This window comes from Dromaius novaehollandiae, chromosome Z, assembly GCF_036370855.1.
Source record: "Dromaius novaehollandiae isolate bDroNov1 chromosome Z, bDroNov1.hap1, whole genome shotgun sequence".
In the NCBI taxonomy this organism is placed as follows: domain Eukaryota; kingdom Metazoa; phylum Chordata; class Aves; order Casuariiformes; family Dromaiidae; genus Dromaius; species Dromaius novaehollandiae.
The window spans coordinates 45,605,065-45,677,153 of record NC_088132.1 but is presented as its reverse complement, the minus strand read 5'-3'; the positions used below and the strand labels follow the sequence as shown (position 1 = coordinate 45,677,153).

General features: G+C 35.7%; 2 long non-coding RNA genes across 3 annotated transcripts; one reads left to right on the top strand and one right to left on the bottom strand.

Annotated features, from left to right (window-relative positions):
• Positions 1-25,424: 25,424 nt before the first annotated feature.
• Positions 25,425-31,357, bottom strand: LOC135324784 (uncharacterized). The gene is made up of 3 exons (XR_010386042.1): positions 31,249-31,357; positions 27,918-27,959; positions 25,425-27,206 (listed from the first exon to the last, which is right to left on the bottom strand). It is a non-coding gene; the product is annotated as an uncharacterized LOC135324784 (long non-coding RNA).
• On the top strand, positions 31,086-66,783 carry LOC112995223 (uncharacterized). Of its 2 annotated transcripts, XR_010386041.1 has the most exons (5): positions 31,086-31,524; positions 53,322-53,422; positions 54,822-54,909; positions 58,262-58,399; positions 62,874-66,783. It is a non-coding gene; the product is annotated as an uncharacterized LOC112995223 (long non-coding RNA). The 2 variants fall into 2 exon arrangements; XR_003262126.2 differs by lacking the exon at positions 54,822-54,909.
• Positions 66,784-72,089: the final 5,306 nt, after the last annotated feature.

The window sequence follows — 72,089 nt, the reverse complement described above, 5'->3', positions numbered from 1 at the left end:
AGCAAAAACTTATCAGGAGTCAAAGGTTATCAATGATCAACAGATGGGTTCCTGTTGTTCAAATGAGAAACTTTATTCAACATTAGTAGAGGCTGTAGTATCAAGCTCTAAAATTCAGGCTTCAGACTTTGGCCCTTTAATAATAACAAATGGCTAGTAACCTCCCCCGCCCCTGAAACTTGCTAGAGTTACATCACACAAGCACCACTCTCAGATAGAAGAGTGGATCAATTACTCATTGCCTTTAAGAAGAAAATTGGGATTAGACTTCCTCAGCTCAGTCTTCTGTCATTGTTACTTTAGCTACCTGGAATGATGCTGTTTACTGCTGCTCAGTGGAAAACATGAGGCTTTGAATTTGCAGGATTGGAAGTGAAAGTTACCTTCTTTTCCCCAGCACATCCTCTCCAAGTGAATAAAGCAACAAAACTACCAAATAACAGTGATTCTCAGTTATGTGCACAGAAATCCTTATTTCAGAACTGGGGCACACACTCTGTATCACTGTAACACAGCAACACAGTAAACTGCTGTTCATTAGTCACTAGTGTATTTTGTCTATTCCTACTGTATAAACTAAGCCACAAAACCAAGGTAAATAATGTCAGCATGATGTCAGTTTGAAAAAAAAAAAACTTGAAAAAACTTTGAAACCTAAGTTAAGTAAAAAATCAGGACACTTCTGGAACAAAAATGATCTAAAATTAAAGAGACTCATTTAGAGTGTGATGGAGACTTGGTAGAAATAATGAGATTAATCAGTTGTGAACTAAATTGAGTTTTGTCCATACTCATTTTTCTGAGACACAACAATGAGCAGTAGAATCCATGATCACTATAAAATCAACATTGTATTTTATAGGTTATTTCCCCAAAAAAGTTTATATAAAAATATATAGAAATACAGGAAATAACATTTATTACACAAAAAGACAGAAAGGCAAGCAAGGAAAATAAAAATGGAAACTTCCTACAGGTCAGAATGACTGACTTAAAAATAAGAGAGACTTAAATGCATTCTTGGAGAAAGCTATATACATCACCCTGCATATGTGACAGTTCATGAACCGGACAAGTATGTTCATGTTTCTCCTTTCCTTCTTCCTGAATTTATTATGTCAATGTACGACACAGGGACAGCATATCAGACTGGAATTTTGGTGTAAAAGAAGGTATGCTGGGGGAGCTCAGGATATAAAAATTTCAGGAGCTCTTAAGGGATTCATGATGGTTGTAAAATATGATTACTAACTGTGTTACAGTGCCAGAACATTTATGCTACATCCTGATAGAAAAGAGACAGCGTGGAACAGGATACTCCACAAGGTTAAGTCTGAATGACACTACACAACATATAATGAATACCACGTGGGAAATCTACATTAAAAAAAGAAAACGCAGAGAAAAAAAGCAAGTGTAAAAGGCTATAGAATACTAAGCTAGAAAAAGATGCACCTCACTGAAAGATGAAGAGAGGATGGTAACTTTGTGGATACCATAGTCCTTTGGATTAAGTTTCATTACAAATATTGTCCCTGTAAAGACACAGAAAGAAGGTCACAGAAGGGATATCTCAGTGTTGCTCAGTTTGACTGCTTAATGAAGATAACGGATGCTAGTAAGTAACAATAATAAAATACGAGGTTACAGAAATACCATTGAAATAGAAAGTCATGAATGCTAGAAAATCTGAATCCTGTCTTTAAGCATGAAATTTGAAGAAAAAAAAAATCTCTCCTTCTGACGTACCTGTCAAAAGTTGTGTATATACCTTGTGTGTATGCAGGTATGCTATCAAAAAGAAGGGCTCCTATCAGTTTGACTTACATCATCAGACAGTGAAACTAAAGAGAAGAAAATTCATTCTGTTGGATACAGTGTTAGGGGCAGAAGGTCCCTGTTAGTGTACTTAAACCATCAGAGCTAAACCAGTAGAGGATTTGTACTGCACTGTAGAGAGGCAGCAAAAGAGTGAGAGGATATCTAGAACAAAAAACTTTATAATGCAAAAGAGGGGAAAAAAGGTGGAGTGGGACTAGGAAGAGAAAAAAGTACATCTGTAATTACAGGTATCCAGGGAATACATCTACAAGGCATATTCTGCAATTGTTGCCACATTAAGTGCTGACTTACCCCTCTGGAAGTCCCACCGAAATGTGTGACTCAGCAGCAAAGCGCCAAGCTCTGCAGCTCAGCACAGGACTATCCTGACATCAGTGATGGAAAGAAAAAAGACAGAACCCTGGCTGAAAGCCAGGGATTACTTAAAGCTGCGACACAAGAAAAATACAAATAAAGGTGTAGGAAGCAGGGAAGCAAAGGCAGACAGTGCTAAACTGAAGGGGAGCCCACCTTTAATCAAAGCAGCAGCAGACAGGAAGGAGGCTAAGGCTCAGAGCTGGCAAAATCATGCAGCCCAGAAAAGACTGTGGGGACAAACGGGTCAAACTCCAGAGCTGAGATAAAACTGGTATGAATAGTCAACAGAAAGTCTGTAGTTTGACTGTGATTCTGCACAGTTCCCAGGAGACGAACATGACAAGAAATCTGTTTCTTGTGGTAGGTTAAAGGAACTTGGCCTGAGGCTTTCCCAGAAAGAGAGCGGCCCACATACTGCTTTGTTTCTTCTGCATCTCAGGCAGAGCAGCACACGTACATTTCATAAATAAATGAACAGCAGTATGAAAATATCCTTATTCTGAGTGACTAATTTCTTTCTAAATGGAAATAATTTTGAAAGGCCTCAAGTCTCAGCTCTTGCTGCTCTAAAAATAATAACAATATACTGTGCATGCTAACTATTTCTATGTTGCTTTTCTTCCTTAGGAAATAAATATTACCATTATAGTTAAAATTCACTCTGAGCATACATTTGTAGTTTTTCAGATTGTTTCACAAAATATCTTTCTTTGTTTACAAAGCTTTAATGAATACAGATGAATTGGAGCCTCAAGATTGTTTCACTTTTTTTAAGTCTTACCTATGGCTGTTATTGCTGAGGCAATATGCATACACAGAGCAATATGCAGCAGTCATTACCCAGAACAAAGGCAATTATAAGTCTTTTCAACTCAGGGAGAACTCCTAGCAATATTTTACTCTGAAGGACTTACTCCTTTCAATCTCTTTGGTCATCAGACTGAAATAGGCCTGCTGCGTATTTCTTTTTTTTTTTTTGAAATGTAGACTATTCTTCTGCTCTTGACTCATCCTTCTCTCTTCACTTCCCTTTACTGTGTACCTCAGTGGAAAGTAAGGGGTCTTTTGCAAGGGTGTACTGGCCTATAGACTTATCTACAGTGGAGTCCTGTACTTCAGGTAAATCAAACAGCCAAACGCTTTAACACAGTGGGATTTGATTTTGGAGCAAAGTAGAGCTTGATGCATGCCACTCTTTTACAAACTTCTGCCTCTCTCCCTGTGTTGAAAACGTATCTTGAGAAACTTCTCTATTTAAATTATTATTTATTGTAACAGCTGTTAGGCTATGGGAATCTTTTCTTAAAAAGTCTCCCTATTAAGCTCCTATATTTGATTCACTGTGCTTGAAATTTTACAAGAAAATGCACGTGTGTGTTACTGGGTTTTAATTTGTTACTTTGAAATTGACGGGGCCACAACTGAAGTGAAGAGAATTCAAGAAAGATATAAATGACAAACAAACCAACCAACCAACCCCTCTCCTTCCTGGAATATACTAAAAGAAAACCCCCAAATAAATACTGGTACATGTACTACTGGTATATGTATGTAAGCAAGACATGGCTCAGAAAGGTTGAGAGAAAACAAAAACTACAATCTTAGGGAAAGGTTAAAATTAATTTTATAGGCTTTATAGTAATAATTTATTATTGTAATAATTGTTCAGGAATCGTCTAAATAATGGCAAGACTTTGTTCAGAACTGTGCAACATGTCCTGACCGTTATTTTTCTCTCCCCAGACAGAAATCCTCATCACTTCTGCACTTTTAAGGAGAGCAGGATACTGGAACTGGTATCTGCCAGATGGATCTGCAAGAAGAGCTATAGCGTAATTTTAGAGCAGGTAGTCACTTGAAAACACCAGAGTCCTGCAACCTCGAGGCAAACTAGGTATTCATCACCGGTGAATGCTATCTCCCTCTCAGCGCTTACAGCAGAACCATCCTTCCACTGGATTTTTATTTATGTTGGATGTTTCATTTTTTTCAAGCTCCCTTTTAGCTTATTGTATTTCTGAAATCCTGTCTTTCTCTATTACTGTGCCTTTCCTCCTTTAGGCCCAAAAGTTGTCTTTTTCTCTATCATCTCCCATGGTATGATTTTTTTTGATGTGAAAGTACTGTATAATTCCTGTGATCTGAAACCGTTTTCTTGTGTAACTCTGCTACTTTTCTTCATCAGTTCATTTCAAATCCCAGCTGGAGATCTCTGTTCTTCCCCACCTATTATTTTTATTTTCTCCCTCTGTTACTATTTATCTCCAGTTCTGTTACTAATATTGCAAAACATTTGGGAATAAGGTTTCTGTACAAAGATAATGCAAAGTTGTATTGCATTTTGACTGCTGTATTATTGAGACAACAGATTGTTCTCATTCAGGAGAACCACTCGGATAGTGATTTTAAAAGATTGCCATTCGACTTCATTGAAAATCTTCGTGTTTTTGCCTCATGTGAAAGGTTAAACGGGAATGCTGAACTAACTTGCTGTACATCATTTATTATTTTGTATAGTTCTCTCATCTCTGCTTTCATCTCTCTCATATCTGAATTAAACAGTCACAATCCTTTCAATCTTTCCACACACAGAGGTCACTTCAACCCTCTACAAATTGTTGCCTGTTTTAAAACATCTTTTTTATCACTAGGATGCTCTTGAGCATATATGGTCAAAACAGGGTAAGAAGAATAACAGCTAATAGCATTAACATTTCCAATGTTATTTTGCATCTTACTTTTCACTCAAATAGTAAAGAAGCAGGAATTTTTAAGACTCTTGGAAAACCAAAGGTCAAGTACAGAAGTGCATCACTGATTATTTTTTGTCTCTTAAAAAGAAAACATTCAGCTTATTTTCAAAATAAACTGTAGCACAGATAAACATTTTCCAGGAAAAAAACCCACCAAAATCCAACCTTTTTTCTAAATGAAAATGAATGGTTAGCTGACAGAAAATATCTAGGAATTTATGTCAGCTTTGTAGTACTGCTTCAGCAAAAAATGGTTGAAAGAAAAATCAAATATTGAAATGTAAACATTTTCAAACTAAAACTTTTGATTTTGCATCTCAAAATGAAATATTTTATTTACTAGCTAGTGGAAAAGCAATTGTAAATTGGTGAAATAACTCCTAAGTAATTAACATTTGGGAATTTCAAATGAAACATTTCATTCAACCAGGAGCAAAATTATTTTTTGATTTCTTTTAATCAAAACTAATCACTTATGCATATCACCTTTTCTAGTGCTGCAACCAAACTGAAAAAAATGTATGCAATGACAAATATTTTTCAAAGCTCAAGCTAGGTTTCAGTACAAAATAGCAAAAGATGTCAAACAAAAGAGAAATATGGAAGTGGCCATTTGTACACAGCAAAAATACTAAGCTACAGTTTGCTTTGACCCGTTACAGTCTCTTCAGGATACAAATTTGTTAGATGTCTACTCAGTGCTGAGAACATTTTATGAATTACTGTGAGAGTTATTCATCAGATGTATATAGGTAACACTTTGTTTCAAATGATCAGGTCTTTCTCTAGCATTTGCCTCTTGCAAAAAGAAAAGTATCCAACAAATAAAGACACTACTGATTTTAACTCAGACATTATGAACCTGTTTGGAGGCCCTCAGTGCTGTACTTGTTCATGGTTACTAGTTTTGACAGCATTTACCCGTAATTTTGTTATAGTCTGTACCCTCTGGCAGAGTTTGAGCACCCACTTATGCAAGGCTAATGTGCATTTTGGGGCTGAAATTCCATAGTTCAATGTGCCATTTAGATGTGACCAGAATCTGTGGCAAACAGGTGCTCGTCAGTACAAATGAGAGTCTGGGTGACTGAAGGATGGAGATGTCTAACACGACATACTGGGAAAATGTAGGCAACTCTGTCCAAAAATGGAGTCATCAGAACTACCTCCTAAGCTCTAGGAATCTACACACACACTTTTTTTTATATATATATATGTATATAAATATATATTTATATATGAAAATGTATATAAATATAATTTTTATATATATTTTTTTTATATATATATATGTGTACCATATAGTCTACTACATACCCTACTATGCTACATAATTCTTGTGAAGTATGGCATTTTGCAAAATATTATACATATTTATATACATATAGATTAGCTGAGATCAGTGGAGAGAAGACCTGGGGTTTGGTCCCTATACTAAGGACTTTCTCTGTTTCCTATTGGTGTTTATGGTCAACGTTCGCAGCAAGAACCAGATTCTAGGTCTGTTCTCTCTCAGGTGATTGCCTTAAACAGAGAGAGAGAAAGATTCATCCTCTTGTACCCTCTTACTGGACCATGGAGTATTGAATTTCATTCTCAAAATATTGTGACAGGAGGGAAAGGAATGCTCCTCTTATTCTAATAGTTTGACCAGTCTCTTGGAATTTGGATGTCCCTTCAGTTGTGCTCTATATAAATATACACGAAACATAAGACTTGCATTTCTAAGGTGAGAGCTGTGACCACTCAGTTATAGAATAACCTCACTCTGCCTTATACTAGGATAGGATTGTAAATCCTTAAGAAGAATACAGTTTAAGATGCACCCTTCTTCTTAGCATTTTGTACTGGACAGTTACGGGACTACAACCATGAGTTGCACCAAATACTGCAATAACCTTTATAGCTCTAACTCCAACTTTGGGATGAAAAATGAAGTACAACAGTAGAAATTCATCTAAAAAAATTAACATGCAACTCAATTTATATTCACACTGGATTAGGTATACCTTCTTTCTGTAAGTTCACATGCTATTGCACCCTTATGTTGTGGGTCTCATATTTATACTGGCTTTAGGATCAATAAATTTATTACAGGGAATGCTCATCAGGAATACTCTATAGACTGCTTTTGAGTCTATAGGTATGTATCTACAGGTCTTTGATTACATTATGTTGAAGAAAATAAAGTTGTATGCTCTCACATACTATTAAATGCCACACACAATTAAGATAACAAGGGAATACAGTAAGCCTTGGGCTTCATAAAGGGGAATATTGTAGAACAAACTGAACTAAATTTTAAGCCTTAAGAATGATAATTTATTATAAAATGTCTTAGCTGTAAAACTCTACTTTTTCAAAATCTACTATTTTCCTTTGTATTTTGACAGATATTGTCCCTAGTAATGGAAAGAATAGCTCTGTATTAGGGGATTTAGAAGGTATTACTATGATGCCATAATTGAACTTATTTACAGATAGTTAATGGTAAATACACTAGTGTTTTCCTACCAATAGGTAAGTTTACTTCTATTATCCACCCCATTCAGGATAAATACTGTCAAGGTAGCTTTAGGGTATTTTCAAGCCTCTTTTTGTAAACTTATTATAACAGTAGCGTGTGAAGAAATCTAAATCTGAAGCATCACTGAGTTTGTGATTGAAAAAATGGTTTACAAATTTATCTATACCTTGTTCATGTGATTAAATGAGTAAGACTAGTCATGGGAAGCATCAAAGAGGAAACGAGGTGAAAAAAGTTGCATCAATGAATAGGCTTGTAAAACTGCTACATTACAGAAAGTCAGTTATACAATGTGATTTGCCACTCTGTACTTCTAGTACTAATATTTTGTCTAATACACTTTTGAAGAAAAATTAATATCAGGATGAAACTGGACTATTTAAAGTCGAAAAATGATTTATCTACACCTCCTCAATGTACAAATTCATGAGTAGTACCCGATTTTCATCTGTGGAAGCATTAACACAGCACCAATTATGTCACAAAATGCAGGTGTATGTAAAGCCTGCCTTCCTTGCATATGTACATATATCTCTAAAGACACATTTTTATCAATGTAGGAAAGGTGATCTAAGGGAGTATTACTGTACTCGGCAGAAGAACATTCACTTCTGTGCCCTTTCTGAAGACTGTGACCCATGTGAGGGATTCATTGTTATCACCACACATGGCATGTCAGGAATAAGATGATTTGCTCTCTTTCCTATTGCATCAGATTCTTTGTGAATAGATGCAAAACATTCATGAAAGCACTTATTTTAGCTAAGTTATATAGCATTTCTCCTTTTCCCTTTCTAATCCACTTGACAGAATTTTACCATTCACAGTCTGTGTGGGAATATTTAAGAATAAGGAAGTTAAAGCATGCACAACCAATTTTAATTTAGACATTTTATGCCTCCAGCTTTCTGAATTCCTACTATCCTTTTCAATTGATTTTGGGTAAAACTTCTTTCTGAAAGTCAGAAATTGGCAGGCAGTGAAGCAAATTTAAATCTTTTTTTTTTTTTTCTTTTTTTATTGATAGGACAAGTATAGCATGGCCACTACTAATAAAGCTTCTCTACATTGTTCTGCTAGTGTTCTCTGCCCTGACCTAGAGAAAGTACATCCTTCCTTTTAGATTGAACTGTAACTCACTGTCATTGTGTCTCCACTCTTTTGATTGTTCTGGGCAGATACTGTCAAGTGAGAATTGTGCCATGTCTGATACAGGTTATTAACTAATACATCTAAACTAACCTATGCTGTTTATGAAACTACACAGGTCTGTAAATACTTGGTAATTTATTGCCTTATTTCTGCCAGATTTATTTACAAAAAAGAAGTATCAGCTAGAAGGAGAAAATATTTTAACTTCATTAAAAGATATATCTCTATACAGAGCTACACACACATGTTCTAGGAGCAAAAGCCAATAATACCTCACATTTTTGATGCAATGCCATATTATATAGCAAGTCTTTCAGAAGTTTTGATTTAGACACGTACTTAAGTACCACTGAAGTCAATAGGACTCAACCATACAACCAGTATCATGAAAAATATCACTTTTTTTCCTTGATATTTATCTGAATTGGGATATACTTCTACACTGTGGGAGCAAAAATTGGTCATGGTTTATATAATCTACAAAATCTGTTCATATAATATATAGAATTATATTCTATAATCCTATAATAATTCAGAATTTTCACTCAGCAAGGACAACTCCAGTAAGGGAATTATTGAGTATTAAGCTTTTATTGCTAACTAACTAACAAGGGAGTTGACAGACAGCTATATGTGTTGTCTCATGAGACTCCACCTTACAGAGAGAAGATAGTTTAATAATTTTCACTGACTTTCCCTTCATCTGTCCCCCATACAAGTTTTCTGCCTCTTCTTTTGTGTGAGCAAAATGTGTTGGCTGTAAACCAGATTACCGACACATTTATATTAAAAACAAAAACAAAAATCCTTTTCTAAAGATAGGGAAGAGGAGTTGGTATTAAATAGTGTTAAAACATATACCAAAATAACAGACTCGTCGTTTGGAAGCATGTCTCCTATCATCCCTAAGTGAGCACTGGATCCTCACGATGAGTGCAAATCCCACGTAACAGGTGTCAGACACCTAAAATTAAGGAATACACACTGCAGAATGTAGAACAGTAGAATAAAGATGACCATCAAATTTAGAAATTGTGACTGAGGGGAAATGAGACTGGACTGTACCTAAAACAGGGATAAGAGAGATAAGAGAGAAAAACTATAATATTAATTATAAAAAACACACAGAATGTGGAAATTGAATAAACTTGAAGAGCTCAATTGCTCAAGAGGAATGTGAAAAAAGGTCTCTGTAAAATAGGAACTAAATATCAAAGCTAAAAAAGAACCTAGGATTATACATACACATTACTATTCCAATATTGAACAACAGATTAGATAAATTAAAAGAGGAATGTAGAAAGTTGAAGAGCAAGCATGACAATGAAGTGCCAGAACTGCGTAGCTGGAAGTATAAATGTGAGAAAATGGAGACATTGGTATAAGTGAAGAGAGTGATGGATGAAAAGACAAATACTTAGAGAGAGGTGGCTGATTTGAAAGTGGAGAATGAGCAGTTGAAGGAAATGCAGCAGAATTTCAACTTGCTTTAAAACCCCTATTGAAATAAGTAGTCTAGACAGAGCTGGAGTAACTGCAGCCTTTAGTCACCAGCAGCATGAAGAGATAATACAGATGTTTAGAGGAGCAGCTCTGGACTAAGGATGGATTGATTTGTGCTGTATTGCAAACAGATGAAGAAAACTGTTACTCCCACATTACGATTATGAAAGGAGTGCTATCACAAAGATTAAATATGTCAAACCCTTTGCTTCCAGTAACTTCTAAAGAAGTTATAAATCTAATTCAGATCTACAGTATGTTCACAACAGGACAAAGTAATACGAATCGGCCAACCCCACTTTCCTGAGAAAAGGAACTTTAGACACAAATTCTGAAGGTGATGAGAACTGAATGCAGCTGTTTGCCACTATAAATCACTGGGAAAGTTAGACTAACATATATATGCCTGGGAGGATATATCAGGTCTCAGTGCCAACAGGCTTTGGCATGACCCATTATGTGGACTGAAATGTCAGATGAAATTATTTATTTTGTGAATTGCAGGTAATGCAACTTAGTAGTGCAGGAGATAAAACAATATATAGGGCACTGCCAAGTTATGACCTATGGCTACAGTCTTTGTCTCAGACGCATACCATTGATACAAACCAGGAGACGCATCTTTCTGGAAAATAGCCACCTTAAGAAAATAGTCACCTGGTCTGTCAGAACAAGAGGTAAACAGAGACAGGTCTATGGGAAAAAATACCTCAGATTATCAAGTCAAATACATTGTTACCACATGAAGACAGCAGCAGGGAGAAAGTACAGGGTGGCACTCCAAAATGAAAGGGACAATAACACAGAACCAGGATATTGCATCCTGAATAGTAGGTTGGTGGAGTTCAGGAAAAGGATTGTCCTATATAGAAATAGGTTTGTAATAGCATTTTTTAGGACAACAGAATTTTCAGAAATCTTGAAAAATATAAAAAAAGAAAAACTAAACAGTGAAAGTGAATGCACTTCTTTGCTCATGCCTATATGCATGTATTCAGAGGTGAAACAGATGATTTGCAATTGGCAGAGCTAATTCCATAGCTCCTATGGAGGTATCACATATGGCTGTTTTTTGGGTAGACTGGGAGCTGGAGAAAGCTTGGACAATTTTTCTACACTCTTGCCCTCTAGATTTAATGATAAACTAAGCAAATTCCTTAGTCTGTTGTTTGCGAACACAGATGAATGTACTAACGGGATTTTCTGGAAAGTTTAACCAAGTGTGTGCAAGGAAAATCCCGGGATATCAACAAGAGGGGGCATTAGAAGTATTTTAAAAATAGCTTGCTGATCCTACTGTAGGGCAGACAATGACAGGAAATGATGTTTTAATGACACACAGAGTAGTGATAGATTTAGTTAATTTTCAGGCCTAGCTAGAAGCCCTTCAGGCTGTTACAGTTCTAGTCAATCATGCAATTTGTTATTATCAAAAAGACCGGAATGGCGATTCTGTCAAAAGATGTCCCAGAGAATGCCATAGCTGTATGCAGCAAATAGCGAGAGATTTGGCAACTCACAAGCAGAATTATGTATTTACACAGTCTGTGTAAAGCTAGAGGGCTAATTCGAAAAGTAATTCAGATTCCCTTCAGAGACAATCTCAGCAATTGCTGAAGCGTTAATTGACTTGGAGGAAGAGGAAGTAATTCGCAAATGCAATTCAATAACTCACCAACATAGTAGGTTATAAAAGGCATATGTCTTATAGAGATTAACAATGACTGTTATGTTTAAACAAAGTAACTCGGTTGTTTGCTTTGGTGGTGGCATCCTACTTAGAGACTAGCAGCCATTTCAAGTGGGACTAAGCAGTCTTCTATAATAAACATATCCAACAGATTTTCAGCTATCACCTGGCACGAGGAGAATCAGTGCAAGTTTGCCTTCATCATTAGGGAATTCATGTTGGTTCCTGCAGCAGTAGAGAAAGCTTTCGTTTAACACAGTTCGTGGTTACTAATACCTCAGACATTTTTCAGATGTTTTGAGATACTAGCCTTACTTGTAGTCAATTTCCAACTCCAATTAACTGCAGTCTGTTTATCTAAATTTGCCCTCTAGTTTCAAATTGATATGGTACTCTTTCTCACTACAGTGTCTACTAGTGTTTTTGGTATATCACACATTCCTGCAAAACTTCTGCTTTTCTGCCTGAAGTGACAGTGTTACAGCAAAGGTAAAATGAGTCTGAGAAATCATTTAAATCTCTTCATAGGGGTTTTGTGAGCTTTAGTTAATTAAAATTTGTAGAGCACTCTGAGATCTTCAGATGACTAGGTACTACAAGATATTGGCTATGTTCTTAATTATGATGATGATGATTATTGTGTGGTTCCAAGCCCTAAAGAGTTTGGGGATGCTACTGCAGAAGACAACAATAATTCCCCATACAGTAACTCTTCATGGTAAGGTTTAGCAATATTTTCTTTCTCCAGGGCACTTCTAACACTGTGATTAATTTAGCTACTTTTCTTTACAATCTGATATTCAATGCATGGGTTGATTAAACCTGTCTACAACTATATAAACAGAAGTGTTAAGAGAGAGACAGAAAACCAAAATGTCTGCTAATATGTTACATAGCCACTGACACCTGTTTGCATCAGTACAAAATTTGGCCATAATGGTACCCTTGTACTTTACCAGAGACTTTCATCATCTTTTTCTTTCTTTTGCCTCCATTACTACGGAAAACTACTGTACTTGGTTGGTATGGAAACAATAAAAGATGATAAGCAAGTTTCAGTCCACATTTAAACATTTTACATCTCCTGCCAAATTCTATTCTATAAATTTTAATTGATTTTGAGGAATGTTTCTCTGTGAGGGTCAGAAACTGGAAATCAATGCTGCAAATTAAAAACTCTGTTTAATTACTAGGATAAGAAAACTATGGTAACTTCCAATTTATACAAGTCACATTTTAATACAGCTTTTTTTCTGTAATGTCTCCTACAGTTTTTGGAATAGGATTACTGTTCAACAGCATTCTCCAAAGATGCCTGTGTTGTAATGGCATGTTCCAGTACCATTAAAAAATGCATCTAGAAAACACAAAAATTTAAAAAAAAACTCTTCAGAATTTCAGTTAGTATGTTTTACATTGGATGTTCAGTGTATAGGATGTATTAGGTTTACAAAAGTTGCAGATACTTCACCAAAGGCCATTAAACACTTAAGGTTTGAATTTTATTTTTCCCAGTAGGCTGGGTACCTGAACTTCACCTTCAAATATTCATAGAGGTGCTCATTACCTAGGAAAATCAGGTCCTTAATCATCCTACAAATCATTGTGGTGAAACAGTCTGAGATCATTATTTGGTGATACCTCCCTCCTCTCCAGCAGAAAGCTGGCAACAGTAAGCATCAATTTCAGTGATGTGATGGACAACTTTTTTTCTTCCGATTCCAAAAATTGTCGCTCACAAAAGATAAGCAGCTCTGGTAGCAAAAGTCCTTGCTTTGTGGCAGATAGCAGTGCCTATTAACTAGCACATTTTTACCAATACTGTGGAACTAAAATGGTATCCTCTTTTTTCATAGGGGAGATGGTCCAACATCTTGGTCAGCATCATCAACAGTTTAGTGGTTGTTACTACCTGTGTTACTTGGACAAATTCTCATAAGGTTTGCAGGATTAAAGACCTTCTCTTCCACTTAGGTCTTCTGTTGCCATCTTTTCACTTGTTTTCAGGGTACAATAAAACATTCCCGTTGGTTCCAGCTGGAATGCTTGAAAAATTCTTTCATCTTCATACATTTTCATATGTTACTTCCTTCCATCTATATCCAGGTTTCTATCTGTCTCTGAGCCACGGGGCTCAAACATGGAAGTGTTTCCTATTCGCCCCAGGGCAAAGCTTACCAGGTGAATGCAGGCCACCTCTGTCACCAGCGTGAGCAGAGTTGCCTTGCTTCCCACAGAGATGGAAAGGCTGTGTTTTGGGCTGATAGAAAGGATCTTTGGTAGACGGAGGAGAGCACACAACAGGAACAACGACAGCGTATTTCATTTCTCCATTTTGTTTAAATCTGCAGACATGCTGTATGGTGGTGCTACTTTAAAACTGCTGCAAAGCCAGGGGCATCTTCCCTAAATCACATCCTCCTCTCTAACTCTGAACATTTCCAGCCTCTTGGGGTACTGTCATCTCCCAGAAGAGCAAAGCAAGGCAGAACAGGTTGTTAAAGGGCCAGAAATAGCACCTGATAGTTCAATGCTTAAGCAAAAAAGGTTTTTCCTCTCATCCACCAGGTATTGCAAAAGAGGCACAGGATTCCTATGAAACTACTGAACATGTCTTTCTAATGATGCTCCACAATTCCACAAGTAAACCATGCTGGATTACAGTCATGTTCATTTTTCTTCCATGAATCAGAAAGCTTCATTCTAACAGAACAAACATTTTTAAAAAAAGTGTAACTGTAGAAACACATAGGGAAAAACAGCATGGTTCATGAGAAAAAAATTCAGCTCCATTAAAAGGATCAAAAATATATCACAAATTACATTTTCAAAATGATAGTCATACAGCTAGAAATAACATTTAAAAATCTATTCATAAAGAGTAATAGGTCAGCAAAAGCCTACTATTGTTATATACATTGTATGGATTATTCTGCCACATTTATTTGCTGTGAGAGATTGATTTTGCATGGCAAGTACTGTATATCTGTCATTTAAAAATTGAATAACTTGAACAGTTCTGGTGAAAATATACAGATGCTTCCATATTTGAGCCAATATCATTTGGGAAATGGCATTAAGTCTTTAAGTAAAATCCAGAGAGGCAAAATACTAATTTAGAATGTTTTTACAATGAAACATTCATAATTCCTTAACTATTTTCTATTTGAAACTCTTGTGTTATAAGAAAGAGAAAGAAACTTTCACTTTAAACTCTATTAGATAGATAGCGAAACAGTTATTCAAAAAGATTTAAGAGAAGACACTTTGTATCTACTTGAATGGGAAAATAAGATCAATATTTTCATCTCTGCTTCAGTTTAATACACAACTCATTGACTTTGCAGTAATTATAGCAGACAAGTAATCATAGGTATACTTGTAGCACTCTCAAAGGCACATGTCAATGAAGAAAACATAGAAGTTTGCAATTGCTTTTTATTTTCTGATTAGCACAAGATAAGATGCACTACGATTTGTTCAGAGAGGATAAATTAAAACTTACAGCAGTTATTAAGTTCTGTTTTTTTCTTTCCAAATGGTTTTGGAAGGCAGTTGACTTGCCAAAGACAGAAATGGGGTTAAACAACCTCCCCTTTAATCTACTGTGTGAAGAATACGCTATCTTTCATAGACAGGAATCTGTTTCAAAATGTCATCAGATACCAAAAGACAAATGATGGTGTATGACTGACACATGTCTGATTACTTGCAATAACACCCCGAATATTTTTTTTCTTTTTCTTGTCATAAAAAACAGCTATGGAATTTGAGATCATTTCATGATAACCAAGATATTGATATCAGCTTGAGACTTTACTGGGAAATGGTGAAAGAATGATGAAAAATAAAGAAGAATTTATAAAGAATACAATGCTTTGAAATCTTGAAATTCATTTTAAAGTATCTTAAATTTAAATACACTTCCAAGTGATCCTTACCAAGTAGTAGCACATCTAGTTTTGTACTAGAAAGATAACTTTGCTTCTTATAAAGGTTTTATCAGTTATATCTTTCAAAAATGTCAGACAGATGAGAGCTTAGTCTCACAAAGCAGCTCCAAGACCTTGCAAGTCTATGTAGAAATTGATTCTGTACTTTGGTGATATTTTATCTTCTGAAACGTTGGGTTACTTGCATCTGATAAGACGTTCCAAGACAAATCATTTCCAAACGCTGAACCTGATTTGGATAGGGTAAAGACTACTTAGTTTAATCCTCATTTCTGTATTTTTTTTTAGGAGCCTAACATGCTTTAAGTCTAGACTTCAATAATTCAAGTAAACAGTAAGTAACAAAATTCAATCCCCAAAAGCAGGCTTTCTTCTGCACTCCCTAACTGGCAATTTACTACATATTTCAATAGTGCATGATTTTTCACAAATTTCATTAGTACACCATTGATTGCTCATTTTTCAGCTCTCAAAACAATTTAACATAGTCTCTTTCATGCAGAGAATAACATATTCATATTATTTGATTTTTGATGAAACCAAATGACCCTTTAAATTTGCAATAGGGTTCTTTAATTTTGCATGAGTTTCTTTACTGCTGTTCATTTAATTCTCTGTTTCCATTAACCATCTGCAAGCATTTGACTCTATGACAATTATTCAGCTGTGCCACATCATGACTGACATATTTTATAAATGTTTAAAAGAAAAAGAGAGCAAGAAAGGGAGGGAAAAGCCCCACATTCAAACAAAAAAGTCACAGTTCAGAATCCTGTATTTTCCATACAGCTGAGACATCTGAATGGTAATTATTGGTCCGATTGTAAATCCAGCCTAATTGCATTTTGTCTTCCTTTCTGATAAGCACTTCATGATGATGATTGCTCTCACTAAAAGATGTTCACTCCATTGATGTCTCCCCACACTGATAGCCAGGGGGCCCTGCAGATAAAAGACTGTGCAGACAAAACTGCTCTTTTCTGTTTCCAGAACAGAATCAGCCATGATTTTTCAAGTGAGAAAGAGCCCTAGTGTATTCAAGTGAGAAAAAATCCCAGTTTAGATGTCTACCCCAGCCTGCCCTCTGCATGAGGGGAGTTGAGCCACTGTTCATTAGAAACTGCTTTAATTAACAAACATAACTGAGGGCCAAGCTGGGGTAATCAGTGCTGATGAACTAAGCCACTTCTCTGCACAAAAAAAAGCTGCCCTTCCCCCTATTTTTTAAAGCCTTCAATTCAAAAGAATCTCAGTTACTGATTCACTGTTTTGGATTACTAAAATGTTTAGCCATAATAATTTGTTCTTAATATTTGCATGTTTATTGATGAGTTCCAGTAGAAATGCTAGGCAAGCCTTAGTAGCACAGGGAAGAGACTTAATATGTTTGCACAAACCTCTGTATTTCAGAGAACCCAATTAAGTTAGATGTCTGCTGCAAGCTTATATCAACAAGTGAAAGCAAATGACTGCAGAGTTTGAAGTCTCTTACGCCTTTGACACTTTTGTCTGGGTTTTAATAGAATGGTGAAAGCTTTGACAGAACCACAGAACTCATGCTGTCTGAAAGGACATACACCATTAGACATCTTAAGAAACACAGAATAATTAAGAGAAATAATTTAAAAAATAAAGACAAATACTTTGCCATGTCCCTGCTGATCAGCATTTTTTTGTTTTGGCATAAGTGGATATTGAAAAAGAATGTTTTCTGAAGAGTCATTGTCATATTTCCTTGCAAGAATCTGGATGAACTGCCTAGAGTTCCAAGGAAAATCAGGCAAAGAACTGTACTTTTCATTATGTAGAGTACCCAGTTGAAATTGTAGACCATGCCAAAGATGACAAACATTTTGCCCCATTTACTGGGGGAGAAAACAGAAAACTCTGGGAGATTTCTTTAGTGGTGGGCAAAGTAAATTGAAGAAAATTAGAGGAAGCTTGGATGTCACCCAAACTGAAGGTATCTGAAGATGAAGGAGGTTCTGCATCGACATTTCTTGCCTTCCTCTATTGCAGAGCTGTTCATCAATTTTCCCATCGAATTAAATTTGAAAAGTCCAGATAATTCACCATACAGGTTCCTTATACTGAATTACAAAAGCAGTACGAAGAGAGTATACCTTTTCTTCAGGGCTATGTTATTGGAAAATTCCAATCTCCTTTGTGGTTCTTGGATATCTAAACCTTTCTACAGGAAAGAGGTGAGTTATGCTGGTCCCAGAGAGAGCCTGCAATCAAAACATGTGCCCAGTTCACATGCGGAAGGTTCTTTAGAAGCAGAATATCAAGTTTTCCCAGAGGCTGAGGAATTTAAATAATTTTTCCATTTAAAAACCCTGATTATTTAGGGAGTTTTCTTTAAAAAATGTAAAATCTATGTCATTTGCTTCATGACCTATTAAAATCAACAGCATTTTTCTCTCCCACCCCCCTTATTTCTCTATGGCAGGGAGGTTTTTCTACCTTAAGTTTTCTCTTTTACCTTCTTTTATTTTTGTTTCTTTTCTTTCAAATGAGAATTACAATAAAACCTCATCATACAGTATAAACAGGAAGGAGTTCAATTCTGAATTATATCTCCAACTCACTTCAGTGTTATTGGTTTTATCCTCCCTAGTGGGAGAAATATGATAGCTTCACTCCCTCTCAGTTTACATCCTCTGTATATTATGAATCTGGTATGCTGTTGGAGCTCATGTTGAGAGTCCTAAGCACTATATTTGCTGTTGTATGAATTAGTGTGTATTTCATGCAGATGAAAATAAAAGTCTTCAGTTGTCTCCTGTTCAATACCACCATTTAGCTGATGGTCATTTACTTACTTAAAAAGCCTTTTTCCAGAGATCAATACAGTATCAGTCCAGAATTTTGTGTAGGGAATAGCTTTTAGTTTTCCATAATTACCTGATTATGTCATAGTCTTTACCTGAAAGATGAATCAATAGGAAAGATTACAACTTGGATTACCTCACTATGCTCTCTTCCACTGACTCCTCTAAAACATGATAGGCTATAAAAATAGCAGAAAGACCAGTAATTTTCATTTGTAAATTACATATCTGCACTCTTCTTTTCCTTTTTGAAAGAAACATTCAAAAGAGTGTCTACCTCAATGTCTCATGGGAGCTGTAATGTAGTGGATAGTCAATTGCTGGTTCAAAGGTTATAAATTTTGGTTGGTAACTCAAAGGCACAACACCAAGCCCACGCAATACACACAGAAGAGTGTTTGACTTCACATTTTTTCAATGGAAATCATAGTATTTTTAACTGTGAAAATGATTAGAACTGGATGTGGTATGCCTACATATGGGTAAGTATAAGAGATGGATTAACTTTTGAGGTTAATCTTCAGAAAACAGTGTTCCAACTTAAGCATTGCTCCCTCTTCTTACTCCTTTCTTTTCTTAAATGTAATTACCTTTAGTCTTAAATAATTATCCTTTCTCCCAGGATTCTTACTTTTTGAAATTTTCCACCACTGGAAAAAATTGCCTTTTTGGTCCTTCTTTCCAAATTGCCAAAGTTTGCAAAGCTTGCTATTACAGATTCAGATCAAAAGCTGTTACTCAAGAGCAGTTGTATTAAGTGAAGTTGTTACTGGATCTGTGTAAATCTGTGTAAAAAAAATAAAGAAGGGCAAAGTATTTTGTAATCAATATATTTTATGTTATTTAGTAAGAGGATTTTCCATTAAGGCTGCTTCTATAAATGATTTACTAAGCAGTAAAAGAGCTTGGAAACTATTTGCATCTCAGCACATCTAAAACCATACTTATAAAGGTTTTAAAAAACTTTTAAACAGAGCTAATTGCTCTGCATTAATATTTTTCTAGAAGGTGGCAGTCCTTCTCAAGTATCCTGCATTTGTCACCTCCCTGCAGCTGACTCACTCTAAATTCTTCTGTTTGTTGATAAAGACACTCATTTCACGGCATGTCTGAAAACACCACCCTCATTTTCTAAGAAATGGAAGCATGGAAACTATATATAAAATATTTTGTATATATCATATTTATTTTTGCACAAAGTTTTAAAACCATACTTTGACTTCTTTGTTTCAGTGTACTGTGCAACACAAGGTATCAATGAAATGACGTTATAGTCCTTTTTTTTTTTTTTTTTTTAAGTGAAGTGAAGATGATGCCTGCAAAGGCTCTTTGTTTTGTGGTTTATAAGGCAGCACTACAGAAAATCAAGAGAAGAGCTTCAAGTATTTAAAGAATTAAAAAAATAAGACATTGAAGTCTTAAATGTCATTCCCCCAAATTTCTGAATGCTTACCCAAATCTCTTGAAACTTAAACACAGCTGGAAAAGTCTAGAGGAAAGTTTTCTCAGACTTAGGATTCTGTCTGAGATGCAAATGCCTCTTTTTTCTCCACCCTGGTACCATGCACATCCATACACTCATCTACACACATTTTCCTCCTAAATGTCAGCTAAAATCATTTAAAATAAAACAAGACAGTAATTATGAAACATTTGAAACTTCCTGAAAGGCTTCATTCAGTTATCTTTTGTTTTACATAGGGTTTCTTGTCAGGACTTAATTTATCTGAGCAAGTGTTCCTTCTATAGTCAACTCAGCAAGAACTGTGCAGCCTGGAGAAATAAAGGTGATCGGCAATACAATGCATGCAATTATTGTGATCATTTGATCAAGTGCAGTTATATTAAATCTTGCAGTAAAATGACATTTGTCACAGGGACAGAGAAGCTGCCAAGTATAATACTAACTCAAAGAATACATGCAATTAGGTTAACCAAAGCACGTGGGAAAGGCCACCCATTATTTGCTGCAACAAGGATGCTGTAAAGGGATGCTGCAAATTCCAGTTCTCAGCTCTATTCAGGGCACAACAGAAAGCTCATCTTCTATGGCAGGCTCTTCTTAGGGGTTCATCAGGAGTACACAGACAAAGAGATATATAGTAATCAATCAACTTCTACAGCCTCAGTTTTGAATAGAGACCACGATTTACATGCGTATACTTGCATGCTGGGTGTTGGTAGTACATTTTGCAAAAAGAGGTGCTCTTGCACTTTTTGCGCGTCATGGAGTGGGTCAAAGAGTAAGAACATTATGAAGAAGCACTGTGGATGAAGAAATCACGAAAAAAATGGTTAACAATAATTTTTCACATTTTATTGGTTTGGGCCAAGTTTTCACTTGAACTTAATGGGCTTCTTCATATCATTTGAACATTTGTTCCTTCTTAAGTAAGGCTGGGAAAATCTGTTTTATCAAATTGTGTCTATCTCACAACATCTTACTATCTAATTTCTTCAGAAGAGCCCTTTCTAAGCTAGCTCATCTCTCATGAAATTCAACAAGACTTCTGCATTATTTCTGTGTGTGTCACTCAAATTTACCTTCAGTGAGTTACTGCAACTGAATTCAAGTGGTACCACTTTGTGCCAGATGCTAATTTGACCCTAGAGGCTTAGTCCATTACATTCTGGTAATATCATATATCAAAAGAAACAGTGTGGGAAAGTATGAAGTAATAACTCAATTTCTTGTTAACACACAATTCTATTCACTTTGCTCATTATTTTTTTTGACATTACTGTAACTTGGTTTATATTAGCTTTATGTAATCTGTGTAATAAACCATTTACCTATAGATGTTTATGTGCTTTAACAAGTAAGGCTTGCAAGTAAACGAAAATAATCTCTTATAGACAGGGTGCTTGCAGCTGCTATCAAGGAGACCAGCTTCTTTGCTTCTTCTGTCATCTTCTTCACTCATGAAGGATGCAAACCAAATCAAAATAAATTAAAACAAAATCTAAATAAACTGGCATATAAGAAGCTTCACAGAACCTCTGTGAAAATAAAAACACCAAGGAAAACAAAACCAGAATAGAACAAAACAGAAAATGATAAACTTCAAAACCTAGATGCAAAACTTAGGATAGATGGCATTAAGGAAATTCTAAAATGACTTGAAGAAATAAAAAGGTAAAAATTTGAGGGCCTTGAGATTTTAAAGGCTAGTGAAACTCATGTTGTTGATTATCAATCAGTACAGTTGTATACTAATGAATGGATAACGATTAACTGTGTGAATACCACATTCATTGTTTAAAGACAAAAGAAGCATAATTTATTTTGAAGTACATATTTCTTGCTTACTCTTCAGGTCATCAACACTTCGGGACTATAAAGGTTAAGGCTACTTCCATCATACCGTTATGACACTTTTGCATCCTGGAGGAGCATAATTGTCCTTCCTTTTTAATGAGCAGAAAGGCTTCAGTTTAGCCGTGAGTACCTCGGTGGCTGAGGAAGGCCATACTGCTGAACCTCCTGCTGAACGACAGCAGTCCTAATGTGTCTTTGCAAAATCCATTCAGTATGCCTGTTAATCTAGTAATCACCTGGATACTGGAGCCCATCTTATTCTGTGACTCATCTCATTAAAAAGAAGTACCTTGAAAAAGGCTTTTGATAAGCTTCAAATAAAAATACAATGTTAAATACATAACGGCAGATTTTTCATAGGTTTTCCAAATCCCACCATATAAATGCTACTTTCGCGCTTTTCTACAGTGCTGAATTTCCCTTCCTTTTTCCTCCTAGAAAAATGATCACTACATTATTTCAATCTAATGGACAACATCAGTCTTTTCAAAAGGGATGGTGCATTAAAATGTGGATATCTTATCCACCACAATCCTGATTATTTTAGTCAAATAGTCAAATTTTCATCAAATTTTAGCTTCTGGATTCCCACAGAGGCTGAGGCTGCTCAATCTTTTTTGTTCCTGAACCACCTGTAGTGTTACACAGTTACCAGCAAAGCATTACAGACATCCCTGGCAATAATTTGGGAACCACTTTAAACCCACATGCAACTCTGGGCAGAAGTTTTGCATTCTTTGGCCTGAAGAAAGTTCACACCCTAGAGTTCACTTGCTGCCACCACATCACCACACAACTACTTGTCTTGGAAAGCTTTTTTATGGAGTAGTTTGCCAGTAGCTGTTGGAAATCTGTTGTTTATCGTGTAGGAGCCTTGAGGCAAAATTCCAATAAAAAAGCAATAGATACCAGATGACAAAAGGAAGAAAAAAAAAAAAATCAATAAAAGTTAGGAAAGGTTCTCAATTCTGCAACTTTATTCTTCTCAATGATGGTTGATAAAACATAACCACTGCCTTAGTATTATATTCCTTTATTAACTGGAGTCTGCATTTGTTAAACCCTGGGACATGCTGCTACAAGCACAGTCTCTTTTCAGATTTAGAGAGGGTGGAGAGCAAGGAGTAAAAGGCCCACGACAGGTACATTTTTGTCATATTTGTCTGTAGAGCATTCCATGTTATTTGCTGTGAAGGCAGTTAAGCTCGGGGACTGTGAAAGGAAGAATGAAAGACAAAGATTTAAAAAAATTTGAGACCAAGAAATAGAGAAGAAGGAACAGGAGAAAGAATCAGAAGAATCCAAGATCTTCTGGGATGTGTTGGTACTTAGGATTACTGTCAGCACAAAACAAGAAAAATATGTTAGCATGGCTTAGACAAAAACATCAAAGGTTTTGTTTGCTTGTTTGTTTTTATAGAGCATATTACATTTAGGTAATAAATAAAGTGCAGTATTAATGATTTAATAAAGCCCACTATCATAATGTGAAACTACCTGATACTTTGCCATGTCTTTCTTGGCAAGCATATTTAGTTTTATTGTCCAAACAGTCAGTAAGGTTGTTATAGTTAGAATGGTATTACGTTTTGCAGCAGCCAAACTTGACCTTTAACCACAAAATTCTTACAGTGGACATTTTTTGTTTGCTTTAAACATTCCTTTAAGCAGCATCTATCTTATTTAAAGAACAAATGGGAAGATTTGGAAAGATTATTCAGTAGCAAAACAGGTATCAGGTGAGACATGGAAATGAGAGGGTTCAGGGAGGTAGAACTGAGCAATAAAGCAGTGTGTGTTCCCTGTAACTATCTGTCCCTTTCAACATTTCTTATCGGCCTTGGTATCAGATGTAGATGATTGTATTCACATTTAAGTACTTAAATATACCACACATTTTTAATTTGGTTTTTTTTTCCCCTGCTAAATTAAGGAAAAACTTAACTCTGTTTCTAGCGAGAATTCTGCATTGGTATTTGGAAATTAAGTGCATTAAGATAAAGGGACATTAAGTTCATTTCTTATCACATACAATCATATTTGGAAATGCAGAGTGCTACATTGGAGGCACATTAAGTGCATTTCTCTCTTATCCTGCACAATCACATTATATAATATTATTCATAAATGGATCGAGCTCTATCTTAAAATTGGATATCAGTTTTATTTCCCTGTTCCAGTGGGAAGTCTGTTCCTCAAGCACACTGCTCTGATGACTACAAACTTTCATCTAATACCCAGACTAAATTTACTAATACTCACTTTATATCCACTTGTTCCTTTGCCAATGTTATCTTTTAGTTTAAATAGTCTGGCAAGATCTATCAAGACTGAATAACAAACCCACAGTATTTGAATCTTTTCCCTCTCTTCTTAATCAATAAATGTGTAGCCTGCTTTTATCTGCCAGGCATATAATTCTTCCTACCTTCCGCATGACCAATTTATTAAATTTTTTTTTTACTGTTGGACCTGTGATTTCATCTGCTAATTCCTACAGAATTACAGTGTGGAGCTATATCTAGCTCTTTCAGTTTGACTGCACTAATATCTTGCAGATTGGCTTTCACCTTGTAATGATAATTATTACTTCCCGTTAGAAAAACTGCTTTTGCCTCAGTGTTTAGCACCACTATCATTATTGAAGAAACAGCAAAATATTCACTTAGTTTACCTACGTAATTTCAAATATCTTTCTTTAATAGTTGCTTAATTATTTTTCTTTGTTCTCTTGATGGTTAAAGACCAGCGAAGAAAATTACCTTTGCTAAGGGTTTAGTTTCACTTTTTGAAAATCTCCCTTAGCCCAGTATTTCTTGAATTTTAGCTTTATTTTTTTTATTGACTAGTCCTTTCACTTCTTTTCCATGATCTGTCTACTTATTCTTACCATATTCTTTGAGTTGCTAAATCAGCAAGTTGCGCCAGTCCATATAAATTTTTCCACTTGTTCAGATTACATTTTCGAGATGGAGTTTTGAACTCTTGACTTCAGGAGTGTAAGGCCTCCTCTATAATCCAGTCCGGTTAACTTCATTCATTAATTTCACTAACTGGTTACTTAATTTTTCAAAACAAATCATTTTGAAATCCAAAATATAAATTACTATTTTTTATTAATCTTGATGTTTGATTTAAATTAAATCAATTCAGGATTACTTCAGACTAAAATTGTTTTCTACCACCAACCATTCATGGTTACGTAAAGAAAAAAATACTTTATTTTGTAAGAAATTGGTATTACCTCGTTAATTTCTATATCCAAGTGTAAAACGGAATCATCCCTTCCTGCCTTAGAGGATGTTCAACAAATAAATCCATCAACTGTTACTTCTAAGAGTATCTGAACTCTACTCTGGTAAGTAACAATCGCTTTCTAAAAACTATGCTGTCTCTCACAGTAAGATAATCCTTATTGTCCCTGATTGTGGTACATGGATTTCTTCTTATTTCCGCATCTGATCTGTAGGTCTGTACCCACCTCCTAGCTCTAATCAGCAAACTCTTTATCTCATTCTTTCCTGAGCAGCTTCTTACCTAAATAAATTTACACTAATTTTAAACTTATCTGTGCTACAGTTTCTTGTTTCTTCACAGACTAACACATATTACCATATACTATCATAATATTAACATTAATGATATGAAAATAGGGTGTTGTGTTACCTAACCACTTGCTCTGAACATTGTGTCCAAAATTATTTCTTCTCTGAACTTAGATCAATGCTATTATTTAAACATATTTTTAGATTAGTAATGTTATTGGAATGTGTCTACTTTCATGAGACTCAGCATAAACAGTGATTCTGATCTGGTTTATTTTTCAATACCTCTGGATTTCAAGGGAAATATACTTTCTGTCAAAGTAAGATCATTTCTGCATCTTTTCCCAGTATAAAAATGAGCTGATTCCCAAAGAAGAAAACCTCCTCCAATTGGCATGGATATTTCCTGCCTCTATATTGTACTTTTTTACCTCTTCCTTTTGATTACTTTCTAAATTGACTATTGTTTCTGCTCACATAAACAAGATGACACCAACATATGAAAAAATACAGATGTTATTACATTTGATTATTTTTCCTTTTCTGTTATTGAAGTTTGAATGTGTATATATGTAAGTTGCAAGATATGTCGTTCTCCAAATGCGAGCAGCTATTGCAAAGTTCACAGATGACATTTGTAAATGTTAGAATTTAGGACTCCTTTCTCTGATTGCATATTCTTTGGGTCAGACTCTGAGGTTTTTAGTTATTCAATATTCCTGGATTAGAAGTGGTAAGTGCCTGGTGCAGGAAAACATTTATTGATTTGAAATATGTGAGTGAAAGTACTAAAATCAGCACGGACGTGTGGAGGTTTAAAATTAAGCACAAATTAAACTGCTTTGCAAAACTGGGCTATGCTGTCTCTAGAAACAGTATATGACTTTCAACTTCATTAAAGAAAATACTGTGTTAATCTCCAGTCCAGAAGAGGAACTCAAAAGAGATCAAAATCCAATATGCGCTAGATAACCTTACCTAACACTTATATTTCTGAAAGAAAGTCACTTGGAACTAAAAATTCCACTATGTCTTTGTAATTCTCTTGTCAGACAGTGTGATGAAATATAGTGATCTTCTGAATTCTGTTTCAGTCTTTATATTTTGTATATAAAGTGAAAGAAGGAACTGGCATAGATTTCAATAACTTTCAGAACCAATCTTCCACTCTCTGAACAAATTGTCAGGCTGATAGGCATCGAATAAGCATGTTTACCTGTGATTTTACACAGGAAAAGGTATCATTTTAAAGGAAAATGAGGATGCATGAGTCATGAAAGGCATTATTACTGTTCAAACAATGTGTCATAGGAATGGATCATCAAACTGGCAAGTTATTTTCTGCCTTTCAGATTGAAGAGAGGATGTGATTTTCTATTATGAACAGCAAAGACTACATCATACTTAGGGAAGTGTCATGGCCAAGAAATCAATCAAGATATTTACACTAATCTTACTATTTTGAAGCAAGTATAGATATAAGTTGTTTTCTTGCACAAGAAAAAGACACTGCCTGCTTCCTAAGGTAGAATTGAAGATTTAAAAATTACTGTACTATACTCTCTGCATTGTCATATAAATGGCACTCGCTAGCTATACACACTGGGAACATGCAACAATCACACGATCATTGGTTACTAATATCAGGAAATTAGCACATGTAGCAAACGGTTACCATGGCTGGAGTCTTTTGTTCCCCCAGCCTGGTTATGTATAGCCCATTGCAAGATCCTAAGAAAAAAAAAAAAAAAGAAATATTTTTAAAAGATATTTGAGCTTTTAATTTCAGTGACAACAGCTAGATTGTAACTAAGTTGTTAGTGTGTTCCTATGCCACCTGAGATTTAGTTAAAAAGTAAAATATATCCAAAACTTTGTATACAAAGACTTTCAGAAGTACTTCTCTGTGTTTGGAAGATCAAGAGAACAGGATTCTTTTATTTTTTGTGTAATTATCAGCCTTAGAAACAATCTGAGGTGTGCTTAAAAGATATTCCAGCGCCCATAGTTCAGGCATATTATCTCCAAGACAGAATCCAATCCCTGTGTTACGACACCAAGATTTTTACAGTAGGTCAGCTGGGTCTCTTGGGGAAAAAATCCCTGAAAAGCATGCTAAAGTGGTAGCTGTGTAAGACCTACCAATAGGGAGCATCACATACAGTGCTGAGTTATAAATTCTGCCCCATTGAACAGTTTCTTCAACACTTCCAAAAAGTCTTCTGTTCCCTTTTTTACCCTTAAAACTTTTTATACAAAGAAGTAGCACAGTTTAATCTTTTCTCTTAGGTAATCATGCTTTGTTTTAAGGAAGAGCCAAGTGATTAGAACAATTTTTGTTTTTCTCTTTTTCTTCCCTTGTGGAAAACTCAAAACCTAAAACCTTAGTGTTTAAACAAAACCTGGTTATTTGTAGATGGAAAGCAGTAAGGAAAAAATTACCTTTTCATTTCTTACTTAAAGATCCTTTTTCTTTCTTTTTCTCTGAATAAAAGAGGTAAAAAGTCATCAACACTACCTCACAGTGATATTGAAATCAACTAGTTACTTCTGGCACAGGTTATGTAATACAGGTTGCTTGAAATTCACATAGTTGAATTCATATATTCTCTCTACCAGCTAAATAGTATGAATTAAACAAGCTACTCGAATCTACTAGATCTACTGGACTCATACATGAGTATTCCTCTATGGGAGGGATAGCAAAAAGGTGGCGAAGACACATACTGCATATTGTCCCCAAACCATGCGCGATGGAAGTATATTTTGACTTTTTCCAGATATTCACAGATGGTTGGTATCTTCCCAAAACAAAATGTCTCCCAGAGCTCCACTTTACGAGTTCTAGTTTCATACTGTGCCCGTCACGGGTTCCAGCTAAGAGGCACAGTTCAGCCTTTGGCATATTGTATTGTGTGTACAAGTGCACACCTACATTTTGGCATCCGATAGAATCATAGCCTCAGCCATGTTAGAGATAGTATCTAACATTTCTCCTACACTTCTGTGTGTAAATGAAGGCTAAGACAACATTCTCTGGAATCTTTCGCTAACTCATCTGGTCTTACTCTTAAGCATTTTCTTGTGTGCAATGCTGTCATTGTGTTAAAATAAGGGGGCAATAGAAAACACAGGTTGCTGCATAAAGAAGATGAAAATGAATCCGTAAGATCAAATACTGGTATTAGTTCTCATCAAAGCTTTTTAATGCAAACAAACAACAAATGATTTTTTCCTTTTAAAAGAAACCAGAAAAGAAAAAAAAACCCTAATATTTCTGGAAGCTTTACTGAAACTTCACAGCTAAAATATAGTTTCTTTTTTAAATGAAATGTTATTGGCAATAATCACAATTCTGCTCTCTGCCCTTCTGTTCTTTAAAACAAATGTGTAGTGAAGCAGTAAGTTACAAACACTGGGCATGGAAAACTTTAAATTTTTTTTTAAGCAAATCCATATTACAGTATTTTAAATGTGATTTTTTTTTACTCTGTTAAGTATTATGTCAAGAATTCTAATACCTCTTATAAATTTCAATGAACATTTTTGTTTCTAGCAATTTATCTTGTTAAAAGGAGGGATCTGCCTACAAAAAATGAATTTATCCAAAGTTAAATTTCTGCTGTCAAAAGTCCTGACAGCTTAGCATATTTTTCTATACATTCTACATGTATATATCTGTATTCCCTCCAAAATTCTATTATGTTTTGTGGATGCTATTATAACTGCAACTATCCTATTATGGTAGTAACGAGCCTGCACTTTTTGCTTTTGCATTGTTTCTTACAATCTTGAGCTAAGACATTTGAGATAGATTAACGAGAGAGTTAAGAGCTTTTCGTGAAAACAGAGATGGATTCTTAGGCAATCTAAATTTTACTTCCAACTGTGACTAGGCTGAAAACAGTTATAAACTTGGGAAAGAGCCTCTGTGAGGTTTATCCTACAGTAACCCCCCCACACAGAGAAGCCTTTCGGAAACTTTACTATGTAATACTTAAAAAGACCTAGAGTCTAACCTGTCTGTGTCTACACAGCTATGCAGAAACTACCTCCACACACTCCTCAAGGTCAAATTTACTGATGTCTACCTATAGATTTCTTTCTGAAACTTCCTTCAAACTTACTCTGGATCAGGTCCAATTAGGTTCAGTAGTTTAGCTTTGAGAATACTATGAGTTTTAGACATTTCCCGAAGGGCTTCTGATACGTGAAACTGGACCTAAAAGTCTGTGCTCGGCACAGCTATTTACAGTGTTATTTTATGTGGTGAGTCCTGGGCAGGCAACAGACCTGAGAATCTTTCCTAAAAAGCCTGTGATGTTCAAAAATTTGTAGACAGATTAGTACAAAAGGATGTTATGAATGATTGTTCAATTGGGATAAACAATAATGCTTTTGGTGTGAGCTCTTCAAAGGACATAAAGAAAGAAGGAAAAATTTAATCATCTGCTTTAATTTGTATTAGCACGTCTGTAAACTTATCTCGTGACTCCTGCTGAGCCCCAAAACTTGTATTTGGCTACAACATGCAAAAGAAAGCACTTAATCCTGCTTAGAAAACGTTAAGGGATACAGAATGCAGTGCTGCTTTCAAGGTTTGGTCCAATGATTAAAGAACTGCTGTTAAGAAATTACACCTTCCAGATTTAATTTATTGCTCCTTCCCTGCATTCCTGAAGGAAAATTGCAGCGGGAATCTCTCTTCCCTGCAGGGAATTTCTCTGCTCTTTAAATCTCTTTAAAATTATTTCCTTCAGCTCTCAGATCCGTATTGGCCCTCTTGATATTCTTAATTTTTTCCATATCCTTTCTTTACGGAAATCAGAACAGTATGTAGTATTCTGGTATCTGCCTCTCCAATACCATATACTCATCTTCATACCTAACTACTATAACCATTTTATCTGAAGATCAAAATGTTAGTAAATAGACTAAGCCATTGCACTGGGTGTGTATACTGAGTTGCAATTCATTTTGATCTCTACATTTTTAGTGTCAATAATTTTCAAGATACAGGCCTATGTTACAAAGACATAAAAGCCCCATTCCAAGGTATGTAATTTTACATGTGATTATGTCAGATTGCCTTGTTTGAATGAGCCCAAATCATAACCATATGCATTCATCACAGATAAATTTATTAAAATTCCTTATGTCATTTGCAAGGCCTAGGTCTACCTTCTAAGCTCTGGCACTCTCTGTAAAGTTGAGTCATGAATTTCTGGTGATTATTCCTGTTCAGTTCAGCTGTGTGTAAATATACCACTATGACTCAGTGGCTTTGTGATTACTTTTCTCTCTGGAAACTGTCCCTGCTGCTATTACAGCCCAACATTTTGTTTTTCTGATTGCAGCCTGTACGTACAATGCCATATAACCCTCATCACGTTACATGGGTATAGAGAGAACATGCATATATAGGTATATAGATATACACATATGTATTGATATATGTATGTATACACGTGTAAGTTTCTATAAAAACATTCCTCTTACCCCCGAGGCAAAATACAAAATATTGCATTTCTTCCCCCAAGCAACACTTTAGGTGGTAAAAACAACAAACACATGGAACCATTCATTCATTTAGCATTCATTAATAGATGCGAAAGTGCCCATCCCGGCTCAGAGACGGGACACACCGCACGTCGCGGCCGTTCCCGCGGGCCCCTGCCCTGCTTCGGGCCTCACCCACGGCCGAGGCCCCCGCCCGCCGCGCGGGAGCCGCGGCGCCATTATGCGAGGCGGGCACAGCACGTCCGCCACGTACTCACGGACCGGCGCGGCGCTGCCTCGTGTCCTCGCGCCTGTAGAAGCAGCTGCCCGATAAGGCCCGACACTCTTTGGAATTCGGTACATCCTTTCTTGGTGACCGAAGCGATCAATAGGGACGGTGCAGCCCAAACGCCCGAGCTGGGCGGGACGGGGCAAGGATGTCGGCTCCCCCGGCAGCCTCCGGAGCGACTCGCCGGCGCCAGCCGGCCGGACTCTCCTGCGCCCAGCGCGACGCAGCGCAGGGGAAGGGCGCACCCTCGCCGCCGCTCAGGTAACGGTTTCCATCATAAGCGCGCGAATTAAAACTGCCATGTTAACGAAACAGCGAACTAGCGAATTAGGTAACTGGCGAATCAACACTTTGGGCCAGTCCACAGAGAAGGGATTAACCCCTTTTCTGCTTGTTTGTTCTTTTTTACCTCATGAGCTCATAAAAATAAAGTTTGTTTCACACAGTACCCTCTCCTATAAATTTGAGAGGTGGCAATGAACTGTGACGTGAGGTGAAATGATTTATTTAAGGTCATCCACCAGACCCGGGATACATCTGAAAAACAATATGTCTGGTGCTGTTTCTTTGAAAATGTTGCCTTCCTTCATTAGGCCACCATATTTGTGAAATACAGGTATTTTGGAGTTACTTACAGCTTTATAGTGCTCCCGGTCCCTGTACTTGACTGAAATGAGCACTTTACCTTTTTGTATAATTACTTTTCTGAGAGGATTTATCAGGTTAAAAAAAGTCCTATTGATTCATGGCTATATTAGAATTATTTTCCTGTTACATCATTTAGCCTCATTTTTTAAAAAAAGGAATAATAATAATAATAAAAGGAAAATGGGTGGTATAAATCTACTGACATGCTTCCATTAAAGTCTCAAGAATTTGCCAGCATCCCATGTCTAGCATGGTGTTACCTGCAGTTTGACTGAAGGGACTGCACAGGTCAGGCTCTCCTTCTCCCCCTCTGACTTTCCCTGATGATGGTGTTCGCCTGGACCTTGGGTGCATGTGCAGCCCACACACAGCTCCACTCGTGGCTTCCGAAAGACTGAAAAATGATGTACCGTAGAGGTGTTATTTTCAGCAGTATTTTTATACCCAAGCCCATGTGGTCATCTCTTCTTGACTCTTACTCTGTTTTACTCCTGCTTGGAGCGCTTTCAGTATCTCCCTTCTTAAAATGTGTATTTTCCTTCTACTTTTTCTTCCTTTTAAATCTTCCTCTCTGTTGTGATCTAATGAATACACTCTGGCTCAGAGGTGAACAAAGTAAGTATGAAGGTTCTGAGAAGCTTTAATTGTTCATCTGAAATTGTTAATTCTCACAAACTCCTTGCTGCAGCTCTATAAAATAGTTCAGTGTAATGAAAGACAAACCACTGGCCAAGCGGAATCACATTCCCATGAGCCTTAGAATGCATTGCTGTGATTTAGTTTAGCTGCTAATTGCTAACAAAAAACGTATTGATTGGAAAAGTTGCTGATATAGTGCTGACCTCTGTGATTGTCAGCTTTTAACCCAATTTATGTGTTTGATCATTCCTTTTGAATTCTAAAGTACCTGCTATGACAAACCAGAATTTTTTTTGTTTAATAAAAATATTGCCAGATAGTAAATACCAGTTAGGAAATTAGTTTTAATTTCCCTTTGTGGCTAATTAACTGTTTGCATCTCAGCTCTCTTTATGCATATAATTAACATTTCTATTCAAATTTGTTTTCATTCAATCTGCAATTGATACTATGGACTGTGAAGATATTTTGTGTTTTTTCATCAATATTATCTTTGTCTTTCATGGACAACTTCAACACAATCAATTGTTGCATTATACTGATGAGAATTCAATATGCAAATTGTACAGAGGAAGATCATGGAAATATTTCTGTTTGGGGTTATTTTTCTGATTGAAGACTAGCCAACTGATATTGTACACATTCAACATAGCTTAGCAAGCTCAGAAATGTAACTATGTTTAAAAAACAAAGATATGAAAAAGATTTATCTTTCCCATTTCTTCAGAATGCAGTCAGAAGCCTTCTGTATCAGTTAAGCAAATAAATAAAGGCTTGCTTCATAGTGAGCTGTGCTTCAAACTTCAAAGTGATATATATCCATCTTTGGTTAGAAGTACTTAATAATGAAAATAACAATTCAGTACTGGTTTATTTGATTATCTTACATTGCATTGTATGTCTTTCCTAAAATGGTTAAGATGAAGGAGATCCTTCTTCAATACCAACTCTAAAGAGAGTTTCAAAACCTCTATGTCGCCATTACATTAGGACATGGAAAAAAGTCCACAGAATTAGGAACTATTTTCACATTCTGGGTTAAGAAGTTTATCTTGCATATATATAAAGTCTCTCATCTGCATGGATACCACAGTCTCCTATTAAGACCAGACTTTAACCGTGGAGCATGGTCTAATTTCTGATATCTTTATCTTCACTGAATAGCCCCTTCCTCTGAAGTAATCGCCTTGCCAATAATGCATAATAAATTGTTTCTTAGTATGAAAAAAGGTATTAGGGATTGCTGAATCTAACCAAACACTTTATCCATCTGAAATTGCAAAGGAACTTAGACAAGCACAATGCTGATATTAAAACTGGAATCTGGCAAGAATGCTAAAATTTAGCATGGATTTTATAGAGAATTCCATACCATCTTGATGGATATGTCTTCCCAGACTGTGTAACTGTATTCTGTGTAGGCACAAATGAGCATGTTTGTTTTCAAAGGGGGCAACTGTGTTCAAACTATGTAAAGTCTATCAGTCTTATAAAAAAAGTTACTTGTATGTGTAATTGCAAATTTTTCATATGGAAATGTGCACACAAGTAAATACACAGAAGGTTATTGATTTTGTTCTGATTATACCAAGTTCCTTTTGAAAAACAGACCTCTAGAATAACAAAACCTATGAAATATCATCCTAAACCAAACAGTACAGCAAAAGTAAATTGACTTCCTTAAGGAAGTTCTTCAATATTTTCCTTGACTGGGAATATTTCAAGATCATTCATCAGCTTCAGTGTATGGTCTTTTGATGGAAAGGCTGAGTTTCTACTGAAAAATACATGGAAATTTCATAGAAAGTCATGCTCGTTCTTTCTGAAAAAAGCTGCAGTCTTTGCTTTATATTCTGTTCTTTACTTCCATAATAAGGGCTTCTAGTCATTTTCCTGAAGTAGAAGGGATTCTAAGTCAACAAGTTAATGACCACATTTATATTTCAGCATACCCAGAGTTATCTGTTACTCCTTTTAGTTCTGTTCACTTTTTATAGGGAGGCCACCAAAAAGAAAGAAGAAGAAAAAATGAGGTCTTAAAAAACAAAAGAGAGAGAGAGATGCTTTACTTTACGTTACTATATCACTATAGTAAATTATTTTTTTTTTAGTATAACAGGCATGATATTATATAAACTCTCCATACTGCTCAAGACTCAAAAAGCGGCATTTTGATCAGTGTCAGCAAATAGTGAATATGTGAAGATCAGCTCCTGCGTTGAATGCCCCCTAAAATGCCTTATTTTTATGTTTTTGAATAATCTTGCATAAAATACCTGTAGTCAGCCAGCTTCCTTTTGGCAAAACTTCTACATAAGCTGAAGTATGATGTTTATTCCACAAAGCGTTGTGTGTAAGTGCTGCCAATTCAGCTGGGCCAAAAGCTACTTCATTCAGATTGTAGCACAGTAAAACCCAATGTATTTTCCTAAATTGATCTACTTGAATTAATCCATCTTCCTTTGGGAAACCAATTATCACAAAGATGGAAGGAATGCAGGTCTGGAAATGTTATATTTCTGGATAAGTGTAGGACACCAGGAGACTGAGTTTGGGAAACTGTTTGCTCTCAGCTTCTCCAGAGGGTAGGTGATTATACCTTTTACATGTCTTTGCTACAAAGATCATACAGATGTAACAGGCTTCTAGAGGTAGGATGACTAATAAACAGAAGTATCTAGGAAGATAAAGTTTCAAAGAATAAGGCTGAAGTTAGAATTGTAGTTTTCATAACCCTTCATTGAGTCTGCCTTTTTATTCTTCAATTAATGAATGCTGGAAATGCAGGTCACGTTTCTGGCCACTGTGATGGCATATGAGTGCTTTGTTCTCCATAGGTTTCCCTGCAAATAACTGAGAAGTCAATAACTTACGTTTCCAAGGCAAAAATTCACCAGAAAAAGCAAACAAACAAAAAAAAAAAAAAAACACAACCACCTTTGTAGAGCATAAAGCAGCAGTAAAAAGCATAAGTACATCTGTTTTGCCTTTGCAGTTAACCTTTAAAAACCATCTTAAATGAATTGTACTGAATTTCTACTGACTTTGTTTAGCTGCTGCAAGAAGGACCATTTCTTACAGGAATAAACGCAATTACTGTCTTTTTTGTTTTCTATGATAAGTTTTCATCAATTTTAAATATAACAATAAGTGAGAACTACAGCACCCTGCAGTGTATTTTGCAGGACATTAATATTACATAGCTACCTTATTTTAGGTTTCTAATAGTCATTTACTGTCAGAGTACATATTCTTTTGAATCCAGTTCTGGGAATGAGTCATTGCTTAGCTGAGATCTGCTTTTATAAATCTTGTCAGGATATTTTCCCACATCCCCTGTAAAATGCCTGGAGATTTAGGAAAAAAGAAATGATCAGTGTTGGATTGCTTAGTCATTTGTTCATCATATAGTCTAATCATGTTTGTGCCCGTTACTTGGCCCTTTGTATAAACTTGACCTTTATCAGACCTTGAAACTTGGGACTGTAGGAAAAAGTTGACAGTATATGGAGCTGAGAACCATTAAATTAAAAAAAGCAATAAAAATGCAGGATATGCACCACCTATCAGTGACATATGAGATGATTTTGCTCTTCTAGGTACTAGAGTGTTTAGAAAATGTTACTACTGTTTAAAACACGGATATATTTTTACTAAAAGTTTAAAAACTTAGGACAGCATCTGTCTTATTTTAAGAAATTAATACCTTGTTTTCTGACAAGTGATTTTAAGTTTAAAGTTGATAATAAAATGATACTTTAAAAGTCACACATGATGTCAAAATAGAGAAAGTAAACATATTATTCATATTTGATACGTCTGTGTAGTGCACTGCTTTGGCAGATAAATGCCTACCTTTGCGACTACTAAATTGAGGGGGGGAACTTTGCTGAATATGTATAAAAGAGCTTAGGAAAACATCTATTAAACAAAATCTTTTGAAATTCCAGTTCGTGGTTTTGTCTGTGTGAAATATTCCATAGAGACATGGCCAAAAGTAATCCCAGACTCAGTTAGCCTTGCATGGAAAGCAAAATTTCTGCTCTCTTCCCCTCACCTTTCAAAGTTAGGAATAAAGTCTAGGTTCCTGGTCCAGAAGAGTTTTAAAAGAGCCTCTGTGTATAGAGGAGTGGTGATCAGTAACTTGCTTCATAATTCAATTCCTATTTCCCATCTCTTGTCAGAGGGAATACTGAGAGCTGCTATAAGCACAAGGGGCAGTTCAGTAGGTCCATTAGACTATTTTTCTTCGGGAAAACCACACTTTGTTTCTTCAGAGACATAACTGCAATCAGAAGCATGAGAAGGCTGACTTCACCCTGTGCCTTGAATTAACAGATTTTATTTCATATTTCTAAAAACATACTGCTTGGTCTGTTACAAATGAAAACACATTCTAATAATTCTACATTTCAGAATTGCTGTCAGCTTGATTTGGACAGGAAATTATGTACAAGTATGCAATATAAATGTATCTCATCCATTTACACTGTTACTGTAAACAATCAATTGAAAATAATCCCTGACTTCTGTGGACTTTGTTCACAGCTCAATATTGACACCTACAATTTGTCAGGTTTCCTGTTTCACAACGAGATGAAAGCTCTGTTTCATGACAGATGTAGTTCTTCTGGCAGTTTATATAATCTATAATTATAAAATTAAACTTTTGGCTTTGCTAGGAAAAGCTGATGTAGCAGAAATGCCTGCACATCTTATGAAAGAAAAGGCAAATTTTCTCTATATGATATGAAGGGTTTGGGTTAATGTTTTAAAGTTAATATTTTCCTCCCAGTTAAAAACAGTAACAGGAAATCCGTATCAGCCAGCGTTTTGGGAACAGAAGACCAAACTGGGGGAGAATCACTTGGATCATCAGATCTGCCCCTTGCTTTCAGAGGAACTTAACAATACAGTCCTTTTCAGAAACAAATCAAGCCTTTCTTTTTTTTTCCTCCAATACTCTTCAGAATAGAATCCCGGAGCCTCACTGTACTGCTGGTTTCCATCCTAGGCTTATTAATGCTTAGTTCATAGTACGTTTTTCCTTTGCTAGCATTGTCCTTAATTAAATAATCTGGCATTAACAGCAGTGTATATTATAGTGTTCATATGGTAAGTCAATGTTGTGTTTTATTCCTTTTTTCATTTTACTTCCGTATCTTTGATTGTCCGTTTGTTTAAAATGTCATTTAGGATTTTTCATATAAATATAGAGTAGTGGCTGAAGTTGCCTGTATTCTCTATTTCTTAAATGTAAGTAATGCAGTCCCTTAAATCTATTGAATTATTCAGTCACAAAGTCCAGTACAATATTGGGACCTTTGCTGAAGGCTGTATTCAAATTCTGTGTCCCTGAATCTGCAGGCAGAACATGAAGAAGTGATTTACGTCTGTGCAGTCTTTCAATGACATGCATCCCAGATGTCTAAATCCGTACCTTGGGAGACCAAAGGAAGTCTTGTCATTGCTGTCATCCAGAGCAAGCCTAGTCTAATGCTCATTTGTGTATGTTTTGCCAAATGCTAACATGATCTGAAGACCTGAGTTCCTTCCATATATGGGGTGTTTTGTATATAGCTGTCTGTGCTTCTTTGGAACACTATGTAGCTTCTTTGGAACACTGTGTAACTTTTTGGTACAGGCTTTGTTCTACTTTGAAAAGTTAGTAGGAATTTTAGCTGAACCGGTATGAGAAAGAATGACAGGACAGCATTTTCTCAGTGTATAATAAATAGCATAAAGCATACTTGAGCATAACTCCTCACCTCCAGGGTGAAGGCAGAGATTTTTCAGTAGTTGAGTGATTTGACCAAAATGAGTTTGCTTTTGATAGAATGGCAGTGACTCATTTGCTTTCGGTCACAAGAATATTCCCCAACGAGATCTCAAGGTATAAGAGAAAATCAGTCTTGGGGAATTTCAGAGGAGTTTATTCTAAACTCCATGGAATAATATCTCTGTGTAATGGAAATAAATTTTTAAATACAAGTCACTGTGCCTGTACCCGGCTTCCTTACTGTGACTTCACTTTAAAGACAGGGAAGAAAAGAAGGGGAAATGCAGGGGAAGACTTTATTGGCTGATTCTCATGTGATATAAGGTTGTATTGGAAACATGAACATTGAGAGAACTAAAGCAGCTGAATGGCTACTGCAGGAAATGAGGTCAGTAAAATCGAGAGACCACTCTAAACAGCCAGCACTTATTGCTGGTCCCTTCACATTTTTCATATAGACACCTTTGCTGCAGCATGTGAATCTTGTTATAAAAGATTCTGGCCAAAACTCAGTGGTGGTTCTCAGTTAAAAATGTTCTATTTGGCAACCTTCTGATTTATTATTTCCTCTTTTATATAATCATTAATTTTAAAAAAAATCACTTTGGAAAAGCTTCTTGATCTATTCTTATGGCTTTCAGGCTGCTAAATTAGTCCAGCAGCAGTACTGAAGCCCTCTTGTGGTGCAGCCACCAGCATATGGAAGGGCCGCACCCTTCATCTGGAAGTGGATTTGTGTGCAGGTATGTGGAGGGAGATGAAAGAAGCTGCATGATTTACATTTTGATTTTAAATTTTCTGATTTCAGCTTTCAAAATGCAGATAGCTTGAAACTGAATGTATTTGTCCTTTGGAAAGAAATACATACAGAAAGTAACATACTGGCTTTCAAAAATCTTTCTGGGCAGTGTAAGGCAGGTTTATGCCCTTAATTTCTGAATAAACAGCCAATAAAAAGTGGAAGTTACACTGCCCAAAAAGATACAAGGAAAAAACTAGAAATCACTCTTAAAGGGTTTATTTCATCTTCGCGCAGAGATGACATGAACCACAGCTATGGCTGCAGAATCTCTCAAGCACACTTTCAGGTCTTCCATCAAATGAGCAAGAACTTGAAGGCCATGCCTGGCCCCCTTCTGTTTTTCAGGTGTGCATTCAGACTTACATAGGGGTTTCATATATTCTTCACCATGCACATCTAGATGTATGATAGCTTTTTTGCAACCTTGGACTGTTCTCAGTGCCCTGGCCACCTACACTGAGCAATAAGGGGACAAAATTGAAGAAGCTTTTTAGCTTTTATAGCTTATTGATTTTTATATTTTCTGATGTATTAGAGCAATTTTTCAAACGTATCCGCCTTACCTTGATATCTTGAGTGTGGAGAGAGGATTTCACATTTATTAGCTTTGCTTTGGTGAAAAAAAATACAGCAGTAGAAGTACTTCTGTGTTATCTCAGGGATATAAATGGTCTTGGTATAAAAAAAAAAAATCAATTCTCAGAATAAAATTCAAAGCTTGTGTGCAAGTGTTACATAAAAAACAGACAACAAGGAGTACACTTTCCCAAGTAGGTAACAAAGATGGTTTTAAAAAGTACAGTCCTGAATTGCAGTTGAACTCACTGATGCTCAATACTTTCCAAATAGGAAAGTTCTATCTTAATGGAGAGCATATAGTACGGTAAATACTTTTTTATTATCTCCGATCAACCGTGACAGCATTTAAGAAGGAATGCAGCAGAAATGTCTTCTCCAATGGGAGTACTATTTTCGCAGATCAGAGGCAATAAAGTGTGAGCTGCTTCATAGTTAGAATTTTGGGTTCATTAGATGATTTGAATTTTTAAACACCATAAACAGGAAACTATCCTGCAACAAAAGTATGCAGTAACTGACCCAAGAAGTCAAGGGAATTCAACTTTACTCTTGTCTTGTCAAGAGCTTGATTTCTGTTTCTGCAATAGTGCTCACATAAAGTGATGATTGTGATTGAATCCGTCCAACTTTAATGGTCTATTTTACCTCATTTGTGTATCAGTTACATGACTTAGATCACCTCCCAATCACTCCACAATGAAAACAATATAGAACTTGTCTTTGTTTCTAACTTGACTTTTTGATAGGCTTTTTCCCCCCACATGCTAGAAATATACACTTCCCGAGTGTACATAGTTTGAGAGCTGAAACAAGTCTTTTTGCATAAATCGTGAGCTTTCTGAGTGTTCCAAAACGCTAGCATTGTCAGAGTCCCTTACTGTCCGCTACTGGATAATATATTACTCTGGGACCATCACAAGTCAGGAAGATACTTTGTTCCCCTTCAAAGTTTTCCAGTTTAAGCAAATTTCTTCTCTGTATAAAAAATAATTATTATGTGAGAAGTGTTACAGGGAGGAGTGAGAAAAACAAATCTGTAATTTCCATATGAAAACCCATAGTCTGTGCAGTATGCGTTTTATCCCTGAAAAAGAACAACATGCAAATACACTTTTGGGGCTGGTGTAGCAATCTGATGCTTTTCTATCTAGACAAGTAAAATTGACACATTTCTTAAAGTCTAGAAAAAATGTAGCAAACCATTTACAAGTGGAATGACATCAGAAGAGGAAAGTAGGCATTTTTTATATCACCCTGTTACCGCATCTTTTCTTGATTAGTCTGCAAGTGAGGTGCATGGAAAATTCCATTTATAAATGCCCTATATAGTACATCCTTATTAGAAAGCTTCATTTTGAAAAGCACCTTATTCTTTTCTGTGCTTTTGCTACCGGAAGCCTTTTAAGTATTTATGAGTGAACTTCCAAGTAACTCTTTCTGCGTAGTTACACAAATTAATAGGCAAATACTGTCTATACCTGCAGTTACACAAACCATGATTCTGCAGTGGGCCTGTGATATAGTATGATATACAGATCTAGAATGTCAATACAGATTAGAATTTAAAAGATTTTCATACCCTTTACTGGACGCTATAAAACGTTTTGCAAGTGGAATCATGACAAGGTCATCTTCTATCTTCTAAAGAAGTGGTTAAGAGGGGTGAGCTTTTTCATCTTTACTGGTTTTTACTGGAAGCATGTTACACCTCCATTGCTACCAGGTCACCTTTGCACTTTTGCTTTCATTAACCATAGAAAGTCCCTAGCTAGCAACTCCACTGACCATGCAGCATCTGTCCTCTAGAAGGAAAGCCAGCTTGTTAAATACCATGAAGGACTTGCTTCTAATAAAAGTTAGAAGCACTAGTGGAAAACTCATATGCAGTGAGTTATATTCAGCAGGGAATTGCTGCAGTCATTCTCAGGTGTTTTGCCACTCTAGTGGAATCCTAAGCTCTAAGTCAGGCTTCAAGCTCCCTGTAAAACCTGTAGGAAGAATAAGGTGCCTTAACGATGAAACATACGAATAAATTATGCATTAAGAAGGGGTAGTCTAAAATAAACAATACAAAACTTTGCAAAAGGCTGTATCTTAGAACCAGTGCTTCTTTACAATATAAGTATTTTTCCAGATTCTTCGTCCTGAAGTTGCTACAAGCCTCTGCTCTAGGAAGCTGAGTCTCTTTTCTTTTTTTTTTTTTTAATTTCCTGGAAGTGATTAAAGAATTTGTGGTTTAGAATGACAGTCAAGAAGAGAGGAGTGTTTGTATCTTTACATGAAGCTCCTGTCTAGAAACAAATTCTCTTCAGAATCTATGGAAAGGACTTAAAAAAAGGCAAAAAAAATCACTGCTTATTTAATCTTACCATTCCAAACATGGACAGAATTTTGTTTTTCTATTTTGGAAAGAATGGGAGAAGAAATAAATATATATGAACAACTGTAAACATTAATCTCAGTAATTGTGAGTGTTGTAATGGGGTGAGTTCCCTCTTCCTCACTATCCAATTTCCAGTTATGACCCAGCACTGTGGGTTCCGCCCCATTTGCTTGCGCTGGGAGACAGGCTCATGGAACCCTACGTCATATGACTAACACATCTTCCTTGCCTTCCAAAATTGAGAAAAAAGTATAAAAACATTTTGCGTTAATTCCAAAATCAAACTTCAGAGATTTAAAGCTTCAGCTGAACAACAATTAGGAGATGAACCTTATGTCAGGAGGGCCATGTAATTACATCTGCTCCCCGATTTTGTAAGCTGCTCAGCAAATGCCTGTACAGAGATTGATGCATGCTTTAACCTCACTTACTTTCTTTTTTAACAAGTTGTAGTGGATACCTATATTTTAAATATTATTTGATTATATTTGAGTTCTTACAGATCTAGCTTGACACTGAGTACCTAAAAGGCAGACAAAAAAGAGTTCTGTCAGAATTGTGTTAGAAACGGAGATTGTGCAGATATGTGGATGCTTTGTTAGTAGGTCAGTATATGGATGTGTAACCTACCATAATATCCTAGTTTGATGGTCTGTTCTTTACTGCTAGCTTGATTATTATGGCTGTACAGAACATAAACATATTAACTTTTATTCCTTTTCAAATGTGCACTTTATTAACTTTTCTATATAGTGGCTACTCTGTCTTCTTTTTTAAGGGTCAAGTAAGGTGGTAAGAGAGGGATACATAAAACAGCTGTGATGCTATTTTGTCATATTTTCCTCTCCTTCTTCTTCCCCATTAAATTAATTTGCTGCATAAGAAAGAAAGGTAAGAATGGGAAGAAACTTTCGGACATGCTATTTTCATTAAGCTGCAGTAGTCATGCTGCAACAGTGAAAGAGGATTGCATACTTCCTGAAAATGGCAGGTTTTTTTAAACTTTTTTCTCTGGATCTGTTTAGAGGGCAGAGAACAAGTAGAACTATGGATAAATTATTAGGAAAAGGTGAAAATTGTATATGAAGCGATTTGCAATATATGAAGGAAAGATTTGCATATATGAAGCAAATACATGTTTTGCTTGCCGTAAATTTACGATTAACTTGATGGTTCATATATGAAGCAAATAATGTCAAACTGCGAACAAGAGCTCTGAATTTGACTTGGCAGCAGTGTGGTCCACTAGTCAAAACTCGAACTCTGTATATACTCTCTTTTCTTAACACTGATTTATTGTATGGCCTCAAATAAGTCATTCCCTTCTCTATGTCTGCTTCACCTCCTACTTTTTGTGTTACTTATTTAGACCGTCAATTTTGGGGGGCAGAGATGCATTCTACCTACTGTGCCTGAGCATGTATTTGGGCTAATTTCTTTCTAGCTATGTTTGTATTAATAATAAACCATCTTTTTTCTTAAGAAGAGATCTTAATATCCTTAAGAAAAGATTAAAACAAAAAGAAATCATTTTGATTTACATTTTTTTAATTTTTATTGCAAGCTACAATGTAAACTTACATTGTTATTGGCTGTTTTAACATCTCAGGTTACTTATAACCCTTCTTTGTGTAATATTATTTGAATTTAATTAATGATTCAGTAGCGTACACATGTATAACATATCAGGTTTGTATACATGTATAAAGACATACAGAAGCCTGATGTTCTTATATATGTATATAAACCTGGGGTTTTCTAAACCAGCACTTTTTTTTTCCTGGTTAGCCTATCTTGACTAAGATAATGGAGGAAACAAACTTTAAGAATGAATAAGTTCTTGAGAGTGTATCAGGAACCATCTCAACCATGAATCGCTAAAGCCTGGCAGGCAAAACAACTGAGTAAATTTATGATCCAGCTTGATGGTTCAGCTAGAATCCTTCTTTTAGGCATCAAAGCATAAAGTACAGTTATCAATTTATATTCACTTATTGCTTATATGGAATAAAGGAGTCTCTCATTCTGAAGAAAGATAGGAAGAGTAGTCAATATATCAGCCTATAATGAAAATAATTAAAGATTCACAGACCTGAGAAAGTTAAAATATTAATTTCAAATTAGGATTCAAAAAAATTCCATTCCCAGTTCATGGAAATAACTGGAGAAATTTCAGTCAATTTGCCTCAAACTCTTATGGCTTTTCCTATAATTAAAACTTACAGATATAGAAGTCCAAACTTTCCAGTTTATCATCTTTGAGTCTAGTCAAAATACAGCAATTACTCTGTTAAAATACTTGGAACATTTCACTTCTTATCCTAACTGAGCACAGGACAGCAAAAGAGGAAGAAAGGAGGAGAAAATTAAAATCATCAGAAAAAATAATAATTCAGGTAATTTGGTGATCAGTTTCAATTTTGAGATAACAAGTATTCTAACCTGTTTTGTTAGTTCATCTAGTATCCTTTATTACCATTAGCATCTTCAGTTGTTTTATAACAAACTAATGGAATTTGCGCACCACAAGATAGAATATACAGAAAACATTTAAAAAGTACACAATGCTTGCATATAGCAAACTCTTATAGCAGTTGCACTGATTTTAAGGAGAAAGTGCATGGTTTTATTTATTGCCATTTATTCTAACTGATTATAAGGAAGCTTTAGGAAGCCAGTTCCAAGAAGTAGCTTCCAAATGGTTGCATTTTTTTCCTGAAAATTTCTGTCTTCTGTGTGGAATCCTTTATCTTTTAATCAAATCCACCAGCTTTTGTAGTTACCAGGGACGTTTATTTTCCAGGGTGCTTAAACTAGCAGGTGGTAACCAGTAGGGATACCAGAAAAATAATTCATTTCCTCTGCTTTGACGCTGGAGTAGCTTTGCTAGTCACAGTGTTGGATCATGTTAACTACAGTATTAGACTGAAAAAAATAACAAATGGCCAAAATATATTTGTGAGGCAATCCTTTTGCCTTATGCCTCCAAGATTAATAATCGTATGAGACATAATTCTGTAAAACATTTGTGTAGACCAGTGCACCCTAAAGATGATCTTGTTGTTACCAAGTGGGATGTAATTGAAGGTTCAATTCACTTCATTAATCCCTCCCATTGTGCTATTCCTATATGGGTGTAACATAAATTTTTCTGCCACTTCTGCCTCATTTACATCTGCATTAATTCTTTGGTGGATCATTAGGAACTCATAGTGTAGCTGATGACCTGAGAAAATAGTTTAACTTTTTGCAAAATGTTAAGATTTTTGGCATGTTGGACAGAGCCAGTACTTCTGGCTTGCAGTGCAAAAGGAGCAGGTAAAGTGTTACTGTATGAAATGGTGTTAGAAGTGAATTTGTGTGATCCAGTTTTCAGTTACTATCTACAATACATATTTTTCATCTCACGGTCAACCCCTTTAATATCTCATGTGTTTTAATAGCATTACTTTCAGACTGGGGTTTCTATAGAAGCTGTAGGGGAGATTTTTTTCAGTTTGTAACATTCCTTGTGATATTTTTGAAAAACTAATGTATCCCTGTGACATAGCAAGTGGAGATAGATAATATAACACACTCATTGGTATAGGAGAGGAGAAATTAATTTTTAAAATGTTAAAACAATTTAGAAACATTTAATTGCACACGACTGATCTATGTGACTATCTGAGCATATTAGAGATGTTTTTATCCTTCCATCCATGTTTGTTACGCTAATTGTTGCTATATGGATGTGCTTGAAAAGAAGGGACGACTGCCCTTGACAGACCCTACAAAGGTTTGAATAATAAGTTGCATTAAACTTCTGTTTCTGAATATCAATGTCAACAGGCATTGACTGGCTCCATAAATACCAAAGCTCTTTTGGGTAATGTATAAATACCCTCAATGGATGAGGACATATTTATAAAAATGAATTACTTTATTTCTCTAAAGTAATCCAGAAAACAACAAAAATATAGATTTTGAAATTCAAATCTATGTATTATTCTTGAGATCACTTAATTATTTTAGGTTCTTAGATATGAGGCATTTCCTTCATTGTTTCTCAGGAAACATTTTATAGCAAAGACCCTGACTTCCATATATTAATATATAGCAGATTAATTTCTGTGTAATGATCCGTTGTTACATTGCCATAACAATTAGTACCAACAATTGTTGGAAGCAAGGGCCAGACAATTCTATTAGTTGTGTTTTTTAAAAAAAATTTAAAGGAAATTAAATTCCTCTGTTCCTTCTAAAATTTGTTAGGTTAAAGTCAGAGTAGAAGAATTGCATGCAAGCAATAGACTGTGTCTTCTATTAGCAAATTTATAGGCTTTTTCTTTTTTAAAGAGACAGCTACTACAGCTAAATTTGTGCATTAGGGCTTTGGCCATGCTTATTACAGCAGCTAAAAAGAGGTTATATGTCTGCAAGAGTGCATATAGTCCTGGATCACGATCTGTATGTGTAGGTTCAGTGAACGGTAAGCTTCTGCACTGAAGCAGGGAAACAAGATAAGAAAGTCTATTCTGCTATCAGATGTTGAAGCCTGCATTGGATAAAGAGAGGATTGTCCTGGCCACTTACTTTCTTCTCCTTAAATGAGAGGAACCTCCCTTCCATTACTGCCTCCTTACACTGCTTAAGTTCATGTTTCATGTTGACCGTATAGCACAAACAAGAGACAACTTTACCATTAGCATTACTACTCTGATGACTTCCATAAGCAGACCCCTGCTGCTTCCAGTGATACCTAAAAGTTCAGTTTCTGTCTCTTCTCTTGCTGTCATAATTTACTAATTTACTATACATTTACTACACATTTACTAATACAATTTCCAACCAAAGAGTGGCAGTAGGAGGAAAGTGGGAAGCTAGATTCCAGTTCTGTTTATATAGCGTAGATATGTGAATGTCAGTGGAAGGTAAGACTATTGAGATGTAAACAATTTCATCTCCTTTCCAGAGGTACAAACAAATGAATACTGAGTGGTTTAATGTTCTTGTCATGAATGTCTAGCTACTTACATCTAATAAATACCAGAATTAATGTCCCAAAGTCATTGCTCACTCTCAGCTGGATTTTATATGTATCATAGCTTATCTGTATATGCTCTGGGTCAGTATGTAATTTCCATTTCATGGGAGACCACTAAACTATTCTTAAATAGACTTCAAACCCTTCAATTTGGTGCTTGAGTGTGGCATATGACAACACGGACCTCAGGTAGGGTAGTGCAAAAGATCCTATATTGAAAACACAATGGCTGGTTATATAGCAGTCAAGCTCAGCCACTCCTCCAGGTATCTCCTTGGCATTGTGGCATCTTGTGATAGGTAGGAAGAGGTCTTCTGATGTCTGGCAGGCGGGCAGGACAGTCCAGCAGGACAGGCCCACCGCAGCTGCTGGCACGTAGGCAGGAAGGCACACCGTGACTGCTGGCACGTAGGCAAGAAGGCACATGATCACTGGCAACTCACGTGTACACATTGTGGCCACAAATCATAGTTACCACATCATTACTTTCTGCCTTAGAGATTCTCTGCTGTCTTACACAGCATCATTCTATCTTGGTCCCCAACACTTGAGTTTTTCTATGAAAGAGCAGATTTAGATTTTATGGAAGTAATATTGCAACACTAGTTCCCAGTTGTTCTTCTGTGCCCATGCAATTGCAAAGCCAATATTTGCTTAATTTTTATGAAGCGGTAGGATTTGCTGCTGAATCACTGAAACACCTTGCAATTCCAAGTCTTTCTGCCTTTACTAGTGGCAACAGTTGGGATTACTGACTGATGTACTGTGTGACAATTGAAATAAATTTTAAATCTCTTTCTCCACAGTGGCTTAAAATAAATGTAACTCACCTTCTCTAAGGTCCTTTGAAGCTGCTTATCAGCTCTCTACCCATCAAAGAATGCAGGGTTTCTCAAGATGCAGAGAGAGATGGCCTCCTGCCATACATGCTAGGAACTACAGCCCATTCCTTCATAATCTACTGAACAGCAAACACTGCTACTTCCGATGGATGGCACTAGTACCAAGGATGGCACAAGGGTAAAACTAGGGGGAGTTTAACCTCCCTGTGGGCTCTTTGACTGCACCATCTTCATTTTCTGCAGTGTTCCTTGTTGGCTGTGGAGCTCTGTGGTTTTCTTGGATACCCTGACCCCACAGGGAAAAGCTGTGAAAGTGGACTCTGACACAGAGAGAGTGAGTAAGAGGGCTAATGACAGACCTGGTATAACTAAAAGCATTCCCTAACTACAGGAATCAAATTTAGGGGAAAAGGAAGGAAAGCTGTTACCACCCACTTGTCACATCAGGGTTAAATTTGTCAATGTTTATCTCCTTTCTCTAACTCTTTCTCTGTGTCAGCCATGTCTAGTTTCAATGAACTTGCATGTCCTACATATGTTTAATCCCCATACTTACAGAAAAAAATTCTAATAACGAAAGTTGTGTTAAGACTCTTGTCTTAACCTTTATTCGGTTTGTCCTTTTAGAAAGTGCAGTCCAAAACCACTGTTTTCAACTAGCACAAATTTTTTGGTAAAATAACACTGATTTCAAAATTGGCAAACCCTTCCGACAAATAAGTGACTGGTTTTTGTATTGCTTTTTGGGTGATGACCTCAGCAAGGTGATGCTTAAAGTTACCTTTTTTATTTTTAGGAAATTCTGGTCTCAGGGATATTGTAATTAACTGTGCCAGTGTGGGTGCCTAGCATACCTAATACTGTCTAGAAAATAAGACTGTGCAGTGCAGATAAACTACAATGAAAAGAAGACTAATGCAAACATGAAAAAGAAGAATATGCATTGAATTCTCAGAAATATTTTGTCAGTTAATTCAAAAATTCCACCATCGTAATTTATAAAATTTTTTACTAAAAAGAATTATTGACACTTCTGGACAAACTCAAGGAGAACCTACTTAAAATATTGCCATGGCTGTGATACGTGGTCCATGAGGCACATTTTCATGCTGTATCATGGTAACCAGAGCTATTTATTTCATAATAAACTAGAAGTTGAAAATGGTATCTCTCTCCTTCTTAAAACGTTATCTCTAAACAAGACAAGTGTCTGCTCTTCTACTACATAGTTTTATCTTTTCCTGGGTTTGACAGGTCTGCGTATTAATTCCCCTTTATTCAGTAAGGCCAGAAAGAAGCCTATGCAGTAGTTTTACTTGAGGAACTATTCAAAGATCACTTCCCTTGATTATCTTAATAAACAGACATCTCTGAATAATGAAATAGAATGAAAATAGACAAGGTTATTCTAATATCAAGTAGTTTATATAGGTTTATTAATCTTTTCATCCGAAATGTAGAATCTTACAGAAAACAGCTGTTCATTTATAAATAATAGTCCTGAACAAGAGAGACAGTCAGTGATTTGTTTGGACTGGTCAGTGCCAAAATACTGAAAATTTATTGAGAAAACAAGTCTTTATGCATTTTTTGCCTATGCGTGACCTTCTGTCTGAGCTCCTGCCAAGCTGCACACACAACTGTGATTCTGAAGGTCCCTAAGGCTGTGCTACTTACTTAGAAATTAGTTTTTTTCCTACTTTTTACCTGAAAGGCACCTAAAGTAACTTCAACCCACCAGTCCCCTCAAGAACTCTTCCTCAAGCAAGGGAAAGTCAGCTAGGGGAACTGGTACGTGCCAGTTGGAGGTTGTTGGTAGTTTTCATTGAAATATTGTGAAGTATATAAACATATACCATTGACTGGAAAAATAGAATAAAATTCAGTATTATGCTTGAAGTTGTTCTAGAATTTTCTTAAAATGTCTTTTGAACTCCCATGTCATAGAATATTACCAGAAGTTTAGCTTTTAGTCCTGTTTTGAATTAAGGTATTGTTAAAATATCAGACATTCCCACAAGGGGGAAATTTCAGATTTTAGTGTTCTGTGGTCTGAATGTACTCACTATTTTTTGAAAAAGTGCTGCACTGTATTGAAATATAATGTATATGTGATTAACCATGTAAACAGAAATACTATCATAAACATTTTATACCTCAGAAATAATCCTGTATTTAAGGGAGTGAAGGAAAACAGTGGCACTGCTCAAAAATTGTTTGTGGAGTTATAAACACTTTGAATGCTTACAATGGAAAGGGAAGTTATCTATGGAACAGCGAAACTAAGTTTGAATGTTTGCACCCCAAACAACAGCCTGTCCAATTCCTTTTTATCCTCATGCAGCTGTGAAGTAGGACCTTTATTTGCACTTAAGCAATTTTTCCTTTTTAGTAGAAGTGTTTACTCTCAAAGAGAAAAGGTCAGTATGTGATAAAGTTTGTTAAGTATTTTCTGATAGCATTACCTGCCTAATGACGAAGAGCTGAGACTTTTGATTTTTGTTCTGAATTATGATTTAGCCTACCACTTTATTGCAAGGGTAAGAATTCTCGCCGTTACTGAGCTGAACCATTCCTCCTGTGTGATCGAAACTAACCACTCTTACTACTTGAGTGCCTCTAAATATTGTGTGTATTCATACATGTACAAAAGGTTTACAATTATTGTTGAAAGGTAGTGTATTACATAGGAATGAATGAGAAGTTTGAACAGGCAGTAGTGTCTACACTGGAGATTCTGTCAACACAGATTACCCTGATGTTTGGGGATTATGGGTAACCATCTGCAACATATCAACTAATATAACCCACATGATCTATCAAGCTTTTAACATCACAGACAGCAACAATCCTATTCACAAAGAGGCATACAGAATATTAACTATCATTGCAGTATACCAGGAAGAATGCAGAATAACTTGTTTGATATTCTGTACAAATGGCAATGAAACCATTTGACTAACTTCTTTCTAGAAATTTTAGTTGTTTTAGAAGAGACAGTATTATCCTGATTAATTACAATAAAGTCTATACTATGAACTGTCATGTATAATAGACATTACGGCCCACAAAATAACATCAGTTTGAAAATGCTTGTAACAGAATAGAATGCTTTAAAATGTGAACTTCATTCCTGTGAAAAAGAATCCGATTCCAGCAAAATTCTATATCATCAAAAATCAATAAAAGAAGTGTTTGAATGCTGATATATAAGTCAGTCTTCTCGTAAAATAAGTAAGCATATGGGCAAATAAGAATGATTCATAAAGATCTGTATCAAACTCTACAAGGTACTTGACTGATGAATAAATAGTAAAGATAGTTATTAGATATTCAGAAACAGTAGCTGTTCCCTGCAGTCTTCTCTGAAGCATAAAATCAGAAAAAAAAGTGCATCAATCAAACTCTATAAAATAGGTAATGTATCCAAAAATTACAGTGACTTGTGTAAAAATAATGGCAGGATAGGTGCTTAATTAGTTAGCCATATCTGAATCTTTTCATTAAAACATTTCGTTAAATTTTTCTTTTAATAAGGAATCTCTAGGTTCCCATTGTTAAAAAGACCAAAACAATATTTGAGATGACAAAACATACACACTCTTGTCAATATAAAAATGGCCCTTGTGAAGGCAGAAGCCTAAATAAGCATATAGAGCATATTTTGAGATACTGATAAAATGTTTCAATTTAGGAGCTTACATATAAACTCTACTACAGTCATGATGAAAGAACTGAAGTAAATGGAGCATTTATTAATAGTAAGTTGGTACACAAGCCAGTAGGTACCAAAAAGTGATACAGATACTGAAAAAAAGCTGCAGGCAGTGGAAGATAAATAGGTAAATGCAAGTTTACGGTGGCAGTCTTACCACACTAAGGATATATGTAAACTAAATACATAGAATAAAAACTGTAGAAAGATCAAATCTATGGTACCATCAGGGAGTAGGGGAATGGAACCTCTTTGAACCACTGCCTTAAAGCAGGAGAAGCTTTCACTGAAGCACGAATCATAGGGTGGTAAAGCTCTTTCATTTCTATTCAGTACTCTTTTGAAAGCTTTCCTTTACCCTAGATGACATCCTTAAACACTTCCTTAAATTGTTGATTCCCTGGTCCCTGATCCCCTTTGAAGGATCCTTTTCCTGAAAATATTTAATCCAGTAAGAGGTCCTGAAGAGAGTGAGACCACATAGGTATGTCTCAAAACTATCATTCCATTGATAAATATCCCTTGCAAATACTATGATGTATTTTTTGTAGAGTCAGAGATCCTAAAATTTAAATATATTCCTCTCCTTTGATCTAGAGGAAAAGAAAAGTGCTTAGAAGCTTCAAACAACTTTGGGAGAATCCAAAGCTCTTAGGGAACAGCGATGTGGGAGAAAGGATAATGCAACAAAATGTATGAGAATAACACCTGATAGAAAACTATCACCGCCATTAATCTCTCAGACAAGCAAGGAGTACCAAGTTCCTATGTTATTTTTATGGAACATGTATGCCTGTTTTAGCTACCTGATCCCTAATAAAACCTCCACTAAAAAGAAAAAAAACCCTAAAAAAGCTACGGGAACTGCTTTCTTCTAGCTTGGGGAGGAAGGGAAAGAGAATGAGAAGGAGAGAGAAGACTGTTGAAGAGTTCTTTTCAAGTGCATTTCCTCTAGCATCATACAGCACTTCTTCCCAACACACTTCCCTTACAGGTCAAAGATCCTTCTAAGTTAGCAGTTCTTCTCAGAGCAATGCTGTGATTTTTATACCAGCTTTTCTTACCATGTCTTTAGAATGCAGCTGGCTGATCCACTCTATTTTTCTCTCTCTACAAAGACTGACTCATTTTGTGAGAAAGGCCATAGCAATGTCATACAACAAACTAATTTCTACAAAAAATAACATACTTCGGTTTCCTGGTTTCTTAGCTTCCCATTTCCCAGCCCCACCTTGTTCTTCACTTCTGCATTTTTTTTCTTCTCTTCTACATTCTCCTCTAACATCTATGATTTTTGGACTCCATCATTCTCTATCCATATTTTTTTTTAACAAATCCAAGACTTATTGTTGTAGGAACATTTTAAGAAAGATATCTAGTCTTCCAGAAATGTGAACTATTGTTTAAAAGTTAGTTCTGTAGTGCAAAATACCTCTCCAAGTAAAACTTGCTTTTCAGCATCATTCACATCAATATTTCATGCGAAGTGTCACCTACCATTCACTGTCCTCCTGCCTTATATTTACTTATCTACAGTAGTGCCTTGCACTTCCTGTTCTGTATTCTTATAACTATAGGTCAAAGGGATCTGTTGACAGACGATCATTTCAAACACGTCGTTATCCTATTATTTCTTCTGTTTCAGGAAGATGGAGCTTTGCAGGATGCTGACATGATGTCACTGGAATTCCTATATGGGACTACAGCAAAACAGCCTGTTGCAAGTCTTTCAATCCATAGATACAGGTATACCGCCCATGCTTTATAGGACTGGTGCAAATTATTTATTTTGCAGTACTTACTATATCATGAAATATTTGTGAGTTCATTTGAGAGGCTTAATTACTCATACTGTCTGTATACACATGCTTTCATGTACATAATCTTTGGACTATCAGCCACCTTCATCCAGCTTTGACAGGAGTCTCTTAAAAATATTATTTTCTTTGATATTTCATGAAAAGAAGCTGTTAGGAAAAGAATACAATATTAAAATGTTTGCTGAAGGAAAGACTACTGCATGCTCTCACCTTTAGTAGAGACCTAAAAAAACATTAACTTCATTAGTTCTGCTGCTCATGGAACAATCGATTTTAAAATCGGCTGTAAACCATATGTGATAAAGTAACTTTCTTCTAGGTACTATTAAAACTAAAATACCTACAATAAATAAAATATACATGGCAGAAGGCAAAAAAATACTACCTGCCCAGGTAGTACTTTTTAACACCTTATACTGCAGTATTTGAATTGTTTTTGCTCTCTTGCATGTAATGTCTAAGAATAACTGTAGCAGGAGCAGAGCACTGTATAGTTCAACCTTACCACAACTTCTGTGGAACTCAGTCTAAGACTGGCATTGCCCATTAGTTGTCTATTATTTGGCATTAACTGTACACTGTTATTTCTCACAAAAATTTTATTCTGTGAGTCAGTTTGTTATCAGTGTCTACCTGAAGAGTGTGAAAAAGGTGAAATAGATTTTGACTTTTATAGGACAGCTGAGAGAATTCATATTTTAGTAGCCCTATTCACTCTTAATGATGCCCTCAGTCTACACAGGCAAATCGTTTTAATGAGTACAGGATGGTATAATTACACTAATGTCAATTACTGTAATCAAGATTACAGTTGGTCCTCAAGACTTCAAGCGATTCCTTATCTGGACATGATGACCACTAGTTACAGGCAAGGGTACCATATTCTCCATAAATAATAGTGTTCATACAGAAGTCAGGCTTGAACTACTCAGTTCAGACCCATTTTCCATAACTTAGCTGGATGTTTCTGCATATTACATTCCCATATCCTCAAGCCGCTTATCTATAGACACGTGATGCTTGCTGACATTTTTCTCTCCCAAGATTATCTGCAAAGGTATTTGATGAAAAATACTAGGAGAGAGCAAGAAACAGAACCCACAATTCTCTTGCTCCTAAGCAAATTATTTAAACATCTAACTGCAGTCACATTACCTGGAGAGGTTTTCCCTTTCCACACTTCCTTTGTTTTCTCTGAAGAGGCCTACAGCTGGTGATTAGGTCCTGGTCTTTGGAGGGGGTTGATTTGTCTACAGCTCAAGAGAATTGTACACACGCTTCTTAGCTGTCTGCTTTAATAACCATTTTTTTTTTTTTTTGGAAAGGGACGTTGCCAGCCCACAAGTTAACATATCTGAGGCACTGATTCTGCCACTGTGTGTGTGAAAATGTCTACCAGAGTGAGTACTTCAGGTAAACTGAGAAAAACCTCAAGTTTCTAGAAACTCGTTCAGCTTGGCATTAAGCTGTTCATGCTAGTTAGGACTGATCTAGTTCTGAACATCTACAAATGGACATCATTTGGCACTTGGTGTACTCTGAATTCAGAAAGCTTACATTTGCAATTGAGATACTGCCAGGGTGAACAAGAGTTATTTCTGATTAAAACAAACACAGCAACAACAAAACAATTTGTACTTGGCAGCTATATTCTGCCTAAGTCATACTTTAAGGATCTACAACTTTTTCTGAATTTAGTCCTAAGCCTTTTTTACTCTAATTAGAGACATATCAAACAATAAACACAAATCATTAACCTTTTACAACTTTCAGTATCAAATCAGATTATGAGCTTGTGTTGTGGACTATCACATGAAATGGTAGAGACAGTATTATTATGGCATCTTCCAGAAATGTCCAGTCACTTTTTTACCTCATACTAATATTTAGAAAAATTGAAATATCATTCAATGTGTCTCCCCAAAACATTAGCTGTTGGAGTTAATAGCTGAGAGCAGAACCTTGGATTATTAATTGACAATGAAGTCTGTGTTGGCAGTCATTGATTTGCTGCCTATTATTGTATTAAAATAGAAAGTCTTTGAATTGTTATGCACTGTGTACCTTATTGCTGCATCTCAAGGAATAAAGTAGTATATGACCAGTTTGACCTCAATATAGCATCATAAAGAGAAACTATTAGAAATCTTTTATATTTTTGAGCTTGGGAAAAAGGTGAATAGAATCACCATCTGTCACTTTGAGGCTTCTAATGTGACATGATATATAAGCCAATATCTCTTTCCTTATCACTGTATTACGGTTCTTTCCATTTCACTGTCATTCCGGGGAACATGAAACTGAGAGTACTGAAAGGCATGGTCAAGTATAATCCTCATTGGGCTGGGAAAAAAAGTCTGGAGAATAAGCAAGCAAAGTTGAATAAAACGGTCTCTGGACCTAGACTAATGTGCCTTGTCACTGCTGTTGGTAGTATTGGGTAATCATTAGCATTTGTCCTTGTCACTGGTAAGGACAGGGCATATACTAATGCATAAGAGGAAACCTTTCCAAAGCTGCAAACCTGGAGAAGTAAGAGCTTATCAGCCAGTCAGTAGATGTATCAGAAAAGCAGAATTGTTATAGCTTACTGCTGAGAATTTTTCGGTATGCAAAATTTTATCGTATTCCTCCGCTCTTTTTTGACTGCACACTTGTTTTTCTGTTCATTATTGTTTTTACAGCAATCACATCTCTACTAAACTGCCTTACCTTAGCTGGGAAAATAGGGACCTACATGGAGTTTATGGTTTGTAGAATTGAAGGCTAGAACTTTTTCACTCTCACCCTCTCATATCATCCTCAACCTCATAATCCTGAATTTGCTGACTGTTTGCATAGAGGAACCAGAATGCAGAAAGAGGAAAGTCTAAGGAAAGGATTGTGTTAAACAGTCCTTATCAGAAACATCAGCTGCTTACTGAAGCTTACATGAGGGCATGTAAGAGTCAGAGACCTGAGCCCTTTCTTTGAAAAGTGTGATTTCTTTTTTATAAAAACTGGGAAAGGCTCCATGAGACTTCTGTGTGCACGGCATAATTAAAATTTGTGAGGCCAGACATAAACAATTAGTGTAATTCTATGTTCTTATATTAAGAGAGCTATCCATAATGGGAATAACTGGATTTCTGCCACTTCTTGAAAAAAATGAGTCCCTGTTTCATAGTCTCCCAGTAAGTGCTAAGGGAAGAGATTCTTGAAGTCTTCCACATCTTGGAAATAAGGTTTTTCTAAGGCTTCAGGGACTGGGGGAGGGGGAAGGAGAAGGGGAGAGAAGAGAAGGGGAGAGAGAAAAGAGAAGAGAAATGTTTTGCTAACTGCATTTTGTAGAGACTTTAAAGCACATGACTGTATGACTGTGTCCAATTTCGTGTCCCTCCGCAGAAAAATGATGAGGTCAGGCATAAGACGGGCACCAGCCTGCTAAACACGGACAAGACTGAACTGTGTCCAGATAGGCCAAAGGGTGCTGATGCTAGAAACATGCCTATAAGCATATGTTTAGGCCACTGAGTTGGATCTAAGATGTAAAACCTGCAATTAGACACTTCTGGTCATATGTGGGTGCTGTAAAATGGCTTCTTGTTATAGGATCTAATCTCTCTGTGCATCTGACTCGTAACTTCTGCTAGCTTAACACTAAACTATCACTGCAATGACAGTGTATGACAGATAATAACAAGAGCTGAAGTCTATGTTCAGAAATAGTATAAGCAACTCAAGCCCTGCTGAAATAAATGCAGCCAGTTTTCCCTTAAGGTAGAACTATGCTACAGGCCAGTAACTATAGTCATAAGCTATATTATGGCATGCAATTGCATGAAGATCAGAAGAAACTCTTGGAAACTTCATTTAACTCAGAAACTGTTAATGTATATTTTCTGAAAATGTGGACAGTGTTCTGTAACTGTTTCATCCAGTGAAATGCTGACTGTGGCTTTAGTATCTCATTGAAGGGAGATGGCATTTTCATTTAATGGCTTTTGAATGGAAACAGGTAAATCCTCAGAAAAGATCTAACATCATCTCTGAAAAATGTTTCTTACAAAAAATATACAAGATCAGATTGTTTCAGGTGATCAGTGAATAGTCATTAACCTGGTATATTCACCTCTGACTCCTTAAATTTTTCTGAATAACATTTCTAGGACATTCCTAGAACTTTTTCTTTTGTCTAATAATTGGGATTTGGAAGCAGAACAGATGTTGCATCCAGTTGGGGGATATCCATGTTTGCTTTCGTCTAGATACTATCCGTATTTTATTACACTGAAAAGAAGAATCTCCCCTTCACTTTGGGCACCATATATTAAAATATTTTTTTCCTCTGCTGTTCTTTGTTCTGAAGCTATGGGACATGCATGATGAGTCGATAACTTTCCTTTACTACTTTATCAATGATATTATGGAAAGCTTATTATTAAGAGCAAATCAAATTGGAGGAAGGAGGAAAATGCAGTCATGAAAGTCCTCAAAAAGCCCTGTAGCAAAGTAGGCACAAGCAAGGTGTGGATTCAGTTTAGATTCTCAGCTGGGTGATTTGTGGTGAACATTCACTGTTCAGCTGAATATGTGGATCACGTAGAAAGAGGAGTACTCTAGCAGGAGGAAAGACATTTCTAAAGAAATCTTGATACATACCTAGGTATCCTGTTTCCTCCAATTGGGTGAAAATTGATAAGTTTACTCCGGGTCATCATTTGGTTTCCTCAAAATATATCTTTAGCTCTAATCCTATTTTTCATTTTGTTTTTCTCTTGTGAAGGAAAGGGGGAATTGTCTGTGAACCAGAGCTTTTTTGCATTCTCTGAAGTAGTGCTCTGCTGAAGAGTTACCACTCGCCAAACAGATGAAGGAAATGAAAATTTCTATCACTCACTGAATGCACGCCTTACAAAACAAGGTAAAGATATTATAGTAAAAAAGAAAAAACAGGAAAAAAACCTGTATTTCTGTCTTGTTTTCGAAGTGTACTTGGCTATATTATCAAAGCAACTAACAATTTCTAAAGTATTTATCTTTCGAAGAGATCTGTAAAGTAAGGAAGTGTTATTATCCTAGTTTTGGAGATAGGAACTGAAGCATAATGAGTCCAAGCTTGAGATCACATTGCAAGTCTGAACTAGAAAAGCACACTAAACTGAGTTGCCCTGTTTTCTGCTGTCATCATAGCCATTGAATCATGTTTTCTCCCAGACATTTATACCAGGAGCAGGACATCCAGAATGCTACCACTACTTCATTTGAAAAAAATATTGTAAAGCCTGAATTTGTATTGCTAATCTATGTAATTGGATTTTAAGAAATGAATGGCAGGCAACAACACCATTTCTGTGGCAAAAATATCAGATGAGAGCGAAATCATACAGTGATGTACAGAAAAGTGTTTTCAGCAGGATTCGGGTTTGTTTGCTTGTTTGTGTATGTTATAGAAGGGATTATGGCCTGACCTGGCTGAAATGAGGTGATGCAAAACAGGAGATAGGGGCCATTTTCTCCATGTCATATGGCAGGAAATACAGCAGATTCATTATTACGCAAAACATAAGTCTGTATTTCCATCCTAATAGGGCACTCTCCCAAAACCAGTGAGCTGAAACACATACAGAATGTGTTTACATCATGAAGAGGCACATTTTAAATAGTGAATTCTAGTCTGAGCTTTCAAGGAGTGAAGGGACTGAATCAGAAATACGAGGCTGTGCTTATTGAACATAACACAAAGCACACTTTATGGAACTATCCTACCTTTAGGGTACAATCTATTACACCTGCTGTCTGTTTTTTTCAGCTACATGTGTGATTTGGCAAATAGTTGAATATTGCCTCCATTTCAGGATGAATTTATTTTCTTGGAGTGAACCAAAATGCATGGCAAAAAAGACTAGAAATGAGATACTGGGGCCTGCTTATAGTCAGCTTATGCAATTGGTCTTACATAATGCACTCTCTCTCAGTTGATGCTGGAGATTCACTTATATTGACCTAAACTATTTATTTTTTCAGTACAGTGGGGCAATACAACCTTTCTCTATTAGTGGATCAGAGCAAACTCTTTCTATTGTGCCTCATCAATCATTCTGTATCTTGCCAAGTGGACTCATTAATTTCAGGGTTAGGCATCACAAATGTATCATAAGTGTGAAATCAGTACTCAAATTAGTTGACAGGAGTCAGTCTATAATACTTTCATTAAGCTATACATGTATTTGTAGTACATTTGTTCTGCTATGAGATGAAACATAAATACAGACAAACTATAGTTAATAATTGATCTTTAAAGACTGTAAATGTTATCATCTTCAGCTTTTTGTAGACCTGTTCATTCACACAACTTGTTCTATTGATTCTTGTTGTGCATTAATTCCTTTTAATTTCTATGGGATTCTGAAAGTAATCTTTACTCTTATAAAGTCTTATATGAGCATACCTCAGAGCTGTATCTGATACTGGTGTAAATTCTTTGGCTGGCAGAGATTATCTTTTGGCAAAGCTTTATAATATAAGGAGAGGCAATTTGATATACACTTTGTTATTGTCAAGAAGCAGAGATAGAAAAATTCAAACATTATATTAGCACACTTTATGTCAGTTTATCAAATGTGTATTTATTTTCATAAAACCATTTAGTCTATTATGCTCATTTCTATAAGAAAAAATTAAGACACATAGAGACTATGTGACTTACACCTATCACGATAAATCTTTTGTATACAAGACTTAGAACACAGAAATGATGATAGTACTTAAGCTGGTAGGCAGGCTTGCTTAAAATCCTTATTACCGACTAATTGTTGACATATCTGTAATGATAATTAGGTACACTGAAACTGAGAAGTTTGCTATCCATCACTTTCCTTCTCTTTCCTGGATACCATTTCTGTCTGAATCAGGAAGATTCCTTAAAACTGGTTCCTGAAGTCAAGGCTCACAGCTTCCCTCACTGTATGTTCCTTTCCCACAGTCTCAGCAGAATGGATTCTTACACTATAGGGCAGGCTTAGAGAAAACCGTGGCTGTCATTGCCACAGTTCCCTTTGAATGGCCTTACTGTCTTCAAAGTGTATGCAATTTGCAGAATCCTGTGTCTGAAGAGCATTCTTGAGTGTAGTGTGAGTGAATTCATATCAGGCCCAGATCTTCTGAAGAATTATAGCCACGCTCAACTTTATTCATTTCAACCAATACCACTGAGGTCACTGGCATTCCTAATAATCTTAATGTTAAAGTCTGTTCACAGGTTTTTTTGCATACTTGAAGCAAATCACTAGGTGAATAAGAAGATTTTGGTAATTAAAGCTCACAGTTGGTTCCAGTTTTGGTTAGGTCACATTCTCACTTGGACAGTAATTATTCAGTGTTTCAGGAGATGAGCTTTGGAGTGACTGTTGTTTACAGCTGATTAATCAAATTTTTAAAAAGTGCCTATTTGGTAATTGCAGGTGATTTTTCAACAGAAGTTTCTTCTGCTAATAAGGAGATACAATTTTTGTGAAATAGTAACCATATTCAATGCCCCTTTTCAAGTGAAGCTTACAATTGTAGCTACACTAGGTAGGCATTTGTAACAAAAAATAATACTGGATTTCTGCTTGCAGTATGACTAGAAAAGATTGAGTCAGCAATATTAAAATGTTCAGCAATATTAAAATGTTCAGGAGAAGAAAAAGCAGTCCAGCCGTAAGTTATTACCCCTTAATTGTCATCACTGATGCTGATTATAAAGGCAGAGTTTTTTTGGTAGTTGTTCTTGGGTCCCAATCTTGGAATAAATGGAAATCTAAATTGATTTTAACATAATAGCTGATACAGATGTTTTTTCTTGCAGCAAAATATTTCATATTGTTGTTGCTATATATTTTTCAATCCCTCTTGGTCTGCAATATTCTCCCTTTTTCTATCTCCCTTCCCTCTTCTCCACCTATGTAGCAAACAGACAATGCTTTAGAATTAACCTGTTTCATTTGTTTTCAGTCACACTCATTATTTTCTGCATAGGAAATTAGTGTTCGAAAGCATGCATACAAAGTCATACGCTAACAGAGACCAAATACATTCATATATTTTATAAATTGTTTCAGGTACCTATATTATTTGGCAACAGTGTTCTGCACATGAATTCCCATTTCAGTCTTGTTTAGGTATATTTCATAAAGAATATTTTCCAGTTTTGACAGTATCATTAAGCAGTGTACTAAGAACTGTGTAGAGTATGCAGTTTCCATTTTGCAAAAGATTTGGGGTTTTCAACATCTGGCTCTATTTCAAGTAAGATCAAACCAAAAAGTTTTAAATTCGGAGAAGGAAAATTCTGGGGAAATAGTTTATCAGGTTGTTAGAAACTCTTTTTTTCCTCCACGAAAATAAAATAGTTCCATTATGGATTTTCATTTCGTTTCTCTTTATACAGAGTGAAATATGACTTTTTAGGAAAAAAAATTGAGCTCATTAACTTGTATCTTTCATTCTGAAAATAGTGAAACAAGGCATCAAGGCTTTTTCAGCTCCATCAGAAATTTTCAATTCCCTGCCTGAATCACACTGACTAAAAATATATGCCTTATTTCTAGCCTAATTCAACTTCCATTTGATTCGTTATGACTTTTTTCAGGCAAACTAAGAGGCAATCTGCTACAAAAAATTATTTCCCTTAATAATCGTGATCTTCTGCTGATAAACTAAAGAGATTCAGCTTTTCCTATCTTTTACTGAAAAACGTATTTGAAAACAATGGCACCTCATTTTTTTCTATTGTTCCATCTTTATTAAAAAAAACAGCCTTAATGAATCAGAGATCTCCTTTCCCAAGTCTTTTAATACTTTCGAGTTCAAGGTATCTGGTCCTGCTAATAAAGAGAAAAAATAGGAAGTTTGTTGTTTAATTTTTCTGTGGACTTTGAAAGAGCAAAGAATATTTCCTTACAGTTAGCTGTGATGCATTTGCATTTTCTTACTATCCTTTTCTTCTCTTTGGTGTCATCTGTCATTTTTTAGTTATCTGTTTTGCTTTCCTAAATATTTACATATCTACCTTCTTAACAGAATCTGTTAATTAAACAAGTATCTTTATGTATTTTTCAGAATCACATATTTTAAATATGTAATAAAACATTTTAAAATAATTTTATTATCAATTAAAATTTCAGTCTACTACCGTTGATATATTTCCTTTAAATTTTGGAAAATTAAGCCAAAATTTTCTGTGCAGTCTAATCAAGAGTATATTTTCTTTTGCACATAGCTAATTGAATAGTCTGTACAGCAGATTGAGCCTTGACTTTCAATTCAGTGATCTGTCACCTTTTGTTTTCTGTCAGACCTGATGTAAAATTATGCCATGTGTTTTGGGTTAGAAAGTTCTCATTTATCATTTTTAGAAATTCCAAGGGTGTTTTATTGGTTATTGTACAAGACCTCCAGCATAAAGTCACCTAGACAGAGATTTTCCATTGACTGCCTTTTCATATATGTACATGGGTAAGTGTTTAAGGAATGGAACATTTTTTTTCATATATGATTTGTCAGTTTGTCACAAGTTCTAAGCAGTGTATCTTATACCACATTATTAGTTGGAACATTGATTGACAGATGCTCCACAGAACATATTTCTGAGTTGTCATTCTACAGCAAGTAACACCTACCATCCCTTTCAGCCTCCTATCTAGGATATATAAATTGTACATATAGAACAGTGCTGTAAAAGTACTTAAATTTTCAATAAAGTGCTGTCTGCATCATCTACTTTCCACCAACCTTTGCTGTCTCTCAGTCTTTAGAGATGATAGAGCATTTGTTTACAGGGAACATTGCAGAAGGAAAGTGTGTGGAAAGCGTGAGGAATACAGCTTTTGCAAGATAATTTATTTTGCAGACATCTTGAAGGGCTTTAGTGTCATCCATAGGGAGCAGAAGAGTTCCTGAAATGGAAGTGACACGAAAAATAAAGCATTATGAGCAACAAATATGGTAAGTGCTAGATAGTTCTTGACCTATTTACAAGTGAAGTGTAGATCTGTGTGTATAGTTTTGAAAAATTTTGAGGAATTCAGAATCTGTTCACAATGACAAAAACACAGGGCTAAATTCATTAAATGAAATGTTATTGAAAATAGCTCTCCTACTGTAATGGCAAGTGGCTTGTTTATTTTGCTGAGTATCATTGGAAAATACTACAGAAAAGAGGAAGGAACACTAGAGACAAGCAAGATCATCTGCTTAGTAGTATGAGATAGAAGTTAAGCTGAAAGGCTTGTCATTCAGGGGAAGAAATAGAGTGGTTGTAATGACAAGATTTATATCTGCAGTTTGCTGTCAAAAAGTAATTCTTGATAGCAGGCTTTTCTATTACTAACAGTTGAATTGATGTTTTTGTTTTATGGGCGATCAGTATGAAAAATCCTTCTTAAAATGATCTTTCAACTATAATTCTTTTTGTTCCGTACAAGCAGGATTTCAGCCAAAATTTTTTCACAAAAATATTTCTCTATTTCTCTTTTTAGAGGAGTACATCATCTAACCCCCCCCCCCCACCAAATGTTATATGAAGCATTTAAGAATGTTCCTGAAATATGTTGCTTGTTAGTTCGATTTTTGCTTTGTTCATTGTTGGCTTTCTGGGCTTGTTAAAGGAAGTGATCTTGCAAGAGAATTATTGTTAATGAACTCATAACTACTACATTTTTTTTTCAGCTTTACCCTTTCCCAACATCAAGGTATTTTTATTTGAAAGATTTGTGCTGTTGCCAGTATTGTTTTGTACCTTGCATACCATAAAGAGTAACTCAATATTTAGCTACAATTTTTTTCTTTATGTTAATTTCCCTCTGGTGCTCGGGCAATTTGCAGACTGTCTGAATTTAAAATGGCCAATGAATCTTAGAAAGTTATTGTATACAATACCCTCACAAAAAGTAAATTAAATCAATGAAGTACGTTGTATCTTGGGTTTATAACTGAATCATTTAGAACACAGGTTATGATTGAAGGCAGAAGAAAATACAGATTTCATCATCTTTTTTTCTGTTATACCAGTACTTCAAATAGCAACTTTTCAGCTGCTATCACACTGCTAATAAGAAAAACTAAATCTTAAAAAAACCTTAGGTATTTACATTTTAAAATGGTTGCACTCTCACCTGTAGGATGTAGTTGGGTTATGTTTTGTGGTGTCACACATTATCAGACTGACATTTCGTATAATACCTAATCCTCATAAGGTTTGTTTGTAGGCAAATTGCGTATTTATGTGTCTAGATTCTTAAATGAATTTTTACTGATGAAATTTAATGTCCCAATTCATTGAACAAATAGTGAGCCAGTTTGTAAATCTTTAATTTGAACTACACTAAAAAGTACTATATTATATGCAGAAATAGATTTTGCATGTTACAACTCCTAGTGCCCTTGGATGAGCTGATTTTTCAAGGTGGCATATATCTGGTATGAGAGACATACTGGTTTTAGATGCTGGGAATAGTCATACTTCAGTTTAAAAAAATACTTAATAAATATTTTTATTTGTGGGTATAGACTGGAGGTTAGAATGAAATAATAAGTAAAAGCTAAATATCACTATTATTGCATTTATCTAACAGATACAATCACCATCATTTAGGTCTTCTGACAAAATGGGGTGGAATCATCTATTTCCATCTATTTCCATACTTATTCTTGAACAATATATATAAGGGAACTCCTGAGAATCCTGAGCTAGGTTGATAGTCATAAGACCACCAGTGTTGTTTGTTCTGTTGGTTACCTTTTCCTTCTTAAAGGTTCTGGACAAGAGAGAAAATGAAAAAGTTACACAAAAGTACGTGTTTTCCAGCATTTTCAGTAGATAAAGTATAGACTATTGTGCTCACTTCTGCTACACTGTAATCTGTTCTACGAAAAAACTCAGAGGAAAGCTAAGCAGGTAATATTTTCAAAGAGCATTATGCATGTGCTTAATTATGCTCTGTCATTCTTATTAAGAAAGTACTGAATGAAGTACAAAGAAGTTTGTCATTTCAGGTTGTCAAAATGAAATCACTTAAAGCAGAGCAGGTAAGCAAGAAGAAAACTAGATTCAAGAGGAAGAAAACTAGATTCAACAAGTGAATCAATTCATTTGATTTTGATACTCAAACTGACTTTGCTACCATATGAAACAGAAATGCTACAGCTGCTATGTAAAATTTTCAGTATTTCTGAAATTATTCAATAACTGTCATGTAAGTCTTTTTATGCTTGGAACACAAAGGCACAGTTTTTCACATCATGCCTTGATTTTCAGTGGCGCTGTTTTGAGAATATCGTATGTTAGTGATGTAATATATTGTTTCCTCTATTACAGACATTGTATTCACAGCTTATTTTTGACTAAGGATGTGAAATAAATTCTCTAAATGGCAAAGATTTCAGATAAACTTGGAAGTCACTAGATTTCTTTTTTCACTATGGAGAAGCTGATACTTTTCAAGGACCTACTGAGATTTTTGTTAACAAGCCAGATTTTCAGTCCTTCTCAAAGAAATCAGAAAGCAGGCAAATTTTACTAATAGTAAAACCTTTGACCATGACAGTGGCAATATGGAGCAACCCAGACAACAAGAACTCGGGCATCTTTCCAGAGTTTCTATAAGAACTCACCAACTCCAGCAACTCCAGCTCAGTTACAGTCCAGTTACATTTGAACTGAAGATAAATTCCAGTGTCTCTACACTATATTCACTAACACTTCAAATTCTGGTCTACATAAACACATAGAGCCAGTTTCATGTCAACTGTACTTGTGTTAAGACTTTCTTCATCTAGAGTATTGACGAAAATGTTGCTGAGACCACCTGAAAAGTCAAGTCCAACATCTTGATAAGAAAATTGTGTGACAATACACTGTCCAAGGCTTCAGGTTTTCATGAATTAATTGAAAATAATAACTCCTCCTAAACACCAGAGATTCAGTACATCTTTCAGAATATACCCAGCTGGACTGTGTTTCATACCCCAAGGATGTCTATGCACCAAGCTTCTCTGTTCCAGGAATGTGATGCTGAGATAATTTGGCTTACTAGCTGACACTCCAGATGTTTTTGAGCTAATACTGGTAGACAATGTTTGCAGGCTTTGTAGACTTCTATCTCTGTCTCTGCAGAGGTTAATCTCTAATCTAGATAATGTCACAGGTAACTTGGAATTAAATGTATATATCATTATACCAAATGAGAATTTGGGTTATGAAGTTGTTACATGCTGTTACAACAACAACAACAACAATAATAAAAGGTCCCTAAATGGATAGATTTATTTCGATTTTATTCATTTTCTTTGTCTGAGAGCAGAGTATGATCTGATAACTCTTTTCTAGCCATTCTAAAATAAAGTAAATTCACAAGTTTGATTATTCATAATGAGGTGATCAAAGATAGAGTTCTTAATCACAGGAATATTTCTGAGAAAGGTTTTGGAAATTGTTTTACAGTTGTGATAGATGAAGTAGATTCTTCAAGAAAGAGCAGCAATTCCTTGAGTGAAATTCAAGGATGATGACATTATTGTTACTTCCTTGTAATTTTATTATCAGTTAAGGACATTATTGGTTCCAGAACTGAAGATCAACAGTTGTAACAGATACTACAGTACTGCAGCAGGAGGAATGATAAACAAATGTACCTTATAGTTGTGGTCATACATTAAATCTGTCTGGATCAGAGTGAGATACAGTTAATACAAGAGATACTCTTTAACCTCTGTAAAAAAATTAAAATTCTCTATATAAAGTAGATTAGGGATTAGGTACATGACAAAGAAACTATGTTCTTTATTCAGCAAAACTGATTCTCCATGCAAAAGCATTGCTTTTTGAAGAGCTACCATTTTGAAATTAAGAATTTCAGGAAGCTTGAAATAAGAAAGCAAATTTGCTTTGTGAGATGTCAAAACCAAGCAGTGGAAAGGTGCATGGATGGCTAAACTTAACTTACTAGTTTTAAAATGCCCAACATTTAATCAGGATTTGAATAGAAAGGGTACAGAACCGCTCAAACACCAACATAGTAGAAATACAAATTCATGATACGCTTCTGGTGCCTGGTTTCGGCTTTCAAACATGATCAGTGACTGATTGCTCAAGTTCCTCTGTTAGCTGATAGATACTTGCTCTATCACATTCCATGCCAGCTTTATTCCTAACTGATCAAGTTGATAGAAATGATATTGGTTCCAGAAACAACTGATATTGTAAAGGGAAGAGTTTCAGAGTTCACTGATGTGTTGCAACACAGCTCTAATCCACCATGATCTAGTCATGATAGAATGGTGCCTAATTGCATACTTGCAAAACGTATGATTTCATAGAAGCGGCCAAAAAATTCTCATCAAGAAACTTTTTTAGATACGTCTTTTTATGCTGTTCTAAAAATCAGTGTTTTAACACACCAATACATGCCCGTGCATTAGTAGAGGCTGGAGGCCAACCAGCAACTTTGCAGAGAAGGACCTGGGGGTCCTGGCTAGAAACAAGTTGAACATGGACCAGAAACTGCCCTTGCGGCAAAGGCGGTGAAACCAGGAACTTACCAAATAACGTTTCTTGAGTGACAGCTGAGGAGGCTGGTTCTGTTAGTCAGCTCTGCATTCTTCACAAGCTTGTCTCCTTTTAAGTACACTAGAGCTCATGAATAAAATGAGAGTGGGAAGGGGATAATAAGGAAGGAATAGCTACAGCTTATTGGCCACTGCCATTTTCTGTAGTTAAAGTCTGTGAATATTTGAGAAGAGATAAAAATGATCTCATAAACATGCATCTCTAATCAACTGTTCATCGTGAAGTACATGTGCAGCTGTCTGCAGATCAAAAAGTCAGTGACAACAGCGAGTACCTCCATAGTAACAACACCCCATGTCTTAGTGTTCTCCCAATGGAACTTAACAAACTTCTGAGCATTTAGACTGTTGTGAAAGAGATACCGTTACTGGATGGGTAACAGAGGCTCTATATGGAATCCTGGGAGGGAAGGATGATAAAAGGCCCTTTCCTGAAAGGCAGGAGAAGGAATATAAATAAAGATCTTGGCCTTTTAATAAAAAGTAGTTTTTTACATCCCTTGAAAGCTACATAGGTCCTAATTTAAAAAGCACATAATTCAGTTCAAGTTTTGATGTGAAATAGGTTTGAGATTGTACCTAAAATGTTTTAGAAGAAAAAAGTGAATTTGCAGTTTAATAGATCAGACCGTTATAAAATAAGATTAACATTCTGAAATTGCTAAGTGCTTGGAAGAATGAGAGCCACCCTGTTAGTTTTAAATCAACAACTTGAGTATATCATAATTAATTCAGTAAAGAGCTGGGGTTTTTTGTGGTGATGATTGTGCATTACCCTTCCAAATTCAGTGAAGTTATCTCTCTATATATCAGCAGAAAAGTTGGTGCATAAAATTTCAGTGCTGTTGTCTTGACAAATCAAGTGCATTCACTAACAGTTCTGGATTTTGTCAATAGTGTAAAGTTCCATAAATGCTAAAGAAGTGTTCTATAAACAATCCACACAGAGATAGAAGTCCCCTGATACATAATGAATGACAGCCTAACATTCAGAGAGGGCAGCTACAGAGTAGGATTACAAAGTTGAAAAGGTTAAAGCCTTACATATTACTGCTTATTCAGCAAACACTAATAAAACTTTTTGATTTTGGTGATTTTCCTTAAGTGCTGCGATATCTGAAATTTGATCCCACAGAAACTTTAATACACTGTGCAAAACAGTCTTAAGTAACAATGCACAAAAAAGGAAGATATCCTAAATCATATCCCTGAGGACCAATATAGCATGAAACCCTGGATCTTTTCTAAACTTATCTGGAGACAAATTGTCAACAGCTGGAGTGCTAAATATAAGTTAAATTAAAAAACAGCAATATTGGGCAACCCTCTGATAGACAATAATCATATCAAGTACCTTTGAGAGACCCAGTAAAAGTGACAGGGCTCTTAAAAACAATAGCAATCAGTAAATCATTATATATCTTTAATAACAGTTACCATGCTATAGTGTATATTGAAATATGATTGATTTTTTTTCAGATAAACGAGGTGGAGTAAGATGAGTTTACAACTGATTTTAAAGAACATTTCTATGTACTTTTGAGAAAAACATAAATTGGAAAGTGAAGGAAAATTAAACCTATCACTGGTTGCTGAGAAAAGTTTCTAAATAACAAGAAGGGAATTATTAAGGACAGTTTAAAAATGGATGGAATGTTTTTCAATTTTCAGTGGTAAACTCACTGTTCCCTCAATCACAGAAGCATCAGTAAACTTATAGAGAGTCAAGTAAGAGACTTAGAGCAGATGCTGTTGGCCTCAGATTTTGCAGCTCTTTAAAACTAAGTGGCACAGATGTCTTAGAAGTACTTCATGGCTCTGAAGGACACACTAAGGACCTTTGGTCAGAGATAAGGATAGTCAATAAATTGGGTTAATTTCCAATCAGCGTTCCAAAAATTGAAAGCTTGTTCATATGATAGTGATAGAAATTATTACAAGCATCCACTGTGAGGATTAAGAGGCTATTAACCAATCTTGCTGCATTAAAAGACTATCTCTAGTGGTAGAACTGCCAGATGGTATCTCTAAGAATAGCACTGGAGGATAGTGCAACAAAACCTTTCCATATTCAAACACAGACACCCTGAAGGCCTTATAGATTATGCAAAGATGAAAAACTTCTTGACCCCAAACCTGTTGCTTAGTCTGCTACTTAAAAGAAGGAAAGAATTCACTAAATCATTTTCTGAAACAATGTATTTCTACAATAAATTCTTTTTGAAACAAATGTTCTAAAATCAGAAGCAAACTTTCTCTTTTTTATTAAGTGTCAGGAATCCATAAATTACGGCCTATGACATGTTAGTTATGGTAGCGGAGTTTTGACATATTCTGTAATAAAAGTAGCATAAAAATATTTATTGCATTTAACAGAAGTAAAGATTTTTCTGTACAGAAGTTCTGTTTTCAGAGATCATCAGGTTCAACTATTTCACAATTTAAGCTACATAGTATAATTTCTGGAACTAATCATCGTGCAGAAAATTTTCCTAATGATACCTTTGAGAGCTTTTACAAATTCTACAGGCTCAAATGATTTCTCTTCTCTGAAACTGTCTTGAGTATTGAAGTTCCCTTCCAGTTTCCCGTTTTGTAGTTCATATTTATCTTATTTATCTTTTTTGGCAGGGTAGGACAATCTGCCTCACTGCCGGAGATTCCTAGTATACAATTTGCAGTCACATATGCTTATCCTCTGATACCTTTATTTACACTCAGATTTTCTCATACTCACTGCTAGAACTATTTTGCTCCCCAGAGTCAGGCAAAATACAAAGAGGAAGCAAGCCATCTCCTTCACTCTCTTGTTCTGACTGCACCTGTGGTAAGAAGAAGAACTTGGCCCTCCACCACTGAAAGTGAGCAAAAGAAAGCAAATAGCTTCTCAACCATTCAGCAATAGTGGCTGAATAGACCATGGGGTTCAAGACTGACTGACCATTCTCTGCCACCTCTTGAGGAAGTCTAAGCTCGTGCCACTGTGTAAGCGTGACATATTGATGTACCAGAATGTAACGTTAGACTGAAAAGTCCATTGAAGTTCAGAACTATGTGGAACAGACCATGAAGCTAACTGTTACGGGCACAGTCCTGACGGCACTTCATATGTAGAATTTTCTCTGACTTCTGCAGAACCCTGGAGATCAAACCACAGCATTTATGCTATATTCTCTCGTATTGTCACCTACAGCTCTCTATGGAGTAGTTAGAAGAACCATGTGGAAACTGCATCTTTAAATCTGTAATTCAAACATAAACAAGTACACATAGGAAGTGCTGTGTAAAGGAACAAATCCATACTTTTCAAAGATGAAAAATATTTTTATGCAGAAAACTGAATAAGAACAAGCTTGTTTTACTTCAATCTGCAATACAAAAAAGGAAAAATTCCCACTGGAAATGTCATGAAAGAGTGAGCTGCATGTGAGTAAATGTGCCTGTACAACCCAGTTAGGCAGTGGCCTGTGATTTCAGAGAGCTCATGGCTGCACTTTCTTAGACCTAATTACATAAGTGAAGATGCTTCAAAGCGTAGACAATTTTGAAAAGTCCAAATGGTCTAAAAGAACGCTAATGGAAAATAAACTGAGACAGAAATATAACTGAGAGTGAACTTCTAATGACGTAATTAGCCCTAGCATTTAACAGTTATGTGGAAGAGAATAAACATGAGTAACTGGTCTAGTTACTATTTTTCTTCAGTGTAATGGACAGTGAAAATTCATAATTCACAATTTTTATACACATGGTGCATATAGCACAGAGACATAGAGGTTCAGTTTTTCCATGCACATGCTGTTCTACCAAGGACACTGTATTTGTTATTTTTTTAAATGAAATGCTGCTTTTTTATTTTAGGAAAAGTATCTAATTTCAAAATAAACCTAATCAAAATCTAGAATGTTTGGCTCTGAACCGTGGGAATAAAAGGCAGAGAGTTTTGTACTTCTTAATTTTTCTCTTGCTTAGGAAAATCTGTAGCAATTAAAGAGACTTAGCCACAT